A 72089-nucleotide genomic window follows, 5' to 3' on the forward strand; every position below is an offset into this window, starting at 1 on the left:
TGCATATGTGTAACCGATTACTCCTTATTGGGTAATCGATTACCCTTCATATTTTTGCCCTCTTTACAATTTTTCATTTTGTGTAACCGATTACTCCTTATTGGATAATCGATTACCCTTCATATTTTTTTCCCTCCTCTTTACAAATTTTCATTCTGTGTAACCGATTACTCCTTATTGGATAATCGATTACCCTTCATATTTTTGCCCTCTTTACAAATTTTCATTCTGTGTAACTGATTACTCCTTATTGGATAATCGATTACCCTGTATGTTTTTACCTTACTCACAAATTTTGAAACTATGTAACCGATTACCCCCATTAGAGTAATCGATTACCCTGCACATTTTTGCTTTTCTCACGCGTTTTCATTCTGTGTAATCGATTACCCTGTTTAGAATAATCGATTACCACTGTTCCTTCCAGAATTTTTTAATTTTTTAAATACGCGCGAGTTGTTGCATTATTTGTGTTAAGTGCTTATTTCTTGTCTTTTTACTTAAAGTTAATCACTTCAGCATCGGTACTCTCTCTTCAACCTTCACATTCATCTCACTCTTCCAAAACCCTCAATCTTCCTTATCCTCCATTAATTCCATTCAAAGTTATATTAAAACCCCACTCTCATTATCACTCTCACTATCACTCTCCATCAACTCAAAATATTCTCTCTCCAGCTAGAATCCAAAAAAACCTTTCCAAAACCCTAAATCTCAAAGCTTCCATGGCACCTCCAAGACAAGGGAAAGAAGAAATTGGATGAAGAGGCTTCTCAACATGCAAAAGAACAACATGCTGGCACTGTGAAATCCAGAAGGTTGAGCTATGCTGTCCGGATTCGAACTCTAATGCCGGTAAAATATGTTAACTTCCAAGCCTTTCCTTCTCATATCTTTAACTTTGAAACTTTGCTGAGAAATTCAGGGGTAGATAAGCTAGTTTCCGATATTGGTGATTATTACCCTGATATGATAAGAGATTTCTATACCTCTATAAAGTTTGGACCAATGATTTTGGAGATTTGGTGTTTATTGTTAAGGTCAAAAATGTTGAAATCTATATGGATCTTAATCAATTGGGAACATGTCTGGAAATCCCTTCTGAAGGAGAAGCATTTCGTCAAGGAACTGAACCTGACAATGATGCATTGAGCAATTATAACAGTTTGGAGTATTTTGTTTCGATTTCTAGAGGCACTCAGGCTAGCCTCATGAGCCGACAAAGATCAAAATCCTCAAGGGTAGCCAAGTTTGCTAACCTCCTATCTGTGAGTGATAGGATGCTACATTGTGTTCTTGCCTATGTGTTGGTTCCAAAACATTCTAACCATGCCCAAGTTAGTGAACTTGAACTACAACTTATTAGAGCCTTGAAACTGAATATGAAGATTAATTGGGCTTATGTCATTTACCAACACATGAAGCATCAATTATCTGTAAGTGGCGGACTTCCCTATGGGAGAATTGTTTTAAGAATTCTGGAATTTCACAGTGTTCCACTTCAAAGAGAACCAAAGACTCCAACGACGGTTAGAAATTGTGAAATCAACGAGATTACCGCAACGAAGAACACCGAGATTAGTATTGGACCAAATGGAGTGTTTCGGTACAAAGATTCGCCTGCTTCTTCCGCAACTCCAACAATTCCGGAAGGTGAAATCATAAATGCTATGCTGTATAACAAGATGTGTTCTATTGAGACCACCATGCACCATAATCACAGGGTCACTCAACGTGGAATAAAATCTCTTCGGAAACTCTTCCTTTCCTTGAAGCGTTAACCTGTCCCAAGTGAAGAAGGTGCTGAGGAAAGTGATGAAGAAGGTGAAGAGGATGATGGATTCAACATGTCAGAAAGTGATTAAGTTTTGTCATATTTTTATTTTCTAGCTTATATTTTTAAGTTAGTATTTTTAGTTTATTTTAAGACTATGCTAAAACTGTTGGTTTATGATATGTTTGCATTATCTTGTGTGTTATGTAGGCATGGCAAGGGGGAGGGTCGGGGACGGTTTTTACCTCCCCCAAACCCAAACACATATCCCCAAACAATCCCCATTCCCCTCCCCAAACCCAAACGGGGATGGAGAATCAAAACCCAAACCCGTCCCAAACGGGTTCGGGTATCCCCGCCCCGTCACTATTCATTTAGTGAAATATATTTTTTTAATATAAATATTTATTTTTTCCAAAATAAAATTACATTACAAATAATAAAATAAAAAAAATCTAAAAAAATTTCATACATACATTTCAAATATTTTAAATAATAAATTTAAATTAAAATATCAAAACATTAAACACATATTTAATATTCTAAATTATCAAAGATAAACAATAATATACATAATGAAATAAACGGGGGGGGGGGGGGGGGGGGGGGGGGGTTTCGGGGATGGGTTCGGGGCGGGTACTAGTGTCCCCATTACCCGACCCATCCTCATATTTTATAATCGGGGAAAACCCAAACCCAGTCAAAGCGGGTTTTCCCCGTCAACTTCGGGGCGGGTTCGGGTGAGTACCCACGGGTATGGGTTATGTTTCCATGCCTAGTGTTATGTGGTGCTTAGTATATATTGTTTGCATGATTGATACTTATTTCTCTATTTCACCCTTTTTTGTTAATGACAAAGGGGGAGAAGAAATTGTTACTATGTTATTTCCTTGTTTTTTGTTTCTCTCTAACAAAATGCAGATTTCAAAAGACTCCTTAATTCATAAATTAAGGGGCAGCATCAATTAAGAGGGAGCATTTGCTAGAGAAACACGCTTGGATCAAACTTTCATTCTTTTGGGTTGTCATCATCAAAAAGGGGGAGATTGTGAAGACATAACTTCTCAGATGTTTTGATAACGACAAACCTCGCTACAAAGCTAAGATTGATTAACAAAAAGGATTGATCAAGATTCAAGCACATGAATGATGTTTTCAACCAATGATCAAGTCTCAATGAAACGCATGAAGATTCAACTTTCAAACGGATAAGGTATAACACTTGATCTCTAGATATTTATACAAGTGTTCAAAACATGTTTCATTCATGCCATAATAATTGAAAGTATTTTTATGCATCAAACAAATCATAACACTTCACTCTTTTAACTATATTTAAAATTTGTGACAAAGTAACCGATTATCCACTTTATGATAACCGATTACTCTATGTTAATTTCAAATATTTTGAATGTTGGAACCAACTAATCGATTATCCTTTTTGGGGTAACCGATTACTCTGAGAAAATTTCAAATCTTTTTAACGTTGAATGCAAGTAACCGATTACCCATATTAAGGTAATCGATTACCACCGATCCAGAGGCAAAAATCAATGCATCTCTTCATGGAAACTTTTCTGTTTTCTTTACCATGAACCATGACATCTTTTGGATTATTGATCGCTCGACTGTGTGAGTCGAGAATGGGATACAAACTGCAAGTGCACAGTTCTATCGCGTAGTTTTAAAAGATATCGATCCCACAGGGACTTATGAATCGATATACCGTTATCTAAAGTTACTACGTAAATCTAAGGTGAAGATGTTTGATTGTTTGGGGAAAAACTAAGAGCTAAACTAATGTCTAGATTAAATATTAATAAAACGGATATCGGTATGTAATTCGTCAAAACTAGGGAATCAAGTCTTTGTCGGTTTCTTGGTTTTAAAATGAATCGTTTCGGTTAACTTTATTGGTTAAAGGTTTTATCTCAAACTCTCGCTCTGTTGAATAAACCATGATTTTATATTAACGTAGCTGTCACTTATAATTAAGTCAAAAACCATATTTTGAAAACAATAAAGTTGCAGAAACTCCTTTTAAGAAAATACTAACCGTTTTAAACACCCTTATCTCAAACTCTCGCTCTGTTGACTTAGGTTATATAATTAAATCCAAATGCTTAACTCTCGTCCTCACATTCAATCTTTAAAAATACTTTTTGGAAAAGGTCAGAATTTAATTAACTCTAAAACTTGCTCTCGCCCTGATCTAGAATTAATGCCTAACTTACACTGTCCAGTTAAAATCTCAAACTCTCGCTCTATTGATTTTAACTTCTTTATGTCTTTTACTTTGGTAAAAAATCTTGTTATTAAACCTGTAAGTTGAGACCATAAAAAGATTGATTTTGATTTTAAGTTTAGATAGACCGACTCAATCTCGACCCCTTATTCTGCTTACTTTACATACCGATACCTAGGCAAATTAGCCAGACATGTTAATAAATAAGAATTTATATCATGCATAAACAGACTCATTCCAGGCAGGCAATATGAATAAACAATAGAATAAAACATTAAAAATTAAATAACAATTAAAGAACCTGAATGCGTATTACAATGGTCTTGAACACTCCACCACAAGCCGGTAGGATTTGTTCTTCGATTCTTCAATTAAGCAGTAAAATAAATCAAGGAAATAAAACTCGAATATAACGTAAGGTTAAATCCGGTATAAAGTTGCACAATAGTTTCCGGTGTAGAAACTATTACGCGAAAAATATCTAAAAGCTAAAAACGGGGAAGATAAATTGCAAGGGGAAAGAGAAAGTAAAGCTTGCAAAAGAAATAAAATAAAATGAACAATGCTAAGTGCTGGAAAGGAAAAAATAAATAAGCGAAGGCGTAAAAGGAAAATTTGGCAGAGCTTCCGCAAAACTGAGCGTGCAAAAACTCCCCCCTTTGAAACTTCCCAATTAGCTGCTATTTATACAGCTGCTGGTGTAACTATTTTTCAAGGGTTTCCGTGTGCGTGGTCTCGTTCCGAGGATTAAGCGTGCGTGGAAGTAGGCTTCAACGTGGTCAGTTGAGTTCCTTGCGCCAAAAATATAGAGGATTGGTGTGACGTTCGTCACACCATGTGTGACGTCCGTCACAAGAGTGCTTTTAGTGTGACGCTCGTCACGCTCCTTGTGACGCCCGTCATAGGGGCAACGTGCGCTTTCTTTTGGGCTGGGCTTGGTCTTGGTTATTTGTTTCCTTTTTATTGCTTTTTACACCTCCTTTTCTTCCCTTTTTCACTTTTGCTCCAAAATGGGTACCTGATGTAAATAGAAAAGAAATACTGCATAATATCTGATAAAATGGGATAAATTAAAGTAAATGATAATATAATCTAATTAAATTAAGTCTTAAAATGTGATATAATTTCATGTTATCAAACTCCCCCATACTTAAATCTTTGCTTGTCCTCAAGCAACATTCAGTATAGAACTTGTTAAAAAGTTTTAGCCAGATGAAATTTTAAAGCACACATCAATTCGTACTAGGTTGCCAATGGATTTTTGTTTAGGAGGACTTGAGTTTAATCTTGACATCAACAACCACCGTTACAACTTAGATAACCCTACTTTATGCAAATCAGTTCCAAGTACACTATGATAGCTATCCTGGTTCCTTTAGTCTTATTTTACCCGTTTTCATTCTAGCGAAATCACATTAAGCCCTTTATCTTTTCGCGCACATAGTGGAGTAACCGGTTAGTGATTATGATCCGCTTTTAGCTAGAAGTTCTGGTACATAAGTCGGATAACTTCATTATTCAGTCCATTGCAAATTGCGGGGGATCGAACCGTAGTCCGCCCTACCAAGTTCAGTACCAGATTCCTACTGAACCAACTCATAATGGATCTTTCATATTGTTTTTGCATGATCTGCAACCTTTAGATTAAATGATCTGGTAAGGATCACCTAATTTAATTAGTGCATTTCTTGATATATTCGTCTATTTTATGTTACTTTGGGGATCATTCACTTATATTCATCGGCTCTCCACGTAGTTTGCTATTAAGATGGTGTTGACTTCTGTATAAACTACTTGGGGTTGCCATAGAACTAAAAGTTCAAGGAATCGGTATAATAGGTACTTATCCTGCTTAACATATTGAGGTTCTCAGAGCGTTGTTATGGTAATGATTTTGTTTTGATCTCACTCAAGTTTTATAAAGTAAGCAACCTTTATACTTATTGGGTGTGTTTAGAATTTGTTTTGTTATGGCTCAAGAAAATTGAGGGGAATAGATAATAGAAAATTTTCACACTTAGGAACTTAACTTAAAGTTATAAATTTTTTTTTTTTTTTTTTTTTTTTTTTAAACATTAATAAAACAACAAAGGGAAATAACGATGAAAAGGGAAAATGACATACTTGAAAGAGGAAAGGTTGAAAGGACAAGGTTTCCCCCCCATACTTAAACTAAACATTGTCCCCAATGTTTGTAAGGGAAAGAAATACAAGATGGAAAGGAAAAAGAAAAAGGGAATATAACTAAGGCTGCCTTCCGCCTCTGGTTCTTGGACCTGGTGATCTTTGACGTATGTCTAAGTTGTCGAACCTGCTGAACAACTCAGTAAACCGCTGGTCGGTTATGGCATTCCGAGCATCCTGTTGCTGTTGCATTTGACGCATCATCTGCATCATCTCTGCATTCTGTGCCTGTATACCGTCGATAGCATCCATAATGTCGTCGTTGGTCGCAGGTCGTCTTCGTCGACGACGTTGGGAGGATGGGCCGGCTGCATTACTGGAAGGGTTGAGCGGGACTGATTGTTGTGTTGGCGGATGATCACCTTGTTCCATTTCTTCAAACTCATCTGTTTGCTGGTTTGTTTGTGAAGGCTCGGTGGTTTCAGGAGCGCTAAGATCGTAGAGGTGGCGGTCGGGGTTTGTGACATCAGTTAGGGTGGTATTGGGTAGCACAACACTCGGGACTGCTTGGTTGTTTACCATAAGATAATAGCCTCCGCCTACTCTGTTTTTAATCAGGCGGCTGGAGCGGCAATAGCTGATATCCATAGACAGGGGAGGTAGGGATTCTAAAGTTTGGAGTTTATCCCCTAGGTTCAGGCCAAGTGCTATGGAGGTTATTAATCCACCAATTATAAATGGTTGCCGGCCTCTAGCACATAAGGTGCGGATATGATGAAAGAGGAAAGAGGCGGCGTTTACCTTAGTATCCGGTTCGAAAACGCACTGGAGGAAAAATAACTCCTTCGAGTTGACCTTACTGTTGTTTGGTCTTCCAAAAAGTGTGTTTTGCAGGATACGGAGAAAATAACGGATGGTGGGGTTATGGATGTGGGAGAGAAGGAGTTCTTCCCAGCTGTAGGTATTTATACCAGAAATTTTCTTAAAAAGATCGAAAACTAGAACTGTGTTCCAGTTTGAGGTTGGAGGGATTCTGGCATGGAGCAGACCTTCTGTGGGAAATTGTAGCATGTCACTCAATTGGCGATGGGTTAGGGAGTACTCGGTGTTAAACATACGGAAGGTTGCCGTACCGGTTAGAAATTCACCTTCACCGGCGGGAGTGGTGTAGTCGTAAGAACTTAGGAATTCTAAGGTTAGGGAAGGGTAAGTGGGTTGGTTATGGGTGCAAAGGAAGGTTAAATCGGCTTTACGGGGTACCTGGTGGAGGCGACGCCTCGCTGTTGGAAGCGCTCGAATTGCTCTTGCTGATAGTTGTCATCTCCGGATCGGAAGATGATATTTCCGAAATTCTGATTTCCCGCCATTGTGATGAATTTTGAAGGAGTGATTTGGAGTGGAAAAGAATTGTATTTGATATAAGAGAATTGTTTTGTGGTGAATGAAGGAAGTTTTGGTAGGTATTTATAGGAGAAGGATTGGAAGGTAGAAAGAAAAAGTGGTTGAAAAGTAATTAAGTGTGGTAAATGAAAAATGAATGGGGAATGTAAAAATTAAAGTGTAACGTTCGTCTCTAACGGCTCCTTAACGTTCACTTGTCTGAAGGGTGTTACGCTCGTCACAAGGATGTGACGTTCGTAACAGGCGTTTTGCGTGCCGTTCGTCATGGAGTATGTGACGCTCGTCACACCTCCTTTTTGGCAAGGCTTCAGTGGCGCTTCACAGAATTACTTTGGTAGCGTATTTTAATGTTTCATTTTGCTTATGATCATTTTTAGTCTGTAGTTTTAATGTATTGTGCACGCTTACTTGCTTGGCATAATAATAATAATAAGTAGCAACAGTAGAGCATAATAGCCATTGCATAATAAAATTAATTAAACAGCTTCAATAAAAATGATCATAATGTATTACAGGGAAGGAAAATAATGAAATGAAATAGAAATAAACATGAATTCAAACAACATTAATGAAAAAAAAAATCTAGCCTAAAACTAAATAACTTAGAAAGAAATATAACTAAATTCCATCTATCTTCGGATCTCTGGCCGGAGGAGCAAAAGAGTTAACATGATGCCGTAACATACGTAACTGACTTGCCGTGCTGCTCATGTATTCTAGGACTGCAAGTCTCAAGCTATGGAAATCTTCCCTGAGGGCGTCCTGTTCTGACATCAAGGCTTCAATGACGGTTTTAATATCTGTTCCTGGCATATGATGTCGGAGATCAGGCATGACTGACTCTTCGGTCAGGACAGGCTGAGGAGGAGGATCAATGTCATAGTAGCCGGAAGGTGTCTGAGGGTCAGATTCAGCATGAGAGATATGGTCAACATAGTGCTCGTAGTCATCACAAATCTCATAGTCTTGTATGGATTCAGTGGATCTAGCAGGAGTTGGGGTTTCATTCAGATTATAGAGCCAGTTCCTTTGATTATGAACACTAGTTCTGGGATCGGGCATGGTGAATAGGCAGAGAACCTGGTTATCAATAATAAGCTCGAACTCATCAGACCCTATGTTTGCTATAAACATAGTGTTGAAGAGGAAAGGTATACTCATAGTAGTAATGCCACAAAAAGGGTTAAGGTCAAGCATAGGCTGACGTAGTCCAATAGCATTACCTATCATAGTGATCAGACCGCCTATTCTAATGGGTGCTCGCTCATCCTGGATAAGGTGGTCCAAATTAGCTAACATAAAAGTAGCACCGTTTACTGGACGGTTCTGGGAAGCACAAAATATGATGAAGAGTTCATCACGTGAAACTGAAGTACTATTTGGCTTCTTCCCAAATAAAGTGTGGGTCAGGATCTTATGGAAATAGCGAAAAGCCGGGTTATGTATGTTTCCAGAGAGAAACTCATGTTCTTCGGGCTCATCATTTCCAGTCAGCTTACCCCAAAAGTGTTCAAGCTCTCTATATTCAAAAAGTTCTTCCTGGCTTACAGTGAATGTATCAAGGGAGGTAGGAAAACCCAAAAGGTTGGTGAAGTCTCTAATATTAAATTGGTACTCCATATTGAACATTCTGAACTGGATAAAACCTCTGCTAATTCCTTTTCCATGGCTGGGTAGATAGATTAATGAACTAAGGAATTCTAGTGTGAGTCTCCGGTAGGTGGTGAAATGCCTCAGGATAGGGGAGGTCTCCCATCCTATCTGATTCAGCAAAAACAGGACACTCTGTCTCAGTCCAAGGGCAGTCATAGCCCAATCATCAGCATATAAACTAGGTAGCATCTCTCTAGCGGCTAGTTCTTCAAACTTTCGTTTCTGAGCCATTCCTCTGAACTTGATACCCATACGATCAAAATGTCCCATCAGGTTAGTGTTAACTAGAGAAAAGAAACATGAGTTTAAGTCAGGATTTGGCCAAATGCCGAAAGAAGAAAAGAATTATTATTATTATATATAGATATATATATATATATATATTTTTTTTTTGAATAAATCAATAATGAATACTAAATAGAAATTAAAAGAATAATTAAGAGAAAAATAGGGAAATGATAATAATAATAGAATAATAAAATAACAGATTAATTTGTGGGTTGTCTCCCACTAAGCGCTTTGTTTAAATGTCGCAAGCTCGACAAAGAAACTGTTAAATATTGTCTATGAGTCCTGGGGGCGTTTCGTCTAAGTGTAGAATTTGCGAATCCTCGTTGGTTTCCGCATAGTGATAATGTTTCAGACGTTGCCCGTTTACGGTGAACGGTTCTGTAGATTGTCCTTTTATTTCTACCGCTCCACTGGGAAAGATTTTAGTGATATGAAAAGGTCCTGACCATCTGGATCATAGTTTTCCCGGGAATAACTTTAGTCTAGAGTTAAATAAAAGTACTGCGTCGCCTTGCTTGAAGATTTTCCTTGATATACGCTTGTCATGCCATTGTTTTGTTCTTTCTTTATAGATTTTGGCATTTTCATAGGCGTCTCTTCTGAGTTCCTCTAATTCGTTTATGTCAAGGATTCTCTTTTCACCGGCGGCTTTGTAATTCAAATTTAAATTTCTAATAGCCCAATAGGCTTTATGTTCTAATTCTACCGGGAGGTGACAGGATTTTCCATAAATGAGCTTAAATGGGGTCGTCCCTATGGGGGTTTTATAAGCAGTTCGGTATGCCCACAAAGCTTCTGGTAATTTCAATGACCAATCTTTCCTTGAAGTGTCGACCGTTTTTTCTAGTATTTGCTTGATTTCTCTATTTGATACTTCCACTTGTCCACTGGTTTGAGGGTGGTAAGGTGTCGCTATCTTATGTCTCACTCCATATTTAAGTAGTAGTTTTTCGAGTACCTTGGATATAAAGTGCGATCCACCATCACTGACTACTATTCTTGGGATGCCAAATCTCGGAAATATTATATTTTTAAAGAGTCTAGTTACTACTCGGGTGTCATTTGTTGGAGAAGCTATAGCTTCGATCCATTTTGATACGTAGTCAACTGCCACAAGTATGTATTTGTTACCGAAAGAGGATGGGAAGGGTCCCATGAAGTCTATCCCCCACACGTCAAAGATCTCTACTTCCAAAATACCTTTTTGTGGCATCTCGTCGCGTCTAGATATGTTGCCCGTGCGTTGACATCTGTCACACTCCTTAATAGTCGCATGTACGTCCTTCCATATAGTTGGCCAATAAAAGCCAGCTTGTAGGATTTTAGAGCAGGTCTTGGATGTACTTGTGTGACCACCATAAGGGGCGGAGTGACAGTGTTGGATTATATTTTCTACCTCTTCTTCGGGTATACATCGACGGAAAATACCATCGGGGCCTCTTTTGAAAAGTAAGGGATCATCCCAGTAATAGTGTTTTATGTCGTGGAAGAATCGTTTCTTCTGCTGGTAAGATAAAGTAGGTGGAACTATTCCGGTTGCTAAATAATTGACTAGGTCAGCGTACCATGGTGTGGCAGCTATAGCTAGGGTGGTTTCTACTTGCATGTCGGAATTGTTCTCTTCTAAAGTAGCTATAAGTTTGTCATACGAGAAATCATCATTGATGGGTGTTCTTTTTGGTTCAAGGTTCTCAAGTCTAGAGAGGTGGTCTGCTACTACGTTTTCAGTTCCTTTCTTGTCCTTGATTTCTAAGTCGAATTCTTGTAGTAACAAGATCCATCTTAGGAGTCTAGGTTTAGCATCCTTTTTTGTTAAAAGGTACCTGATAGCAGCGTGATCAGTGTAGACTATTATTTTAGCTCCTACCAAGTAAGAACGAAATTTATCTAGCGCAAATACCACTGCTAGGAGTTCTTTCTCGGTTGTGGCATAATTCATCTGCGCTTCATCCAGGGTTCTGCTAGCGTAATATATAACGTGAAGCTTTTTATCCTTTCTTTGTCCTAAAACAGCACCTACAGCATAATCACTGGCATCACACATTATTTCGAATGGTTCATTCCAATCTGGTGTCTGCATAATGGGTGCGGAGATCAATGCTTGTTTGAGCGTTTGAAATGCTTTTAAACAGTTATCGTCGAATATGAACTCAGCATCTTTCATCAACAGTCCGGTTAAGGGTTTAGTTATCTTAGAGAAGTCTTTGATGAATCGTCGGTAAAAGCCGGCGTGTCCTAAAAAGCTTCGTACTTCTCTCACGGTTCTTGGGGGTTGAAGATTCTCGATTACCTCTATCTTGGCTTTGTCTACTTCAATTCCTCTGTTCGAGATGATGTGTCCTAAAACAATTCCTTCTTGTACCATAAAGTGGCACTTTTCCCAATTAAGTACTAAGTTTACTTTTACACATCGCTCAAGAACTCTTTCCAGGTTTTCAAGGCATTCTTCGAAACTTTGTCCGTATACAGAAAAGTCATCCATGAATACTTCCATGATGTTTTCGAGAAAGTCGGCGAAAATTGCCATCATGCATCTTTGAAAGGTTGCAGGGGCATTACACAGACCAAACGGCATTCGTCTATAAGCGAAGGTACCAAAAGGGCATGTGAACATTGTCTTTTCTTGGTCATCAGGGTGAATTGGTATTTGAAAGAAGCCTGAATAACCGTCTAAATAACAGAAATGTGAATGTTTAGCTAAGCGTTCTAACATTTGGTCAATGAATGGTAAAGGGAAATGATCTTTTCGGGTTGCTTTGTTTAGTTTCCTATAATCAATGCACATTCTCCATCCCGACTCGATTCGTTTAGTTATGATTTCTCCCTTTTCGTTTTCAATAACGGTTATGCCTCCTTTCTTGGGTACAACGTGTACAGGACTAACCCATTTGCTATCAGATATAGGATATATAATACCTGCTTCTAATAACTTGGTTATTTCTTTCTTTACTACCTCACTTAGGATCGGATTTAGTCTTCTCTGGTGTTCCCTAGAGGTTTTACAGTCTTCTTCTAACATGATGCGGTGCATACAAATAGAGGGGCTTATTCCTTTAAGATCGGTGATGTGGTATCCTAGTGCGGTTGGATATTTTCTTAAGATATGTAAGAGTTTTTCTGTTTCGAGTCTTCCTAGATCTGCATTAACTATCACAGGTCGTTCAAGTTCTAAGTCTAGGAATTCATATCTCAGATTTTTGGGAAGTGTTTTCAAATCAGGGGTTGGTTTGTTAAGACACTGCGTAGGATCTGGTGTTATTGCTAAGCAATGGTTAGATTTATCCTCTAAGAGATAGTCTGAGGATTCGTCTTCTCCTGACTTTGCTTCTTTTATGCATTCATCGATGATATCCATGAAGTAACATGTATCTTCTATTGCAGGTGCTTTCAAGAATTGGGAAAGAATGAATTCAATTTTCTCTTCACCTACTTCGAAGGTGAGTCGTCCTCGTTTTACGTCTATGATTGCACCGGCAGTTGCTAAGAATGGTCTTCCTAGTATAATGGGTGTAATATCATCTTCTCTAATGTCCATAATGGTAAAGTCAGTGGGAATGTAGAATTGACCTATGCGTACGGGAACGTTTTCAAGGATTCCTACAGGATATTTGATGGAACGATCTGCTAGTTGCACGGACATTTTGGTTGGTCTTAATTCTCCCATTTCCAGTCTCTTGCATATGGATAAAGGCATAACGCTAATTCCGGCTCCTAAATCGCATAAAGCTTTGTCGATGACAAATTTTCCTATGTGACAGGGTATAGAGAAGCTACCCGGATCCTTGAGTTTAGGGGGCATGTTTTGGATTATAGCGCTACATTCGGCAGAGAGTGTAACGGTTTCGCTATCCTCAAGTTTCCTCTTATTAGAAAGAATTTCTTTTAAGAATTTAGCATATGAGGGCATCTGCGTAATAGCTTCGGTAAACGGAATTGTAACGTTTAATTTTTTTAGGAGATCAACAAATTTTCTAAATTGGCCTACATCTTTGGTTTTAACAAGCCTTTGAGGGTAAGGTATAGGTGGTTTGTAAGGTGGTGGAGGTACATAAGGTTCCTTCTTTTCTAGGGTATCCTTATTACTCTCTTCCTTTTCCTTAGGTTCACTTTCCTCAGTTGATTTCTTAGGGTTTTGGTTTTCTATCCTTGGGTCAGACGGTCCTTCCACTTCCGTTCCACTTCTTAATATAATTGCATGAGCTTGGCTTCTCGGATTAGGTTGGGGCTGTCCAGGGAATGTACCAGTTGGTGCAGCAGTAGGCGCTTGTTGTTGAGCTACTTGAGATATCTGGGTTTCCAGCATTTTGTTATGGGTAGCCAGGGCATCTACTTTGCTTGCTAGTTGTTTAAGTTGTTCGCCAGTATGTATGTTCTGGTTTAAGAAATCTTTATTGGTTTGTTGTTGGGAAGCTATAAAGTTTTCCATCATGATTTCCAAGTTGGATTTTCTAGGGGTATTATTGTTAGGATTTTGTTTCTGATATCCTGGAGATATAGATGGGGTTTGATTTGGAGACTGTCCAGGTGCGTACAAAGCATTATTACTCTTATATGAAAAGTTTGGATGGTTCTTCCAATTTGGGTTATAGGTATTCGAATAGGGGCTTCCTTGAGCATAGTTTACTTGCTCTGCTTGGATTCCAGTCAAGAGTTGACATTCCGCAGGAGTGTGGCCTTGGATTCCACAGACCTCGCAATTCTGAGTTATAGCAACCACGGCGGTTGGAGGTGATACGTTTAAACTTTCAATTTTCTGGACCAAAGCATCCACTTTTGCATTAACGTGATCAAGGTTACTTATCTCGTACATGCCAGTTTTCGGTTGAGGTTTTTCCACATTCGTTCGTTCGGTTCCCCACTGATAGTGATTTTGGGCCATGCTCTCGATAAGCTGGTAAGCATCAGCATAAGGTTTGTTCATTAATGCACCACCTGCGGCGGCGTCTATTGTTAACCTCGTGTTATATAAGAGACCATTGTAAAATGTGTGAATTACTAACCAGTCTTCCAAACCATGGTGTGGGCAAAGTCTCATCATGTCTTTGTATCTTTCCCATGCTTCGAAAAGGGACTCGTTGTCTTTCTGTTTAAATCCGTTTATCTGGGCTCTTAACATAGCTGTTTTGCTTGGCGGAAAATATCGGGCAAGAAAAACTTTCTTCAATTCGTTCCAAGTGGTGACTGAGTTGGAAGGAAGAGATTGAAGCCATCTTCTAGCACTATCTCTTAATGAGAAGGGAAAAAGACGAAGTCGAATTGCCTCTGAAGTGACACCATTAGCTTTAACAGTATCAGCGTATTGGACAAACACGGATAAATGAAGGTTTGGATCTTCGGTAAGATTTCCAGAGAATTGGTTCTGTTGCACAGCCTGCAACAGCGAAGGTTTAAGTTCGAAGTTGTTTGCTTCGATTGCGGGCGGAGCAATACTTGAATGCGGCTCATCTTGCGATGGAGCGGCGTAATCTCTAAGGGCACGAGCTGGTTCTGCCATCTCGGTTAAAGAAGAAAAAATGTTTTTGAAATCAGGAAGTTCTATAGGAGGAAGATTGTTTTCAGCACGATATTCCCGAATTCGTCGTAAGACTCGGAGATATAGTTCGATATCGTTGATTCGTAAATAGAGCGGTTCGCCTTGAGAGCGAGTGCGTGGCATACAAATCAACGAAAGAAAGAATAGAAGGAAAAGAAACCTTAGTCTCTACAGCGTAACGGAAGAGTTACGATATCGATTGAATAAAAGTCCCCGGCAACGGCGCCAAAAACTTGATCGCTCGACTGTGTGAGTCGAGAATGGGATACAAACTGCAAGTGCACAGTTCTATCGCGTAGTTTTAAAAGATATCGATCCCACAGGGACTTATGAATCGATATACCGTTATCTAAAGTTACTACGTAAATCTAAGGTGAAGATGTTTGATTGTTTGGGGAAAAACTAAGAGCTAAACTAATGTCTAGATTAAATATTAATAAAACGGATATCGGTATGTAATTCGTCAAAACTAGGGAATCAAGTCTTTGTCGGTTTCTTGGTTTTAAAATGAATCGTTTCGGTTAACTTTATTGGTTAAAGGTTTTATCTCAAACTCTCGCTCTGTTGAATAAACCATGATTTTATATTAACGTAGCTGTCACTTATAATTAAGTCAAAAACCATATTTTGAAAACAATAAAGTTGCAGAAACTCCTTTTAAGAAAATACTAACCGTTTTAAACACCCTTATCTCAAACTCTCGCTCTGTTGACTTAGGTTATATAATTAAATCCAAATGCTTAACTCTCGTCCTCACATTCAATCTTTAAAAATACTTTTTGGAAAAGGTCAGAATTTAATTAACTCTAAAACTTGCTCTCGCCCTGATCTAGAATTAATGCCTAACTTACATTGTCCAGTTAAAATCTCAAACTCTCGCTCTATTGATTTTAACTTCTTTATGTCTTTTACTTTGGTAAAAAATCTTGTTATTAAACCTGTAAGTTGAGACCATAAAAAGATTGATTTTGATTTTAAGTTTAGATAGACCGACTCAATCTCGACCCCTTATTCTGCTTACTTTACATACCGATACCTAGGCAAATTAGCCAGACATGCTAAATAAATAAGAATTTATATCATGCATAAACAGACTCATTCCAGGCAGGCAATATGAATAAACAATAGAATAAAACATTAAAAATTAAATAACAATTAAAGAACCTGAATGCGTATTACAATGGTCTTGAACACTCCACCACAAGCCGGTAGGATTTGTTCTTCGATTCTTCAATTAAGCAGTAAAATAAATCAAGGAAATAAAACTCGAATATAACGTAAGGTTAAATCCGGTATAAAGTTGCACAATAGTTTCCGGTGTAGAAACTATTACGCGAAAAATATCTAAAAGCTAAAAACGGGGAAGATAAATTGCAAGGGGAAAGAGAAAGTAAAGCTTGCAAAAGAAATAAAATAAAATGAACAATGCTAAGTGCTGGAAAGGAAAAAATAAATAAGCGAAGGCGTAAAAGGAAAATTTGGCAGAGCTTCCGCAAAACTGAGCGTGCAAAAACTCCCCCCTTTGAAACTTCCCAATTAGCTGCTATTTATACAGCTGCTGGTGTAACTATTTTTCAAGGGTTTCCGTGTGCGTGGTCTCGTTCCGAGGATTAAGCGTGCGTGGAAGTAGGCTTCAACGTGGTCAGTTGAGTTCCTTGCGCCAAAAATATAGAGGATTGGTGTGACGTTCGTCACACCATGTGTGACGTCCGTCACAAGAGTGCTTTTAGTGTGACGTTCGTCACGCTCCTTGTGACGCCCGTCACAGGGGCAACGTGCGCTTTCTTTTGGGCTGGGCTTGGTCTTGGTTATTTGTTTCCTTTTTATTGCTTTTTACACCTCCTTTTCTTCCCTTTTTCACTTTTGCTCCAAAATGGGTACCTGATGTAAATAGAAAAGAAATACTGCATAATATCTGATAAAATGGGATAAATTAAAGTAAATGATAATATAATCTAATTAAATTAAGTCTTAAAATGTGATATAATTTCATGTTATCAATTATTGCATTCATCTGAGGAGGTGTTTTAGACATTATATAAACATCATTTTTCAGATTTCAAAATCACCTCCTTGCAAAATTTCAAATCATTTACACACATTCTCTCAAACTTTTTAAGTGTTCTTCCAAGTTTTCTTTAGAGTGAAACCTTGCATAAACTTTCATTTTCAGCATCATAGTTTCATTTCATACAAAGAACACTTGTATAATTATTGTGAGAATTAAGTGTTACAAAGGAGAAGATCAATTGATAAATTGATATACTTCAAAATTCCAACTATTTCATCTTCTACAAAAATTCAAAATTATATTTCTTGCTTACAACTTATTTTTAGGATTGTTAAGAATAAGTTTGTAAGGTTTATCCTTGTTATCCGGTGTGTGGATACAAAAGGCCCTTTTGTGAGAAATTAAGTCTCGATTGGACTTTAAACATTATAAATCCAAGAGGATTGTTCTTGGTGTGTTAGCATTAGATAGAAAGACCTTAAGGTGTCTTTTCTAGGAATCTAACATTATAGTGAAACTCTCTTTCGTGTTGAAAGGGGAGTGGAGTACTCTCAATTTGTGAGGGGAACCACTATACATCGTGGTGTTCTTTACTTTCCGCACTTTACCTCTTTTCATCACATAAGCATTTCAAGAAAGTAAAGTCATAAACCGTCAAAAATCTGGAAAATCGTCTAAGTGCCTCATTCACCCCCCTCAAAGGCACTCCTTAAACTTACATAAGTTCCTCCTCGGCAATGGGGTAAACTGCATTGACTTTCTCAACATATTCCGACTCAGAAACTTCCATTTCCACACCAGGGCTCTCAGTAGCCTCGGCCATTAAACATTTGAGTGGTTCAACATAGTTTTCATATTTGATTTGCAGAGGGTCAGAATCCATCTGCATTCGAGCTTTAACCTTATCAGCAAACTTTAGTGTTCCCTCATTCAACGCTCCTTGCATCAAATCTCTGAAAAAGGACACAATGAAAGGTCTTATGACTCATAAAGTTATGAAACTTACAAAACACTATTTTCTTTCGTTGCTTTAAAGGTGGAGTTTTTAGTCCCTTAGGGACTTTGATTTGGTCATCAGCGACTAAAAGGTCAAAAATTACATCGCACTTAGTTACTTCAAAGGTCTACGTTTTAGCGACAAATTTTTCATTTTTTTGTTCGACTAGATTCTTTTCGTCGGACAATTTCAATCGTTTACAAACGATTGGAGGTCCTAGATTAAGTTCTGCCACGTTTACGTTGTTTTCTTCTACCTCTACGTATCCTACAACATATTCATGGCCTCTCTCATCTGCCTCTATATAGGAAACCTTCTCTTTTTATGAAATTTTCCTGTTCTGGCTTTCTCGACCTTCAGGCGTTCAACCTATCAAACCCTATCAGCCAACTGAGCCATATCTCTCAGATATTGGGTATCTAGTTTCTTTCTAATAGAATAATCTATATCCCGACACTAGTGCATAAAGAAGATTTTACACCCGTTTTTTATACATATTACACCCGTTATGATAGGGTGTAAATTCAAAGGGTGAGATATGTATGAAGAATTTACACCCGTTTTAAAACGGGTGTAAAAAGAGAATATATTACACCCTATTTTAGATTTAAAAAAAGGGTGTAATTGGTAGATATATACATTAAATTTTAAGACATTTACACCCTATTTAATATAAAACGGGTGTAAATTGTCACCTATTACACCCTGTTTTAGATAAAAAAAGGTGTAATTGGTAGATATATACATTGAATTTTAGGACATTTACACCCTATTTAATATAAAACGGGTGTAAATTGTCACCTACATACATTGAAGTTAAACGAATTTACACCCTATTATAATTCAAACGGGTGTAAAATGACAAATATTTACACCCTATTTTTGATATATCAAATGTAAAATATCTTATAATTACATTTAATTTTAACACATTTACACCCTATTTTGTGTATGAAGGGTGTAAAATATCTCAATTTTTTTAAAAATATTTTATTTGAAATTTCATTAAACCAAATATTTTTATATATTCCTGGATATTCAATAAAAAACAAAAATAACCAAAACAAACATTTCTCTAATCTTTAGAATCTTGCACCAAGTCATACATCAACAAAAATTGTATTCATGTAAGAAAAAAATTCAACCACTTTGTTCATGTAACTTGTACCAATAAATCATTCATGGAACAAAAATATATCTATATATAAGTTTTTTTTAATCGCTTCTGTTTTGTCATTAAATCTTTCTTTTCCTGGTTCTCTTGCTCTTCAACCTTTTGCAAAAAGAATTGAGCCCAAAGTTGTCGGATGTGATCAATTGACTCTTTTTCATATGATGAGGTGTCTGTGAATATCTGCAAGTTCAAACATATAATAAATTAAACAACTACATGTTAAAACAATAATTTACATGTTTTTCATTAAATATATGTAATATAAAATACCTCATTGAATCTTTCAACAATACAAGCATCAATAATGTCAAACATATTTTTCATGACATAATATCCACATGCCCATCCGTTATCTTGTTGATGCCCCTGCATATAAACTCCTAGTTACATTAAAGCCACCAAAAACAACAACATCACAAACTTTTTTCCTTTTTCACAAAATTTGTACCAACACTAACTTTCTTCACTCGACATAGAAACACATACAATTTTAGTTGGTTCAGAGCATGTACAACTATAATTTTATCACCATAAGTGCAATTCAGTAATAAATATACTACATGTTTATAATGATAACTTACAAATATATCACTTGCAATTATAAAATCGGAATTTTCTTTTTCTTTATCTCATTTATAATAATATAAATAATCAAGATACCATGGTCCAGTAACCCATGCAACCTGCACTCCTAGATAACCCAGCTGACCTCACTCCTCATGCATCCCATGCACACGCGTTTTCCTCCTCCTTTCTCTCTCTTGCTTTCCCACGCCTCCTCTCATACACTCTCCATATCTTGGGCCTGATGTTAGAGTCCAGGCCCAACTGTGTCTCCTTCTCTCCATCAATACTCCCTCCTTCCAAATTAACCTTGTCCTCAAGGTTAAAATCCGGAAACTGCCCCCTGAGTACAGCATCATCCTCCCATGTTACATCCTCGGCAGGTCTGTTCTTCCACTGAATTAAACTTTGAGGAGTGGAAACGCCCCCTTGAACTGTCACCCTACTGCCCAACACCTGCATAGGATATATCTCATCATCTAGTACGACCTCCAACTCCTTAGGCAACTCCCCTTGCACTTGGTAATCCCCAATTGCCTTTTTAAGTAAAGACACATGGAAGACCGAATGAATTTTAGACTGGTCAGGCAACTGCAATTTGTAGGCCACTGTACCTATCTTCGCTATAATTTGGAAAGGACCATAAAAACGAGCTGCAAGTTTTTGATTAATCCTTTTGACTACAGACTGCTGCCTATGAGGCCTCAATTTCAGAAACACCCATTCCCCGACTTCAAACTTCAAATCCCTCCTCTTCTTGTTAGCATAGGACTGCATTTGTTGTTGAGCTTTCAGTAAATGTAGTTTCAACTGGTTGAGTGCTTCATCCTTGTCCTTCAGTTCCAAAGCCACTGCTGCCACTTTGGTTTCATTGCTCAAAAATCTCAATAACTTGGGTGGTTGCCTCCCATATACCACCTCAAAAGGAGATTTTCCTATAGAGACATGATAGGTCGTGTTGTACCAGTATTCTGCCCACGGAATCCAGTAAGACCACGATTTAGGCTGTTCAGCTGCAAAGCACCTTAGATAGCTCTCAAGGCATCTGTTAATGACCTCTGTTTGTCCATCTGTCTCAGGATGGTAAGATGAACTCATTTTGAGTGCAGTCCCCTGCAATTTGAACAACTCTTTCCAGAAATAACTCACAAACAACGGGTCTCTGTCACTGACAATGGAATTGGGTATTCCATGTAGCCGAACCACCTCCCTCACAAAAACCTCTGCAACAGATTTTGCTGTGTAAGGGTGTTTCATTAAGATGAAATGACTATATTTGGACAGCCTATCAACCACCACAAACACTGCCTCGTATCCCTTGGACTTAGGTAGACCAGTAATGAAGTCCATGGAGATATCCTCCCAAACAGCATTCGGTATCGGCAACGGTTGCAACAGACCCCCAGGAGTGGTGGCTGCATACTTTTGTCTCTGACAGGTATCACAGGCCCTCACGTAGTCTCTAATGGTCCTTTGCATACCCCTCCAATAGACATTTTCAGATATCCTCCTGTAGGTTCTGAGGAATCCTGAATGGCCCCCCATGGGAGTGTTATGGCACTCCTTTAGTAGTAAAGGAATAGAGGGAGAATTTGGTCCTATTACCAAGCGACCATGATACATCAACACACCCTGTTGCAGAGTAAAACCAGGTCTGGATTGTGGATTCTTTTCCACCTCTTCTGTTAATTTCTTCACCTCATTATCTTTCTTCACCTCTTGCAGTAACCTACTGCTCTCCAGCCAGTTTGGTGTATGTAACATAGAAGCTAATTCCCCTTCATCAAAGCACCTTGACAACGCATCCGCTGCTTTGTTTTCCAAGCCCGGTTTGTATTTTACCTCAAACTGGTACCCTAAGAGTTTAGCCAGCCAACACTGTTGGTCAGGAGAGGACACTCTTTGCTGTAAAAAATGTTTAAGGCTCTTGTGATCAGTGTAAACCACAAATTCCTTACCCAATAAATAGTGTCTCCAGTGCTGTATGGCTAGAACCAAAGCCATCAATTCCTTCTCATACACAGATTTTGCCAAGTTATTCTCAGATAAGGCCTTACTGAAGTAGGCAATGGGCTGTCTCCTTTGCATCAACACTGCTCCCACACCTCTCCCTGCAGCATCACATTCGACTTCAAACGGTAAGGAAAAATCAGGGAGCACCAAAACAGGAGGAGTGGTCATGATTCTTTTCAATTTCTCAAAAGCGTCTTTGGCACTCTTACTCCAAAGGAAATTGTCCTTCTTTGTGAGATCAGTTAGAGGCCTGGCAATTTTACCATAGTCTCTAACAAACTTCCTGTAATATCCCGTGAGACCCAAAAATCCTCTCACGCCTTTCACATTCTTAGGACTGGGCCAGTCTAAGATACATTTTATCTTTCCAGGATCGACGGCTACCCCTGCTCCAGAGATGATGTGCCCCAAATAATTAATTTGAGAACAACCAAACTTACATTTGGATTTGTTTGCCACAAAACAATTACTGACCAGCACTGCCAGCACTTGTTGTAAATGTTTACCGTGTTCTTCCCCGACAACCTCGTCCCCAGAAACTTTCTCATCTTCTCCCACAGCTGAGGCCAATTCAGAAGACTCCGTCTCTGCCTGCCTATCTAAAAATGACTTCCACTTCTCTGACCTTTCCTCCTCTTCCTCCTGAAACCAAAATTGAGTAAGTTTTAAGATCAAAACAACCGCCAGATTGAAAAAAACCAACATTGCGTGAAATTTCCTTCCCATTATTCTCCTATTCTTTCCTCTAAAACAAAAGAAAAATAAACCAAAAGCACTACAAGACCTTGTATATATTCGCATATTCACGGTATCTTTGCAGGTGCTGAGGTCTCACCGTAAACCCATAGGCATCCCTGTTCACACCAAAATACAAATCAATTTCCAAAAATCAAAGTTAAACCTCAACAAACAATTACCAAATGCAGACTAGATTAACACAGGAAAATCCATAACTAAATCAATTAAATCCATCAAAACAAAAACTAAAAACACTAAAACACACACGGACTCATTCACTCAGCATTGACTCATTCTCAATAATTTGATTATCCAAACACTAAACCAAAAATGGAAAGTTGAATATCACATAGATTCAATAGCAGAAATAAACTAAATCATCAACCCTAAAAAACCGATGTAGAATTAGAACTAGAATTGAACGGATCTAGTAGAAAATGAAGTGATTATACCTCTTGTGATCGAAAGTAATAACAGGATTTGAAGTTTTGTTAGTTTTCATTTCGTAGATTTGATTTGAATCAGAAGAGAAGAAATAGGGTTGAAAATACGAAGATCTCGTTTTACTTGATTTTCTGCAACTGTATTTTGTAAGCAGCAGCTAGTAAGAAGAAGAGTGAGAAAGTTGAAGAGAGAGAAAGAGAGAGAGCACATGCATAGAGAGAGAGAGAGCGAAAATGGCGTCACGTTATTAAAAACATGTGCTGCGTGATAATAGCTTCACGGAAATCCAAAAGTTGTACTTAGGGATTCCTAAATTTACACCCTATTTTAATATAACGGGTTTAATATAAATTTAGTCATTTATATTGTTATAATTATACACCCTATTTTTAAATATAGGGTGTCTATTGTTATATTAATATTCCAAAATTTACACTCTATTTTAATATAACGGGTTTAATATAAATTTAGTCATTTATATTGTTATAATTATACACCCTATTTTTAAATATAGGGTGTCTATTGTTATATATTAATATTAAAATTTATTATTTTTTTAAGAAAATTTAAGATTAAACAAATAAGAATAATAAAAGTTATTGTTTAAGGCACGAATATTTTATTTTTATTTTTAAATTTACACCCTTTTTTTGAATATCAGGTGTAATATAGAGTTGATAATAAATAATATTTGAATTTACACCCGTTATTTAAAAATAGGGTGTCTATTGTTACGTACTAAAATTCAAAATAAGACTTTATTTACAAAACTGCCACCGCATTTGCTTTTTACACCCGTTTTATGTAAAACGGGTGTAAATTTACAAATTATATTATTCTTTTTGTACTAGTGCGATCGACCATTTCGACCAATTCATGTTCAGGCACTTGGGTAAAGCACATTGCCTTCAACAACCTGAACCTGTTTAAGTAGTCATCAATTGACTCAGGCGTTTTACGCCTTACACTAGCCAATTCTTTAAGACTAATCTTTGACTGTCGAATATATAATTGTTCATGAAACACTCACTCCAATTGGTTCTAATTATGTATTGAATGATAGGGAAGTGTCGTGAACCGTGTAAAGGCATTTTTCGTTAGAGAATTTGGGAAAACTATCATTTTCAAATTCTCATTATTTGCTATATCACCTGCTTCAGTTTGGTATCGAGCGATATGTTCGATAGTCAACTCACTTGTGTCTCCTGCAAACTTAGTGAATTTAGGGACTTTCCATCCCCTAAGGAGTTCTGCTTGCAGCACATAATCAGACAAAAGAGACACGAAGTTTGGCCTATGTAGTCCTACATTAAGGCCATTATGGGCAAGGATGTTTTCGACTATGTGGACTAGATTATTTTCCCCCTTAGGTTATCTTGTCAAACATTCCGGACTACCTCCTCAGCATCTTGGTTCCTACCCACCATAATTATCCCTGGGTTAACTTGACATATACGTTATTCTCCTCCCCCAAGCACATGAGGTACGACAAATCGAAGTTCCTGTTGGTGTTGTTTCCCTTTATTTATGGGGGCAACCCCATTGTCATGTATCCCTATTTGTCTGGATGGTACGCTTTGGTTAGTGTTCTTAATTAGGGGGTTGAACATTGTACCAATTTACTGAGTAAGCATATTAACCATATCTAGTTACTTTAATCTATTTGTTGTCTTATGGACAACATGGAATTTGTTGTTAGGGAAGACGTGTTTAGGAGGCCAAACCCAGCCCCTCCATGTTGTGTCACTTGACCAGGGTTGCTATTGGCAGAACCTGATGCAACATATGGATTTAAAGGAGACGATATTGTTGCATTATTATCTACATACGTTGATGTGTTATTGTGTAATCCTTCCGTCATCGGAGTTGGTATATCACTACGGAAATCCCTAAAAACCAGTGAAATCGCAAAACCTGACATATAAGAAGGCATCGGATCTCTTATAGCAGTGTGCATGGGCCTGGGATTAGTTGGAATGCTTGTTGCCATAGACAATGCAACCACTATGGAATTTGTGTTCTCTGTCGTTCCAACCGTTGATGGGACATATTGTTCAACATCTGGGACGTTATTTTCGGAAAGTGATGTATTCCTAAGGTGAACCATTTCGACTAAAGTCCAAATATAAAAAAAAAAATATTATTCGATGCAAGAAAAACTCACTACAAAGAAACTAAATGCAACATTTATTTTAAATATAACAATTCAAAATTTTGCATAAAACATGTCAGAGTGGGCTTAATGTTTACAAATCTTCAAATTATTTTAAAAATAGAATGCTGGACGTTTAACTTAAAGTATTTAAGTTTTAGATCGATAAGATACTTTTTAAGAAAAATTTGATTAGCATTTTAAAAATTTTTTTATTTTTATTTTTAAGTTTGTTGCAATCAAATTAATGTGGGGTATAGGAATCAATGAGTAAATCTGTTATAACAACTCCTTAAAGTTTGGAAATCCGTTTATTATTCCTTTGTAACCTAATTTAATTCCTTCAACGTTAGTGTGATCGTCAATAAGAAGATACTTTTTCACACATTTTTTAGCACAGCAACCCTCCTCCTCACCATGACGACGACGAAGAAGAGAATTTGTGTCAAATCTTTTCAACAACAACAACAATCAGTTTCTTCTACAAATTCAATTATAATTGCGGAACCTGAATTTTACTTACCAGATGACTGCTGGGAGCATGTCTTCTCATTCCTCATCAATCCAGTCGACGGCACTCAAGACTTTAAATCCCTTTCTCTCGTCTCAAAACACTTTCTCTCCATCACCAACCGTCTCATATTCTCTATCAGAATTCATCATCCACACCTTTGTTTACTCTCTCGTTTCTTTCATAGATTCTCCAACCTTAATTCTCTCCATCTCTGGTTCGAATCCCGTGATCTCGATGCAGCCATTGCTTTGGCTCTCCGTGACAGACCAACATTGAAATCTTTATCTATTTTCAGGCTTGCGCTAAAGGATACAAACTGTGTTGCTTCACATTACATTGATTCCTTCCTGAGTTTGAAGGGTCTGAATTATCTGAAGTTTTGGTGTTCACAAATCTCTGATGATTTGCTTTACTCTATTGCAAGAGAAAGTCTTCCTTTGAAGACTTTTGTTCTTGAAAATTGTATCGGCTATAGTTACCCTGGAATTTATGATTTACTATCCAAGTTTCATGGGATACAATATTTGGGTCTTCAAGGTGTTGATTTTCTAAATAATCATCATGTTTCCCGCTTGTCTTTACTTCTTCCCGACTTGTTATCTATAAACCTTAGTGGATGTTCCAACCTCACCGAATCAGCTTTGTTTGCCCTCATTAAAAACTGTTATTCACTTGCTGAGATCAGAATGGGAGGCATATATGTTGAGAGAGATAGTGTAGAAAATTATGATACTTTGAAAGATTTTGATGTCCACCCTCAATTAAAGTTTCTACATTTTCCTGGAAATTCACTTATAAACGACGAGATCATCATATTATTTGCTTCCATTTTCCCCAATTTGGAGCTTCTTGATGTGAGTTATATAGATGGTGACATATCTGAAAAAAGTATTTGTCAAATTCTAAGTAAATGTTGTAAGGTTAGACATTTGAACTTGGCCACATGTAAAGAAGTGAGACGACTCAAAATGAACTTTGTACTTCACAAGTTAGAGGTGTTGAATTTGTCCGGTACAGAAGTTGATGATAAAACACTCTACGACATCTCAAAGAGTTGTTGTGGGCTTTTACAACTATTCCTAATGTGTTGTAAATATGTCACAACTACGGGTGTGGTGCGTGTGATTGAAAATTGCTTAGAGTTGGAGAAGATCTATTTGAGATGTTGTGATAAAGTGAATATTGATGTTGTTGTCTCAATGCTTTCATCAAGGCCATCATTAGCAGAAGTTCATTTCCCCACCATAATTTATCTTTAGTGACATAAAGAGAAAACTATCTTTGTTAGGGTTGTCTTATTTGGTAGTTATGGATGTCTTATTTGCTGAATTTTTGATTCTTAAATATGAGATGTTTTTTGTTTTAACATTTGTTTCTATGAGAAATGACTTCATTTTTCAAAATACCAACTTACAATATGTATTTAATAGTCATGAAGTTTTAAATTTTAATGTTTCTCTTTACTCTGACACAGTGATATGGTCCATCATAGTCTTCTCTCTATCAAATGATATAGTATTCATATAAAACAAGATAGATTGACTTAATTTTGGTGAATGAATGATACTTTCTAATTCTAATGAATGAAACTAGTATTTGCTATATAGGTTTGAGGGAGATTGGCAATGGTAGAAAGAGTTATCACATTCATTTCAAAGAGTCATCAAATAACTATAGTGTACTAAATAGTGGCATTAGTTGGTGCTACAAGCATATTAAAAAATTTGAACAGGAATAAGGTTGACAGAACTAATGGAATTATGATTCAAAATGTTTGGAACTTGTATTGAGTTTAATTTTGTATCCATGCATCTTGTGTAATGTTCATGTTTGCATATGTGATTCATAGGACTAAAATATTTGACAAAAAAAGAACGTCTGTAACAACAGCAAGAAACATACATGTAAATTAGAGAACACAGAAAATGGAAATTTTAATCCCAATTAAGATATGTTATGGAAGTCTCACATCTTAAGAACCAAAATGTTGTTCATAACTAACTAATTGTACATTCTCTGTCCTAGTTAAGATCCTTGGTTTTTTAATTAATTAGTCTCTAGATAGAAGGTAAATATCATATTCCCCTTATGCCCTAGGAAGGATAACAGTTACCCTGAACTTATCTGTTTTTGGAAGGTATATACGTTTGAGCGTGATATGCAGTGTTAAATTTCAGTTTGGTACATGCCATTCGAAAAAGTTCTGTCCAAAAGTGGCCAAAGAAGATTTTGTCTCTATTAGAGACTATAATAGCAGGGAATGAAGTCTAACAATCTCCTGAAGAAATAATTCAACAATGCCCTAACATATGTTGGACCGGAAGTGGTTGTAAAAGGCCCGCCGGAGATAAGGTTTGATATTTATTTTGTCGGCATACCTCACAAGAAGTTACAAAAGTCTTTGATGTCCTTTTTTAATATGCCTTCCAATCCTCTTGCATGATTTGAAAAATTCATAATGACCTTCTGTTTACTGTGAAAATTGATAAATAACCGCTAGTCTTTTAAATAAAAAATACTTTGATCACTCACAAGATCGATTAGATTGATCCTAGGACATGTGTTATTGTTGAAATTGTATTTGAAAACTGATGAACATTTCGACATCGTTCATGTTTGAAGATTGTTCGTTTAAAATGTTTTAAAGAGATAAATTGCAAAATGTAAAGGAATGTATAATAAAGGTGCTTGAAAATAACTTGTAATGAAAGATAAATTTTAGAAAAGTATAAATAAACTTCAATTGAAATGTAAAAAATGATGTTATTAAACATACATTCTCAATGACACTCTTTTCTCAATACACTAGATACTTTGAGTAATTTTGAGTATTTGTCCAACAATTGAACACACAGAAATCCTAACATTAAGACCCTTATATATATACTAAGTCGAAATAACCGCTACTAATAGCTTTTCTCCCAGACAATGACACGTCGTGCTCGGCATGTCTTCAATCCATCATAACATTCCACGCGTCTTTCTTGAAGCTGGATAAGGACAAAATACAGTTATCCTTCTTTTATTCAAATTCGAACATCTTTGTCTAACGTAACCTTAATGTTGCTTCCGTCAAATTACCACTTTAAACTTAGAAATATTTCTAAGTCTCATACAACATTTTTCTCTTCGACAAATCTTTTTCCATATTCTCTCTTATTCGTGTAGGCTGATGTTATATTAATGTTGTTTTTATGTATGTTGATAAACTTTTGTTGGATTACAATGTACTGCTAATTTATGTTAACATGTTTTTTTTTTCATGGTGTTTGTAGGATTACAATTGATTTGTGTTGTTGTGAAGAAAAAATACAAGAAAGGATGAAGCTGAAGTGAAAGATGCAAATTTGTGTGATAGACCTACAATGACATCCATTCAAATTTAACACAAGTTTGCATTTTTTCCTCAGTTTCATCCTCCTTTCATTTTACAAGTTTGTTTTAATTTTTCAGAAACGGTTAGTTATCATGTTCTACCTAATCTATGTTAATTAATTGATGTTTTTGTTGATAAATGTTGTTAGTGAGTTTGTTATATCATATGTGATTGCTTGTTTCACTAACCCCTCCTTGGACTTGCATTCATTTAAATATTTTAGATGATAATCAGAAACATAAAATTATTCTTGAAAAACAACTTAGACAATCCAATATTTGGCGAATTGCATGCATATTGTAATTCATGATTTCCTCTTTAGCCCACAGAATTTGATCAATGTCATAAATTCTTCAAAACAATTATGATAAATAGATGTCATTTTGGGTCTTTCACACAAAATTTGATCTTTGCGAAATAAACTAGAAAAAAAAAAGAGAAAATCAAATTTTGTGTGAAAAACTTAGAAGACATATATTAATTATCATTACTTTGAAGAATTTTTGGAATTGAATTAAATTATATGGGTTAATGAGAAAATCATGAATTAAGATGCACACAACTCGAAAAATATTGGACCGTTTGAGTTGTTTTTCAAGAATAATTTAATTTTTCTTATTAGTATCTCAAAAATCTATTTGAATGGCTGTATATGGTTAATGAGGGGTAGAGACAAATAAATGTGGTGAAATGTTAACACAATAATGACGTTGCTGAGATTCGAATCTAGGACCTTTAAAATATTTCACAACGGTTGTTTTCTTTACCCGTTATTATAAGTAGTGTACTATCTAAGATACCACCTCAGTCAATCGTCTGTTGTAGAAATCCACATACATACAATTACACACTACCTAACAACGGGCGTGAAATGATCACTATGTGTTTCACAACGTCATTATATATATTTTTCGTAGTAATGAAAATAACATAAAAATTTAAATACCTAAAAAAAATATCATAAACTAAAAAATAATAAACAATGTAGTTCCCTTCAAAATTAAAATTCATATTTAACAAATTAAATCACGACTTCCACCATTATGAGTATTAGTTCTTCTTTACATCTTTGCTTCCAAGCTTTCTATGCGAAGTAGTTGAAACACTCTTATTTGACCTACAATTTCAACATAATTGAAAATGATTGAACATGTTTGTTTTCAATATATATATCTTTTACAACGAAAAAACTAATATATTAAAAAGCCACATCCAAGTACAAGATGTGCAAAGATTCACAAATCATCAAAACTCATAGTTATAAAAAGACACTTTTCAATTACTCTTAGAGTAATAGTATTTTTCCCAACCTTTTTCATAAAACACAATTAACATTTTAAAGAACACATGATAACCGGTTAAAGTATTTGGTTAACCGGTTAACGCAGAACATAATACACTTTCTAACAATTTTCAACAGTGTTAACCGGTTAACGCCTTAGGTTAACCGGTTAACGCAAAACAGAATGTTGTTCCTGCGTTAACACAAAACAGAATGCAGAATTTCCTGCGTTTTTCATCGTTGGAGGACATTCGGACCTCCGATTTCAATTCCGTAAAAAGCTACACGTTCAGAAAATTATAACTCACACAATACTCTAGATATATAACGTTAATTTGTAGTTTTAACACAATCAATCACCACAATCAAGCATAATCATCAAAACCTAATAATTTCAAACAACCATACAAAATTAGGGATTTTTAACCTAACATACATCTACTCATTGACCCAATCATACTAATCCATAATAATAAGGATTCCCCCCTTACCTCTTCAATTTTCTGAAAACCCTAGCTCCTCTCTTGTTCTTCCCCTCTTCTCCTCACTTCTCCTCTTCTCTTTCTCTATTGTTGTCAAATGATCAAGTGAATCCTAATTCTCACACTCCTCCCTTTTATATACTAGTATTCTATTTGGGCTTAAATCATGATACCTCTCATTTAATTAATAGGCCCAATAAGACCTAATATTTAAATATATCTAATTAGTTCAATTAAATTAAACTAACACCACATACACACTAAGTTAATTAATACAATTATTTAATTATATCTCATATCAACTAAATAATTAATTGACACACCAAATTAATTAATATAATCGATTATTATACTACCTAACAACCAATTAATTAATTAACACTCCAAATAAATAAATACTAAAATTGGATTGTTACACCATGCACCCATGCATCATCAATGACCAATTTTGGAAAGTGATTTCAAGTGTGAAAATATCAATGGTTTCAGCTATAAATAGAGCCTCATATGCTCAGCATTCACAAGACATTCGCGACAGCTTTGATCCCAAACCTCTAACCCTCTCATTCCAAAGGATAATCCTGATAAATTCATTTGAATTTGAGTTTGAATTTTCACTGTTTTGAAATTCAAAACTCCAGGGATCCGAGAACTCTTGTGTGTTCAATTCTTCTTTTGCAAGCATTTGGAGTGAGATCAAGTACGAGCCAAGGCAAGAACAATTGGATCCAGACCTACATTGAAGGTATTATCCTGAAATTTTAATCTCTTCGATTCTCTCTAAACCTTGCTCAATTCTATTGATTCTTTGGTTGTCTGAAGTCCTACCAATGTAGGCAAGAAGATTGAGTTGCTTTGAGGCCAAATCAAAGAAACTCAGTTCATATACCCCAAATTTCAACTCCATGTATCTCTCAATATACTTGGAGTTAGGATGAATTGAGGTCAGATTCGTGCTCAGTGCCATTTTTACTTTGAAATCATGTCCTTCTTTTTAATTTTGGTGATGGTTATGACTGAACCAGACCGGCCAGGGTCGCCAGAGAAGACGATCGACCTTTGGACGCCGGTGGTGAGCTGGATGGTTCTGAGCCACAGGATCCTTTTGAAATGAAATAATCTCGTGCGTTGGTTTGAATTACTAAGGTTATGGCGCGCTGACTAGAGTCCATCGTGGATAGCGCATTTGTGACCACTTGATCTGCCACCCTAATTAATGAGGGAGATCAAGTGGTCCACGTTTTTTCTTTTATTTTAATTTTCATTTTAATTGCATTGTTTTCATTAATTCATGTTAAATTTAATATTGATCCAAAAAATATGAGAGTTTCACCAAAAAAATTCAAAAATTTTCCTCTTTCATATTCTGAATTTAAATTATTTTTTCGATCATTATTAATATTTTTCATGATTTAATTGATTTTTTATTTGTTTTTATTTATTTAAAAATACTTTTAAATGTCCAAAAATTATGAATTTTTTTCTCCAAGGTCCTTTGACCTTGTTTGACCTATGATAAATCTCATGGACATTTCTTTTGTGTTTTGATGAGGTTTTAGGAATTGGACAAACCATATTTAATTTAAATGCTTTTTTTTAGTATTTTCAACTTGATTAAATACCAAATAAATTTGTTGACCACTTGTGATGACTTGTTTGAGTTTGATTATTGTTGTTTGGTCTTGGTAAAGGTTGATTTGACTTTGTCAAATTAATATCATTGGATTTGGGGGATTGATGGAATGTACATTTCATCTTCCAAAATGAATGGATGATATTAATTTGGTAAAAGTACTCATTTGCTCAATTTGTATTTTGATCCATTCCCCTCCCACTTCATCTCATTCCCCTTCTTCATTCATTCATTTCATTTGGCCTATGATGTCTTAAGATCCTAAGGTTAGTTGATTGAAAAATTAACATAAGTATGGATGAGATTAGGCCACCCCTTTTGCATATTTTTTGTGTGTGTGGTATGTTTCATGAGCATGGTCCATTATACTATGTCTCTAACATGCATTAACACCAAATTTCTATTGCCCGACCTCAAATAGTTGTGACTTCTACATAAGTCCAATTAGGATTGCTTAACATATCGCTAAATTTGTGACATAAAAGGCATAAACATTCTAGTTAGTGAGATTGTAAGTCTCCCCTCTTTCATGGTATTATGTGGAAACTTGGCCTTTTTTCCTTCCTTTGGAAGATGTCTTGGTTCAAGGATCCATGCTTGTGATAAGTGGGTTGAGTGTTCTCCAAAGAATGTCTTAAAATGAAAAGCAAAACAATACTAACTTCTAACCTATTAACTACTAACTTTTAATTTCAAGCCCTTTACTTTAATGTTATTTAATTCTAGCTTTTTATACACTTGCCATTGTTCATATCATTCTAATTGTTTATGTTAATGCAATTTTCACTTTGTCCACTTGGACCATATTGTGTGATATATTTTGTTTGTGCTTTGCTTGTTTGTGTGGTCTTTGACCATTAATGTACATAATAACAACAAAAACCCTAAAAAACTTTTGTGTGGACTGTTGGCTTAATCTTGGACAAATGGACTTAGAACTTAGGCAACCTTCCTATGCGAAAGGACTTCGCCAATGCCAACTTATTGAGAAACCAAGTGCTTTCAATTTGAAACTTCATCTGATACATCATTCAAGATCTCTCTAAGTTCATCTGCAACATGATCATTGTGAAGTTGTTATTTTGAACCTGTGACTTGTGGAATTCATCTGTTACATGGGCTACTTTGAAGAAGATCATGGAATGGATAAGCTTGGATGTGGCCATCTTTATTTGATGCCTTGCTCTTCAAGATAATATAATTGTGCATTTGTGTGTTGCTTGATTCTAAAGTCCAAGGTAATTCTGGGTTTTTATTGACATTCTTGTCTATTGGATTGCTACCCATTTGGTTAGATCTTTTCAACGCTTAACTTTTAATTTTGTGCATAGGATTAGTCTCTTAATCTTCTCCCCATTTCTTTAATTTCAAAGTCTCTCCCTCCCTTTTCAAAATCTTCTTTGTTTGAACTTGTTTTGTTCTAAACTTTGACCACTTTGCAAAAAGATAGAAACTTTGGCCTTATGCCAGTGCATTTTCAAACTTATTTTCTTAAATCAAACTTGTAAATAGAGTTAACTATACTAGACTTAAACTTTCAAAAAGTCAAAAAGAATTAAATCATTCAAACCATTTTTAGGCCTTTGTGCCTTTCAAACTTAATTTTTGTTAAAACCAATGCATCCACTTTGAAATTTGTATCACGAGCTACGAGATTTTGATCCATCATTTTTATGTTGGTACGTAGGCACAAGTCCGAAGGTCTTGTCAAACACAAAAATATAATTAATGAAGTCTTTTCTCATCTCCCATTCTATTTGTTTGTAAACATCACTTTATACCAAGTACATATGCACACAAGAAGGGCTCCCTAGGAGTACCTAGGATACTTTGGGTGCTAACACCTTCCCTCTATGTAACCAACCCCCTTACCTGTAATCTATGAATTTTTATTAGTTTTGATTTGAAAACTTCTTACTTTTGGGTTTTGTTCGTACTTTTTCCCTTTTCCCTTGGAAACAATAAAAGCGCGGTGGCGACTCTTGTTATTTGATCTCTAGCTTATCCATAGCTTGATGATCATGAATTTACCGCTACACTCCTAACTATATCTAATTAACAACCAACAAACAAGATAATTGATCAATGAGATTAGGCCTAGTGGAAAGGAGACCAAGGCCCACTCACAGGGGTGCACTAAGCCATGTGAGTGTGTTAATAGAAAATTACGCTTAGGCCTAAATTGGAGGCCCAAGGTACAAACAGCAAAACAATGGATCACCTCCTCCCTCTTCACGCTCTGCAGAAAATGACACCAAAAACCATGTCTCGTACGGAGACCCTAGCCGGGTTGGTTTCTTCACCGGCAGTGGCGCTCCAGGTGGCGAAGAAAATTGTGTCGCCTCCTCCGCCTTAATCTCCCCTAAATGGAATCGAGGACATACTCCCTCACTCGATAAAAATGCGACACCAACGTGCGACTTCTACACTGAACGTATCGCACGCCGGACGAAAGTGGATTAGGATTCGATCGCGATTCATGACTGCGCCTCAGCAATGGCAATGAAACACAACTCAATCGGCCAACGTGAAGAGAAGGAAAACCTATCGGCGATGGAGAAATTGGATCCGCCGGTGAATGTCAGATTATGAGCTCAGGTGCCTCACTCTCGTTCAATCCTCTTCCTCCTTCTTTTGTTTTTATTACCTTCGTTAGGGAGTTTTCTTCGTGATCTCGTGGCGCAAGTGATTATAGAATTGAAGCGAGACGATTAACGGTGCTTGTGAAGCTTTCGTAATGGATGCGCGAGTTCTTTGCGATTTAACTTAGAAGGGAAATAAATGGTTGGTTATGCAGAAACGGTTTCTGGTCCGGAAAAAAAGCTTCACTTGTTAATCATCTATTTATAGACTCTAAAGGATTTGGATGAACGTCATTTATACCATTATTGTCGCGTTTTTGATGTCGTTTTCAATTAATCAATTTTTACTCAAGTCGGTTTGGTCGCAGCGTTGGCTTTGCAGCTTTGCAATGCACACTGCATTTTCGCTTTGCTCGTGTCGTTTGGATAGCTCTTGGATGATGCGCTTGCACGTCATTCGGCTAGATTTGCCTTTGCGTTTAGAGAGTTGTGTTGCCGTTTACTGCAACTTGTATCGTTTTGGTATGTGTTTAGCTTTTTAACTCTTGCGTTTTGTTTCGACTTTTGGCTTTTACCATGCGTTTCACTTTGGCTGTGTTTGAGTTGGTGGCTGCAGCTGCTACATTCTGTTTTATCTGCGTTGCTTCTCCTTTCATCATGGCCATGGCTAGATTAATTAATGGCTGAATGGATTATGAAAAAAATGGATTAAAAAAAGGTTTAATGGATATGGATAATTGGATTGGTAATATGGGTTAATTAGATGATGATTGGATTATGGATTTTTAAAATGGTTATGGTTAACCAAGAACAGATTATTGGATTATAATGACATTGTTCATGGATTGTGGATTGAAAATGGATGGATAAATGTTTTTTTTGAAATTTGTCATGAAATTTCTAAAATGGATATGGGCTTAGTAAAAATAAGAATGGGCTCAAAATGTAAAAATGAATTTTTATAAACAACAAAAAATGAATGGGCTTACTCTAGCTTGGACTGATTAAATTTCCAAAACCAATTCGACTTTTCAAGAATCAATTTGAATTGTCCAACTCAACTTGAGTTTCTAAAATTAATTCAAAAAAGAGCGAAAAGATTTCTAAAACCAAATTTATTTCCAAAGATCAAATCTAACCTCAAAATCAACTTAGACCTCAAAAGTTAATTTGAAGTTGAAATCAATACGAAGTTAAAATTAATCAGAACAATTATTATGACACGATGACAAAATGATGATTGTACATGCAATGGATTAGTGGCTCCAACTGACGTGACTTATAAATCAAATTGAACTATAATCAAATGAATGAAAAATCAAACTACTCGTGAACCAGAAACACACAAATTCAAGCCACGTGCCTCCTTGTGTTGAACCATGCTTAGTCAAATGAAATGTATGGATGAAAATGATATTCAAACGTTTGGGGTTAGTGACCTATATGATTATGTGAAGGGTAAGGCGAATTTTGGGGTATGACATCCCGCATCACACATCCTACACAGGTACCCTTACGATCAACACACATGCCTGCGTGTGAGGATGATCATGAGGAGCTCGATAAAGACGATCATGAGGTGTGTAATGCCCCAAACTGCTTTCAGGATTACTGAGTGACTCCACAAACCAACACGGGTCTTTTCACCTTCCTCACATGTACCCTCATTCTTCATGCAGTTAGGGGGATCTCGCACCACACATCCCACACATGTACCCTTACCATCCATCATGCAGTATGGGGTGTCCCACACCACACATCATACACAGGTACCCTTACCATCCACACATATGCATGTGTGTGAGGATGATCATGAGGAGCTCGATGAGGACGATCATGAGGTGTGTAACGCCCCAAACTACTTTCAGGATTACCGAGTGACTCCACAAACCAACACCGGTCTTTTCACCTTCCACATATGTACCCTCATTCTTCATGCAGTTTGGGGGATCCCGCACCATACATCCCACACATGTACCCTTACCATCCATCATGCAGTCTGGGGTGTCCAACACCACACATCCCACACAGGTACCCTTTGTTGGTGTAAGCCCTAGAGGCCAATACTTTTGGTACTTGTATCGAATTATTTATTAATAATAAAAGGCTTTTTCTTTATTATGTTTATTTAATAAAGTCCCTAGAATAGCTAGTCCATTTAATGTATCAAGTGTGACTTAATCATGAGATCACATTAAACATAAGGACACTATTCTTAAAGTATATGTAGTCGAGCTTTATTTTGAAGTGGGATAACATTAAAGCATAAAGACTATTATGTATATAGACTGATGATCACATCTCATAGGTCATGGATAAGGAGTTATCAAGTCTTAAACGTAGGTATGAATATTAAGAGTAATATTTATACTGGATTGACCCGCTATGAGAATACTATATAGAATGTTATGCAAAGTGTCATAGAGTCGAATGCCTTGTTGTTGATCAAACGTTTTCCGTAACTGGATGACCATAAAGATAGTTGATGGGTACTCCACGAAGCATGCTAAGGGACATGAGTGACCTAGATGGAATTTGCCCATCCTGCGTAACAGGTCAAATGTCTATGGGCTCAATATTGAACTGGACAAGGACGACACGGTTTATGCCTTATGATCAATATAGACATAAGAGCAAAAGGGTAATTATACACATAAGTATTATCACAGAAGGATTTGTCAGATCACATGACATTTTCGTGTCTTGGGTAGTAACGATGTGTTGATAGATATCGCTCACGGTTTATTATGTTAAATGCGTGATTTAATATAATTGCCAATGCCGCGAAAACCTATAGGGTCACACACAAAAGGACGAATTGATGAGAGATAGAGTAACTAAGTGTAACACCTCAAAATTTGCCCTCCTCTCTTGGGATTAGCATTAACATATTTGCATTTCATTTTAGGGCATTAGGCATTTCACATTGCATAACATGTGGTTACATAGTGCAAGCCATCTTCCCAAGTCTTGATCAGAAGATGAGGAGTCAAAGGTGCAAGCCTAGGGTTTTATTGATTGATCATGGCCATCTGAGGATTGGGCTGTGAATTAGGGTTTCATGATTCTCAAGGGTATTGGTCTTCATATTGATTGAATTGATACATCATCATCATCATGTGTGGATGTCATCAGAAGATTGAAGAAGATTCCTTGAGATTAGGGTTTTGACCACTGGTCGACCCTAATCAATTGTATTGGGCCAGTCAGGGTTTGATCAGGAGATGGGGTTCATGATGGTTTTGAGGATCATTCTATGGTTAAATGGTGATTATTGAGGCTAGGGTTTCACCCTTGAGCCATTTCAGTTGGAGATTGGAGCTTAAATTGATCTATGCATTGTCAAATTCATCTATCAAATGAAAAGTCAACTGTGGTCAACTGTACATGATCTGGTGAGTTGGGAGGTGGAAACAAGTTAGACACACTTCATTCATGTTGGAACAAGTGTTGAATGACATCTCAAAGCTTAAAAATGAAGAAAATCAAGTCAGAATCAAAAACTGCCAAAAATAGAAAGTGACCTGTAACTGAAGTTTCCAAAAATGGAAAGTTTTTGACCTCAAAATAAGATGTCCAAGGAAGCTTCAAATGAAAAATTGTTCAACATGAAAGTTGTAGATCTTGTTCTCACCTTTCCAAAAAGTCCAAGAACTTGAAAATCCAATGTATGGTTTGAAAATTAGGGCTCAGTGAATTTCAAGAATGACCTGTAATCAGGAGGCCATAATTTCCACATACTTTGTCCAAATTGCAAGTTCTTTATATGCACAAACTCCATTTGATATGTACTTCAAGGGTGCATAATTGGATTTTCCCAAAAATGGCCAAGGCAAAAAGTCACTTTTCAACTGGACAACTGAATTGGACCAGGGGCAAAATTGTCCAACTCTCAAAATAATTGGAATTTGGAGATGGGACTTTTTTCTACACCTCATAAATGGTATTTGGAGTGTGTTTGAATAATCATTTCATGCATAGGCCTTGTAAATTGGGATTTGGCTTGAAAAATGCAATGGATAAAAATGGACAAATGGTGTCACATGGTGATTTTGAGATTTAAGCAACCAATGAGCATGAGGCAAGTTTCTACAGCTCACATATGATGATTGGAAGGTGTATGTGCTGTCAAAACAGGTGGCATGAGCTGTCATGTGGAGATTACAATTTTACCCTTCATTTGAAAATGACATTTACACTAACAATGCATTTGGTTGATTAAACTTGATTAAGGGATAATTAAGCATTCATATATAAGTCTAAACACTTGTTAATCATGACAGAAACACACATTTCCCAAGATTGGATCTGAAACCATTGCAATTCTCAAGTTTTCTCTCAAGAACAAAAATCTTCAAATCCAAGTTTCTTCATCAAATCTTAACCAATTTACACGATTCTTGTTGCATTCAACCACAATCATCATCCTCAGCATCTGTTTGGATAGTTTGGAAGGAAAGGAAGGTGGAATCGTAGCTGTTCAACTTTGAAGCATTAATGGCAAAACAAGATTGCAAGCCATAGAGGCAACTTGGAACCGAAGCAACCATCGGATTCATTTTCCCTATCTCTCTCCTGCATCTGTTTGAGGCCATACACGCGAAGAACAGCACGAGCAAGCACTGCCATAGCAGGTATGTTGGATTTTCGATTCTCATGATAGGCTTAATGATCATATGCGTTAGAAAGAGCATACTACGTAGAGCATCCTGATGTAGTTAGATTTACAAATGATTGCCTGTAGCGCGCGAAATCCAGTTTTGAAGTTGTGAGTTCAAACCCTAACTTGCACGATTCGGTTGATTTAGGAACTTTTAGGATGTAATAAGTGCATATTCGTGTTCTACATAATCATACGGTTAAAACGGTTATAAGCTTGCTAATTTTCATGAAGTTTGGTTGTTCTTCGAATTTTTCAAATTCTGGAATTGTTGTGTGATGAAGATGATGAAGCAAGAGCATTTGATCCGAAAAACAGTTTAAAAATTTGAAAAAGGTGTTTCCCTCCCGCGCCAAATTAATTACAGAATTGCCACTGTGTAATTAAATTAATTTTGTTTAATTCTTAAAAATTCATGTGATCTTAAATAATTCACCAAAAATAGGAAAAAAATCAGAAAATTGTAGAAATTTTTTCCTTGACTTTGTTGACTTGTGTAGGATTTCTTTGACCTATTGGTCAAAGTTGTGCTTGGTAGGAATATTATTTGGCATAGGCTTTTCTCACACATGTTCATTTTTGATACATTTTGGCAATTTGATCATGAAATGCACATATTGTAAAAGAAATTCTTGCCAATTTTTGTGATGATTCTTGACTGGATGATGTTTATTTCCATATAAATTTTGTGAATTTTTGATGCCTGGCCATTGAGATATGATTTTTGTAACTTAGGTGTGACAATTTGTGTCACACCTCTTGATGTCAATTTGCTGGAATTTTTTACATGACCTACACTTGTTAGAATTGATTGAAATTTTGCATGATGATTGGTTGGCATGTTGAGATGTTGTATGAATTTTTGTGGAATTTTACATTGCATTTTCAATTTGATCATGATTTTTCACTTCTGGTGGTCATTTGTGCAAGCTTGTATGGCATAGGTTGGTAGAATCAATGTGAAATGCTCATGTGGTATTGTATGGTCATGAAATTTGGTATGCATGTAGTAGACACATGTTAGGACCTCCCTGTTTTGGTCCCATCCATTTCTTTTTAGTTTTCAATGAGATATGAATTTTTGAAGTGGATGTATGCATTGATGTTGTGAATTGAAGCATGTAATTGTGTCTGTTTTTGTTGATTTTCATTGACATGGTTCCATTTGTCTAAATGAGCTCAAATTTGACATGGTAGACCTTGAATATCCCCTGTTTAGGTGTAATTAATTTGAGAATTTTTGGATTTATTTTGATGTGGATTTGAGTGCAATACTTCTGTTGGTATGTTTGATGCTTCCTTTGAACCAATATGGCTTGTTTTGTGCATAATATGAACATGATGGATGATATAAACATGAGACCAATGATGTTTGCTCTTGTTTGATGTTAATTTGAGATTGGTTGGTGAATGCCTTGCTGTTTTAAATTTTTTCTTGCTTTTGGACCCTAGGCTTGGCCTAGTGGTCTTGTTGCTAATATTTGCTTGATTTTTCAGGATCAAAAGCATAATGCACATGGATGATGGTCCAAATCAATTTTGATTGATGTTATTGATGTTTGTACACTAACATAACATTGTTTTTGTAGGTTGTGGAGCTTGGGCTTGAGCCTTGAGCTTGCTTTGTGTTGTGCATAGTTTGTTTAAACTGTCTGATTGAACACTTGTTGTTTATGGTTTGTCTGCATGAATACTGACTGTGTTTGATTGTTTCCAGGTACTTTAGTTGCTCAGTTCCTTGTGAACTTTTGCTTTGCTTTGCTTAAGCAACTTGCATTGAGGTATAGTTTCTTAACTTCATGTAGTCTGGGAGACCGGGCCTGTTACCGGGCCGGGCAATTGTCTGAAGTCCTCCTTAAGAGGCAATGATTGTGATTGTTTATTTTCAAGCCCAAGCAGGTAAAGACCTCAATGAGGCAATTGGTGGAAGGTAGGGATATGCAATCTATCCCCCACTATTCTTGTTGTGTCATCCCTCTGCTCACACTGCTGTGTGTTGATGCATTGGGATACAAACCCAAGATCTTGTACAAAGTGTACAGTGTCAGAGTCTTCGAGTATAGAAGGGTTCCCACTTTCTGGACCCATGCTCATTTGTCTATTAGCTCTCCCTGGCCAGGGATAAGAGCCGTGAGGTCTCATCCTCACTTCATCCTTTCATCTGCTTCACCTTAGCCCCTCAATGGCAAGGTTAAGAGCACCATTCACCTGTACAGTTGGCCTCAGTGCCCAACCCTTGTGTGAGCCTCTTGTATGTGTATAGTGTGTGCTATCTGTTATCATGATTGTTTGCTTTGCCTCTTAGGTTTAGCTTAGACTTGCCCTTGTGCAAGATAGGCCGTGCTTGATTTGCTTCCTGTGCAAGTCAGGTATGTGTGGCTTGCTTCCGGTGTGAGCCATGCTTAGGATAGGTTGGCCCTTGTGCCATTTAGCTAGAAACCATAACTTAGGGATGATTTTGCATGACAACATCTAGGCTCGAGTCGTAGTCTCCCTAGAGTTGTGTCTCCCTCTGTTATCTGGTTAGGCTAGTCCTTTATCCCTGCGTAGGGGAACTACGTCGCCCTGATCCTCATACCAGATGAGGTACGTAGGCAGGAGGTCGTGCGAGACCTCTCCGGGCGCCTTTTTCTTTTTTGCGTGTGTTTGTTTGTATGTTTGTTGTATGCTATTGATTGTTTTGGGTTCGGATGCTGACATAAGCCCAGGATTGGCTGTCGGGCTCCATGTTTGCCCTTTTGAGTGTGTTTTGGTTCGGATGCTGACGTAATTCCATCAAGTGGTTGTCGGGCTCCATGTTTGCCACCCTTGTGTGTTTGTGTGATTGTTTTGTGTTGTTTGGCGTGCGTAAGCCGAACTACAGTGGCTCTGATTCTTGTTCCAGACAAGATATGTAGGCATAAGGTGCGATGCCTTATCGAGCTCCCTCTTCTTAACCCCACCTGCGTTCCCCGTGTGTGTGTGTGATGTTTAGCAACCTATTCTTTGTTTTAGAACGTGGATCCCTAGGAGTACCTAGGACGTGAGGGGTGCTAATACCTTCCCCTTGCGTAACCGACTCCCGAACCCATTCTCTTTGGTCGCAAGACCATGTTCTTTCCAGGTTTCTCTGAGCGTTTCCTTTCCCTATCTTGGGATAAATAACGTTTAGTGGCGGCTCTGTGTGTTTTATTTCTTTTTAGCTCGCCGGTTTTTTTCGCAGGATGCGACAGCTGGCGACTCTGCTGGGGACTTACCGATGTAGACCTATGCTGGTCCATCGTCCCTAAGCGAGTCTCTCCTAGCGTTCTAGGATTGGTTTAGGTTGCTTATGTGTGTTATTTATTGCATTTATTATTCTAACCCATGTATATATATTTGCATTAAATGTTTGCATGCATCATTCTATCATGCTGTTGCCGTCCTCTATGCAGGTGGTTCCTCTGTTTTGGGTGGGTGTTCTGAGTGAGGCTAAAACCCAGGCCCGAGTATACACCTAGGACTAGTGTGGTCTCATGTCGCCTCTTTCATGTTAGGTTAACATGTGCCTGGCGGCGTGATGTACCACAAGCCGGACGAGGTTCCTTTGAGGTAACTCTTCCTCTGTGGAGTGTCCACTTTGGTTGAGCGACTTCATCTGAACTATTGACTCTGGTAACCGATCATTTCCCGGATCTTTGGTTTAGACGGTTTTAAGAGAGCTACAATGGTACACCCGAAAGGGCAAACCCATTGAGTATCTCCGCCCAATTGTCGAGACTATATCCGCCTTAGGATGACTTGTTTAGAACTCACCTGTGAGGGGAGGGTTGTTTTGTCAGATGTTTGTTCAGATGGAGCCTTCAGATGGTGACTTTTTGATCAGTGATTCAGAGACATATTTATGAGTCGGTTTATGGTCATTTATTGCCGTGACGCCGGAGTGCTGTCCGTGATTTATTAGTGGGGATCCGTTTATTTCAGGATTCCCCGGGCCGAGATATTTATCAGTGGGGATCCGTTTATTTCGGATTCCCTGGGCCGATTCAGATGATGATGATGTATCTGTCTTCCGTTTATTTCGGAACCCGTGGGTCAGAATTGTGATTGTGTATTCCTCAGATGGTTATGATCAGTTCAGAGCCCGGATTCAGTGCAGATGATCAGATGTCTTGGAGGATGGCAATGCATTGCATTCATTCATCAGCATCATTACATCTTGCATTAATTGCATCTAACACATGTTTACCCATATGCAGGGATACTTTTGATCGACATCCTGGTTGAGAGACTTTCTGTTTAGAGATGAGGACCGGTTTGAAGCCCGATGTTGTCTACAGTTTCCTTGACCCTGAGATTGGTGTGCTGAAGGAGATGATAGCATTGATTACTCCTGACCATGTGGGGATGTTCCGAGAGGCATATGGTAGTATCCTGAAGTTGGTTTTCAGACTCACTGACAGTGATAGAAGCGCCATCCATACCCTTCTTCAGTTCTATGATCCTGGGCTGAGGTGTTTTGTATTTCCAGACTACCTGTTGGGACCTCTGATGGAAGATTATGTTAGCATCCTGGGTGTTCAGATCCGTGATCAGATTCCTTTCCATGTCACCAGAGCAGAGCCAGATGTCCTTGGAATTTCACGTGCTCTTTATTTGAGCCCGGAAATGGTCAAGGAAGGTTTGAAGGAAAAAGGAAAGCTACCCAGTTTTCATTTGTGTTTCTTGGAGTCCAAAGCCAAGGAGTGTGCTGCTGAGGGTAACTGGAAGACGGTGTGTGCATTGATTGCTGTAAGCATTTATGGGATTGTTCTGTTTCCTAATCAGAAGAATTTTGTAGATCATAATGCTATCAGATTGTTCATGCAGAGGAACCCTATCCCTACTTTGGTGGGAGATGTCTACTATTCAGTGCATAATAGGAATGAGAAGAGGCGTGGTGGCTTGATCAGATGATGTTCTCAGTTGCTCTTCAAATGGTTCATGGGGTATTTGCCTTCTCGAGGTGCTTTCGTTCAGATTGATCCTAGTGTCAAGTGGTCCTTCAGGTTGATGGGTCTGCGGGCTGATGATATTTCTTGGACTCATAATGGTCTGGCTGGAAGAGATTTTATATGCAGTTGTGGGAGTTTACCTAATGTGCCTTTGGTGGGAGTTCAGGGTTGCATTAATTACAACCCAACGCTTCTCAGGAGACAGATGGGGTTTGCTATAGAGGGTCCTCCTCTCGAGCGAGAGATTCGGGAGTCCTTCTATTTCCCGATTGATGGTAACCAGACCAAGCTGAGGCAGGCATTGGATGAGTGGCGAGATATTCGGAGGAAGGGTAAGGTTCCTTATGGGAAAGTCAATTGTCGGTATTTTCCTTTATTTGAGGATTGGTTGCGGAAGAGAATTGAGGTTACATTGCTACCATTTCCTGGAGGTGATTTGGGGTGTCCTATGATTGAGGGTCCAAGTTCTTCTGTCAGCATGGAAGAATTCCTTGAGATGAAGAGGGCCAGAGACCAGTTACTTGCAGAGAAAGCGGAGTTGGAGAGAAGTGTTGCTCACTCTCAGGCAGCTAATCAGGAAATCAAAGTGAAGATGGAAGATCAGGACAAGCGACACGCCTTGGTAGCCAAGCGCTTCGAGATGGATACAGCCTACTATGGGAAGATCAGCCAAGCTTTAGCATCGTCCAACCGGGAACATGACATCACGAAGGATAAGCTGTTCAGAGCATCAAAGGTGATTGAAGATGAGAAGAGAAGGCAAATCCTTGTCAAAGATCAGAGAGATGAGAGAGCCAGAGTCCTCGCTGCAGAGTGGGAAGCGGAGAAAGCAAAGATCAGGGCTGAGAGAGATCATTACATGGCAGAGAGAGACCACTACTTCAGACAGATGAAGATTCATCAGAAGGAAGTTGGGAGACTACAGCAGGAGAACACCGAGCTCAGGTTCGCCGCAGAGTTCGTGAGGATGGAAGATGAGATAGGGCCACCTGCGGGACCCTCATCCAGTTAGCTCTTTCATTTGTGTTGGATTACCGTCAGGCCTGTTGACGGAATTCACTTGTTTGTTTTTCTTTCCTATTCTGGAAGATTGTATTTGATATTTGGCTGATGTATGACTATGGCACTGATTGTGCGCTCTTTGATTATGTGATGGTTTTCATTCAGTGATTGGTTTTCAAGCTTTATTTGCTTTGCTGTATGCACTCTCACAAGCACACACATGGTTGGGGGTATTCATGCTAAATCACATATCTCCGATCTGCACGACAAAATCAAATGCCGAATGACTGAATATTGATGCCGGATTATTATTTGTCTCAGTGATGCCAGGATCGAGAGACAGAGTGTCCTTCATATGGATAGACACTGCATTCATGCATTAATCATAATAACTGTGCTTTATTTTGCAGGTGTTTGGTACTAACGTGCTTGCTTGTGACAGGAATCATTGCTCGCGCTCGGAGGATAGTACCTTTGCACGCTACTCGCCCTCACAGATATTATACTCGGAGAAATACGCCCAGACTCATGGAGCTTCCCAGTGCTGATATGCTGGAACTGAAAGAGAAAATGAATGAGCTGATCAATATAATGCAAGGCTTTGCCATTGGTCAGAAGGCTCTCGCGGACAAGGTTGAGAAACTCGAGCGGGTTTCTGCTGTGAATAGTGGGGTCAACCTGGATGGAGTCTCCAACCAGGGGCAAGGATCTCGCGATGGTGGGAAGAGAACAACGGTTGGGTTGGTGAACAATGCTGGTGGTCAACCTGGGCCGAGTCAAAATCTGAAGGATAACTTTGTGCCTCCGTTTTATGGCTTTGATGATGATCAAGAAGAGGACAGAGAGGCTGATCAATTTTCTATACAGAACGAGCCTTTCGTGCCTTACAACATTCCTCCACAGAATAAGCAAATTCAGCTGCTGGCTGAGAAAATAAAGGTGCTGGAGAGTTATGCCACGCCTGGGGTGGTAAACATGTCCAACATGGGGCTGGTGGAGGGGATTGTGATTCCTCAAAAATTCAAGGCGCCCGCATTCGACAAATACAATGGTAGTTCTTGCCCGGAAACTCATCTCCAGGCATTTGTCCGCAAAATCTCGGCCTACACCGCAGACCAGAAACTGTGGATGTACTTTTTCCAGGACAGCCTGTCTGGAGGTTCCTTGGAATGGTACACCAAGTTGAGATCTGCTGATATCAAGAGCTGGCAGGATTTGGGAGATGCCTTCTTTAAGCAATACCAGTTCAATGCAGATATGGCTCCGAGCCGTACCCAGCTGCAGGGTATGTCTCAAAAGCACAATGAGGGCTTTAAGGAGTACGCACAAAGGTGGAGAGAACTGGCTGCGAGGGTGCAACCTCCTTTGGTGGACAGAGAAATGTCAGATTTGTTTACGGGGACATTGCAAGGGCCCTTTGCCGAGAGGATGGTGGGTTGTCCTGTGACCAACTTCTCAGATATTGTAGTAGCTGGAGAGAGAATAGAGAGTTGGTTAAAGCTGGGCAAAATTCAGGGTGCGTCTTCTTCTTCTTCCGGTTCGAAGAAACCTTTTGGTAACGGCGGGCAGAGGAAGAAAGAGGGAGATACCAGTGCAGTGTACGCTCAGCGCGGACCCAGTAGGGACCGTTACTTCCAGCACAACGCTGCAGTAACAATTCCTGCTGAGTCTCATTCAGCACAACCGCAACAGCAACAACAGCAGCAACAGCAACAGAGACAACAACCCTTTCAGCAGAGACAACAAAGGGCTGGTTATCAGATCCGGGGCAGAGCGCAGGATCGTCAATTTGATAGGCCACCAGTGAGCTATGCTTTCTTGTTTAAGAAACTGCAGGATTTGGGCCTTGTGCAGACTAGAACTCTGGCACCTTTGAGACCTGATCAAAGGCCAGCCAGTTATGATGAGAGTGCGAAGTGTGAATTCCACTCGGGTGCGCCCGGGCATAACATTGAGAACTGTAAAGCTTTTAAGCACACAGTTCAAGACTTAGTGGATTCCAAGGCGATTAATTTTGCTCCATCTCCCAATGTCAATGCAAATCCCATGCCTGCGCATGGTCAAATGGGGGTGAATGCAATCTCTGAGGAGAGCAGAGTTGGGCTGTTTGAGGTTGATCAATTGAAGACGCCTTTGATTGAAGTCAAGAGGCAGTTGTTGAGAAATGGGGTCTATCCGGGCTGCGGATCTGATTGTGCTGAGTGCACTATTTCTGCAAACGGTTGTGAGCTTCTGAGGAAGCATGTCCAGGGTCTGATGGACAATGGTGATATTGTGATTGAGAAGGTTGAAGGAAAGAAGGAAGAGGTCTCCACCATAACCATTTTCTATGACCCGGTTGATTTGTCTAACCTGGTGGAGGAGGCTCCAGTTACCATCACGGTACCTGGGCCGATTCCATATGACAAAGATGATGCCGTGCCATGGCATTATGGGGGGGAGGTGTACTGTAACGGAGAAAAAGTTGAAGAGCAATCTGCTAGTGAAACCACCGTGCTAAAGGTGGATAATGCCGGTCCCAGTGGTTTCACTCGCAGTGGAAGGTTGTTTGCTCCAGATGCTCTGAGGAGGGGGGAGGAAGAAAAAGATAAAAAAGAAAAGGCCGAGGCTTTAGCCAGGGCAAAAGGGAAGGCTGTGGTTGAAGGTGATAATACTCCTGTGATGACACCGGCGCCTGCGGGGTCGGATAACAAATTTGATGATGAAGCTGAAGAGTTTTTGAGAATAATCAAGAAGTCGGAGTATAAGTTGGTAGATCACTTGCAGCAGACTCCTTCTAAAATTTCGATTCTGTCACTGCTGCTGAGTTCTGAAGGTCATAGGGAAGCTTTGTTGAAGATTTTGAAGAAAGCTTATGTTCCTCAGGAGATCACGATTAACCAACTAGAGACGGTCGTATCCAACGTGCATGCAAGCCATGGATTGGGCTTTACTGATATGGATTTGACCGTGGACGGCAGAAACCACAACCGGGCTTTACACATTGCAATGGAATGCAAAGGGGCCGTGCTTTCTCATGTGCTGGTTGATACCGGCTCCTCATTGAATGTGTTGCCGAAGAAAGCCTTGGCAAAGCTGAATTGTGAAGGGCTGATTTTGACCCCGACTGATTTGATCGTGCGGGCATTTGATGGGTCAAAGCGGGCCGTATTCGGGGAGGTCGAATTACCGGTGAAGATTGGACCAGAGGTGTTCAAGTCGACTTTCTACGTCATGGACATTCAGCCGGCATACAGTTGCCTGTTGGGCCGCCCATGGATTCATGCTGCGGGAGCAGTTACTTCGACTTTGCACCAGAAGCTGAAGTATGTCTGGGGAGGCCAAGTCGTCACCGTCTGTGGAGAGGAAGACATCTTTGTTAGCCACCTGTCTTCGTTCAAATATGTGGAGATGGATGGGGAAATATGGGAGACGCCTAGCCAGGCATTTGAAACCGTCAAGGTGGAGAATGCTCTGTTTGCAAAGCAGGAGGAAGGGAAACCATCCATCGCTTCATACAGGCAGGCTGCAGAGGTAGTCAAGAGCGGAGAGGCTCCTGGTTGGGGCAGAGTAATGGAGGTCCCTGAGAAAAAGGACCGTTTTGGGGTTGGATATCAACCGGGCCGAGGCTCCGGACGAGGAAGAGGACGTCGTGCGCCAGTTACTTTCACAAGCGCCGGAATGCTGGATCCAGATCGCATCTGCATGCTGGGTGAAGACTCTGACAGCGACTGCGACATTGACCGGTGGATAAAGCCGTGCGAACCAGGGATGGAAATCCACAACTGGAAGGCCGAAGAAATCATCCGGGTCACTCTCCTCGAAGAGTAATATTTTTCTTGTTTTCTTTCTTATAAGCATGAAAGCCATATGTGTTGCCCGACACGTAATGGTCCATTGTAAGGGCCACCTCATGTTTATAATTTGCAAAGTTTTGCATCATGAATAAAGGATGGTTTTCAATCAAAAGCGGTGTTCCCTGTTTTTCATTTATTTTTGCAGTTTAAAAAATAAAAAAACAAATAAAAATGGCAATGTTTTCATTTTTCTTTTCAAATTTCTCACACCGGTGCTAAAGCAATGCATGAATCAACATTCATGCAGATGCGATTCCTCTCCGGATCTCATTGATAACAATCCTGTTACACCCTTGTATGACTTCGACAATCCGATCTATCTTGCTGAAGAAGAAGACGAAGAAGATTGTGAACTGCCAGGGGAATTAGCCAGGTTGTTAAAACAAGAGGAGAAGGTGATTCAGCCGCATGAAGAGCAGATTGAGGTTGTAAATCTGGGTACCGACGAGGTCAAAAGAGAAGTGAAAATCGGGACTGCTTTGGAGGAAAGTGTGAAAAGCAGAATGGTGGCGTTGTTGAAAGAGTATGTCGACATCTTTGCCTGGTCTTATCAAGATATGCCAGGGTTGGATACCGATATTGTTGTGCACAAGCTACCGTTGCGAGCAGTTTGTCCTCCAGTGAAGCAGAAGTTGCGCAGAACTCGACCTGACATGGCAATGAAAATCAAAGAAGAAGTGCAGAAGCAGTGGGATGTAGGTTTCCTTGCTGTCACTAATTATCCGCCATGGGTCGCGAACATTGTGCCAGTCCCGAAGAAAGATGGGAAGGTGAGAATGTGTGTGGACTACCGAGATCTGAATAGAGCTAGTCCAAAGGATGATTTTCCGCTACCTCACATTGACGTGTTGGTTGATAATACAGCTCAATTCTCGGTGTTTTCCTTCATGGATGGCTTTTCTGGCTATAATCAAATCAAAATGTCGCCAGATGATATGGAGAAAACAACGTTCATTACACCATGGGGTACCTTTTGCTACAAGGTGATGCCATTTGGTCTCAAGAACGCCGGTGCTACTTATCAGAGAGCCATGGTGACTTTGTTTCATGATATGATTCATCATGAAATTGAATGTTATGTTGATGACATGATAGCAAAGTCCCAAACAGAAGAGGGGCATTTGGTTGATTTGGCTAAGTTGTTTGACCGGCTGAGACAGTTCAGACTGAGGTTGAATCCGAATAAGTGCACGTTCGGAGTGCGGTCCGGTAAATTGCTGGGGTTCATTGTAAGTGAGAAAGGAATCGAGGTTGATCCTGCAAAAGTAAAAGCAATAAAAGAAATGCCTGAACCGAGAACAGAGAAGGAGGTTCGTGGTTTCTTAGGTAGATTGAACTACATTTCACGGTTCATATCTCACCTAACAGCCACGTGTGAACCAATATTCAAATTGTTAAGAAAGGATCAAACGGTCAGGTGGAATGATGATTGCCAAGCGGCATTTGAAAAAATAAAAGAATATTTGCAGGAGCCTCCGATTCTGATGCCTCCTGTGGAGGGAAGACCGTTAATACTGTACCTGACAGTCCTCGAGGGGTCTATGGGGTGTGTATTGGGGCAGCATGACGAGTCTGGTCGAAAAGAGCATGCCATATACTACCTTAGCAAAAAGTTTACCGACTGTGAAACAAGATATTCACTGCTCGAGAAAACTTGCTGTGCTTTGGTCTGGGCTGCTCGCCGACTAAGGCAGTACATGCTGGTTCATACCACTTTATTGATTTCTAAGATGGATCCAATCAAGTACATTTTTGAGAAGCCAGCATTGACCGGACGGGTTGCAAGGTGGCAAATGATTTTGACAGAATATGATATTCAGTACACCTCTCAGAAAGCAATCAAGGGGAGTGTATTGTCTGATTACCTCGCCCAGCAACCTATTGATGATTATCAACCGATGAAGTTTGAATTCCCTGATGAGGACATCATGTTTCTCAAATCGAAAGATTGCGAGGAACCAATCCCGGAGGAGGGGCCTGACCCTGAATTCGAATGGATTCTGATGTTTGATGGGGCCGTTAACATGAACGGAAGCGGTGTTGGTGCTGTTTTGGTTACGCCGAAAGGATCCCACATTCCTTTTGCTGCCCGGCTAACATTTGAGTGTACCAACAACGTAGCTGAATATGAAGCTTGCATATTGGGAATTGAAGAGGCGATTGATTTGAGAATCAAGAACCTTGTCATATATGGAGATTCAGCTCTGGTGATAAATCAGGTTAACGGGAAATGGTATACGCATCAATCTCATTTGGTTCCGTATCGAGATTATACGAGGAGATTGTTGACGTTTTTCACCAAGGTGAAGATGCATCATGTGCCCAGAGAGGAGAATCCTTTGGCGGATGCCTTGGCTACTCTGGCTGCCTTGATTAAGGTGCAGAGGTGGAATCAATGCCCCAGTGTGGAAGTGGGTCGTCTGGATAGACCGGCTTATGTGTTTGCTGTTGATACAGCACCTGATGACGAGAAGCCGTGGTATTATGATATCAAGCGCTATCTTGAGACGCAAGAGTATCCTGAGGGAGCGTCAAAGAAAGATCGAAAGACTCTGCGGAGATTAGCCATGGTACTCTACCTGAATAAGGATGGGGTTCTGTATAAGCGAAATTTCGATTGGGTCTTGCTCAGATGTGTGGATGATGCAGAAGCAAGCCAATTGATGAAAGAGGTTCACGAGGGGTCGTTCGGTACCCATGCCAGTGGGAATGCGATGGTGAAGAAGCTGCTGAGAGCAGGTTATTACTGGATGACAATGGAGGCCCAATGTTTCAATTTCGTGCAGAAGTGTCATAAATGCCAGATCTATGCTGATAAGGTGCACGTGCCTCCAAATCCATTGAGCTTAATGTCGTCTCCGTGGCCGTTTGCTATGTGGGGCATTGACATGATCGGAAAGATTGAGCCTACAGCTTCGAATGGGCACAGATTCATATTAGTGGCTATCGATTACTTCACCAAGTGGGTAGAAGAAGCCTCTTATACGAACGTGACGAAGCAGGTTGTGGCCAGATTTCTCAAGAGAGACATCATTTGCAGATATGGGGTTCCCGAGAGGATCATTACTGATAATGGTTCTAATTTAAACAATAAGATGATGGCGGAGCTGTGCCGGGAATTCAAGATCGAGCATCACAATTCTTCTCCTTATCGTCCGAAGATGAATGGGGCGGTTGAGGCAGCCAACAAAAATATAAAGAAGATTGTGCAGAAAATGGTGGTAACCTACAAGGATTGGCACGAGATGTTACCGTTTGCGTTGCATGGGTACAGAACGTCGGTACGCACATCTACTGGGGCAACTCCTTTCTCATTGGTATATGGGATGGAGGTTGTATTACCTGTTGAGGTTCAGATTCCCTCCTTGAGAGTCCTGATGGACGTGAAATTACAAGAGGCTGAATGGGTGAGGACCCGGTATGAAGAGTTGAGCCTGATAGAAGAAAAGAGGCTAGCAGCCATCTGTCATGGGCAGTTGTATCAGCAGCGGATGAAGCGTGCTTTTGACAAGAAGGTGCGACCTCGGGTGTATCACGTAGGTGATATGGTGTTGAAAAGGATCCTTCCTCCTCAAAACGATCGAAGGGGCAAATGGACACCGAATTATGAAGGTCCATTCGTGGTCAAGAAGGTTTTCTCTGGTGGAGCCTTGTTGTTGACGACCATGGATGGCGAAGATTTTCCATCCCCTGTGAATGCAGACGCAGTTAAAAAATACCTCGTATAAATTGACCCGCTGGACGAAAAGAGCAAAATAGTCCAGGCAAAAATGGGCATCCCGGCGAACCAAAAACAGAAAAAAAGGTTCGGGCAAAAATTAGGGATAAGATGAGAAATGTACACCCGGCAAGTCGAAAACCTGAAAAGGCGACTTGGGCAAAAAAGGGTATCCCGGTGGACTGAAAACCCGAAAGGGCGGTCCAGGCAAAAGAGGGATCGAAACGAACAACTGCGTCTAGCATGATCGTTTGCGCTTTGGTTAAAGCATCATGGATAATACCCGGTAGGGATCAGTCAGAATCGTCTTGTTCAGAAGGCAGAAAGCATGGAGAGTCTGAGGACATATGGGGCGTAACCGAGTTGGAACTCGATGAGATCACGGGTTCCACATTTGCCATTAGGATAGATTTTTCCTTTTGAGCGCAATTACCTCTTTTCAGGAATTGCTTCCTTTTGTATTGCTCAATTTGAGCCACACTTTCCAATCAATAAAATGCACATTCAGTCAAATAATTTTGTTTTTGTTTTTCATTACCGCTTTGATTGCAAGAACATCTGATTATTTTGACGAAGAGCTTTGCATTTTAATACATACAGGTTCCTTCCAATGCATGTTTATAAGATTGTAAACTTGAAACCTTATTTGGAAGGTTGAGTGACCCAAGTGTTGAAATCTTGACACACCTGGGGCACGGTTTTATCTGACGATCTGTTTTGCAGGAACTGTTAGATACTTTTCACTCACTTGCAGGTTGTGATGTGGAAGCTTTGTAATAGATCCCCAGAGAGTTCACTCAGGAACGAAGGAATGAAAGAGATGACGAAGACGTTGAGGCGTACGACGATCCTTGATGGTAATCAAGAAGACTCTTCAAAATCGGAAGATTTGAAGTATGTAATTCCCCACAGAGTCCAATCAGGGATGAGTGTGAGTAAAGAACGGAGTGCGTTCTCGTCGAGCGCGGAGCGATTCGGAATACAAGATGATGGAGCAGAAAAGGTCCAGATGAGTCTGGGAGTTCTCAAAAGTGGAAAGTTGATATGAGTATTGGAGGTATATACCGTGGTTCGACGAGTCGACGGGTGTTCTGTACCAACTTTTCTCATTTCCCAGCTAGTTCCCCAAGCAGAATTTAGGGGACCAACTCCCAGCAGATTCCAGATCTGTACTTCCCCAGCCGAGTCAGTATGGTTATACCTGGCAGGTTTACAATGGTGTTTCCTCAGCAGCCAGGTCTGAAGGTTGTTTCTCCCCGAGTGGAGCGGGTCTTTTTCAAAGAAATATATCTCCAACAGTGTTCATCCTACTAATGGATTGGACAAGTTCCCGTAGCGGATGGATGTTTGCATCCCTAGCTGAGTTGATTCTACCTATGGATTGCATGGGCAATCCCCAGCGAAGTGGTATGCGTTTCCCTAGCAGGATCAGGGTAGTTATTTCCAGCAGGTGATGTACGGATGCATCCCCAGTTGAGCCTGGAAATTGCTATTCCCCTAGCAGAGTTTCTGTGAGTATTTCCCCAGTGAAGTCAGCAGGTATCTGTGAGGGTTTTTCCGAAGCGGAGTCAGGATTGATATCCTCAGCAAGTCAAGACTGTTGTATCCCCACAGAGTGTTGGTGGTGCTTATCCCCAGCAGTTTCTCGAGTGGATTAGGTGCAAAGGAGGTTCTTCCCCAGCAAGGGTTGCCTTTTTCCCAGCAGCAGTGTTATTCCCCAGCCGGGCGGAATTGGAGCGGTGACGAGTTCCTCAGCAGAGTGTCTCGTATTCCCCAGAAGAGTCCCTTGAGGGGGATATTTCTTTTATGCATTCATCATGAAAAAAATAACATGGCATATTGCATAGAAAAATAAATAATAGCGTAGCATTTCCATGGTTATGGAGCATTACGCAGAAAAAACGATCATGCATCATTACGAGCATAGGCTAGTCTCAAGCCGTGGTTACCGTTTGAGAAGTGGTTCTTGCCCGATAATGAAGGTGTTGCTCCGAGGAGTTTAGCCTCATGTCTTGATCAAAGGTTTTTCCCCAGTAGTGCGATGCTGGAGGAGGTTTCTGTCGTGCGAGACAGATGGTGAAGATGTCACTCTGAGGAGTTTAGCATCATGACGTCAGATCAGCGATGTTCCCCGGTAGTGCGATATTGGAGGAAATGTTTCCGTCGAACGGAGATGGAAATGAAATCAAAGGACGTTACGCGATCGGCGCAATTTCGGGGTTCAAATGGAGAAAAGGAAGTGTTGCGGCATTTTCTGGGGTTCAAATGGAGATGGAGTTGAAGATTTTATCCGGGATGAGGTCCTTAGGATTATCTTCTGTTCATGTGTCATCTTAGACTCGGGCTGAGGCCAGTGGAGGTCGTTATAGGTGTCTTCTGAGGAAGAGATACACATGCTACCTTCTTTGTGAAGGTTTACCCTCTGACATGTCGCCCTCAGAGTGGTTTGGTGTTATTTCCGACGTTGCCAGCGGAATTATCACGAGAGAATGGAGAAAAGGATATGCTGAGGCATTTTCCTGGGGTTCGAATGGAGAAAAGGATATGCTGAGGCATTTTCCTGGGGTTCAAACGGAGAGAAGAAATGCTGAGGCATTTTCTGGGGTTCATATTGGCGATCGCGAGTTATCGTCAGGCGACTGGGGTTCAAACTGGAAATAGGGGTTCATTTATTTTGGCAAAAAGGAGTGTTGAGGCATTTTCTGGGGTTCAAATGCAGAGATCCGAGGATCGTTTGCGCAAAGAAAATTTCGGGGTTCAAGAAAAGCAAAAAAAAAAGAAGAGAGAATAACAATCCCGCGTGGATGTGTGGTGTTCAGACCATGGTTATCCCTGTGTTACCATTTATTTTGGTATCCAGGTCGACAGTTCTGTTTCGGTATTCAGGCCGACTTTCTCCGTACCGGACGGATTCTTGTTTCGAGATTGTTTCTTCGCCGATGCTGACAGGCGTTGTTAATTATTATCCCATCAGAGTGCAAATTGTTCGTCTGTTCTTGGTATTCAATCACTCTTCATCCTGATCATCCGAAAGCCGAGGCTATTTCGTATCGACAGGTTCACAGTGGATTGAATAGGGGCAGCTGTAACACCTCAAAATTTGCCCTCCTCTCTTGGGATTAGCATTAACATATTTGCATTTCATTTTAGGGCATTAGGCATTTCACATTGCATAACATGTGGTTACATAGTGCAAGCCATCTTCCCAAGTCTTGATCAGAAGATGAGGAGTCAAAGGTGCAAGCCTAGGGTTTTATTGATTGATCATGGCCATCTGAGGATTGGGCTGTGAATTAGGGTTTCATGATTCTCAAGGGTATTGGTCTTCATATTGATTGAATTGATACATCATCATCATCATGTGTGGATGTCATCAGAAGATTGAAGAAGATTCCTTGAGATTAGGGTTTTGACCACTGGTCGACCCTAATCAATTGTATTGGGCCAGTCAGGGTTTGATCAGGAGATGGGGTTCATGATGGTTTTGAGGATCATTCTATGGTTAAATGGTGATTATTGAGGCTAGGGTTTCACCCTTGAGCCATTTCAGTTGGAGATTGGAGCTTAAATTGATCTATGCATTGTCAAATTCATCTATCAGATGAAAAGTCAACTGTGGTCAACTGTACATGATCTGGTGAGTTGGGAGGTGGAAACAAGTTAGACACACTTCATTCATGTTGGAACAAGTGTTGAATGACATCTCAAAGCTTAAAAATGAAGAAAATCAAGTCAGAATCAAAAACTGCCAAAAATAGAAAGTGACCTGTAACTGAAGTTTCCAAAAATGGAAAGTTTTTGACCTCAAAATAAGATGTCCAAGGAAGCTTCAAATGAAAAATTGTTCAACATGAAAGTTGTAGATCTTGTTCTCACCTTTCCAAAAAGTCCAAGAACTTGAAAATCCAATGTATGGTTTGAAAATTAGGGCTCAGTGAATTTCAAGAATGACCTGTAATCAGGAGGCCATAATTTCCACATACTTTGTCCAAATTGCAAGTTCTTTATATGCACAAACTCCATTTGATATGTACTTCAAGGGTGCATAATTGGATTTTCCCAAAAATGGCCAAGGCAAAAAGTCACTTTTCAACTGGACAGCTGAATTGGACCAGGGGCAAAATTGTCCAACTCTCAAAATAATTGGAATTTGGAGATGGGACTTTTTTCTACACCTCATAAATGGTATTTGGAGTGTGTTTGAATAATCATTTCATGCATAGGCCTTGTAAATTGGGATTTGGCTTGAAAAATGCAATGGATAAAAATCGACAAATGGTGTCACATGGTGATTTTGAGATTTAAGCAACCAATGAGCATGAGGCAAGTTTCTACAGCTCACATATGATGATTGGAAGGTGTATGTGCTGTCAAAACAGGTGGCATGAGCTGTCATGTGGAGATTACAATTTTACCCTTCATTTGAAAATGACATTTACACTAACAATGCATTTGGTTGATTAAACTTGATTAAGGGATAATTAAGCATTCATATATAAGTCTAAACACTTGTTAATCATGACAGAAACACACATTTCCCAAGATTGGATCTGAAACCATTGCAATTCTCAAGTTTTCTCTCAAGAACAAAAATCTTCAAATCCAAGTTTCTTCATCAAATCTTAACCAATTTACACGATTCTTGTTGCATTCAACCACAATCATCATCCTCAGCATCTGTTTGGATAGTTTGGAAGGAAAGGAAGGTGGAATCGTAGCTGTTCAACTTTGAAGCATTAATGGCAAAACAAGATTGCAAGCCATAGAGGCAACTTGGAACCGAAGCAACCATTGGATTCATTTTCCCTATCTCTCTCCTGCATCTGTTTGAGGCCATACACGCGAAGAACAGCACGAGCAAGCACTGCCATAGCAGGTATGTTGGATTTTCGATTCTCATGATAGGCTTAATGATCATATGCGTTAGAAAGAGCATACTACGTAGAGCATCCTGATGTAGTTAGATTTACAAATGATTGCCTGTAGCGCGCGAAATCCAGTTTTGAAGTTGTGAGTTCAAACCCTAACTTGCACGATTCGGTTGATTTAGGAACTTTTAGGATGTAATAAGTGCATATTCGTGTTCTACATAATCATACGGTTAAAACGGTTATAAGCTTGCTAATTTTCATGATGTTTGGTTGTTCTTCGAATTTTTCAAATTCTGGAATTGTTGTGTGATGAAGATGATGAAGCAAGAGCATTTGATCCGAAAAACAGTTTAAAAATTTGAAAAAGGTGTTTCCCTCCCGCGCCAAATTAATTACAGAATTGCCACTGTGTAATTAAATTAATTTTGTTTAATTCTTAAAAATTCATGTGATCTTAAATAATTCACCAAAAATAGGAAAAAAATCAGAAAATTGTAGAAATTTTTTCCTTGACTTTGTTGACTTGTGTAGGATTTCTTTGACCTATTGGTCAAAGTTGTGCTTGGTAGGAATATTATTTGGCATAGGCTTTTCTCACACATGTTCATTTTTGATACATTTTGGCAATTTGATCATGAAATGCACATATTGTAAAAGAAATTCTTGCCAATTTTTGTGATGATTCTTGACTGGATGATGTTTATTTCCATATAAATTTTGTGAATTTTTGATGCCTGGCCATTGAGATATGATTTTTGTAACTTAGGTGTGACAATTTGTGTCACACCTCTTGATGTCAATTTTCTGGAATTTTTTACATGACCTACACTTGTTAGAATTGATTGAAATTTTGCATGATGATTGGTTGGCATGTTGAGATGTTGTATGAATTTTTGTGGAATTTTACATTGCATTTTCAATTTGATCATGATTTTTCACTTCTGGTGGTCATTTGTGCAAGCTTGTATGGCATAGGTTGGTAGAATCAATGTGAAATGCTCATGTGGTATTGTATGGTCATGAAATTTGGTATGCATGTAGTAGACACATGTTAGGACCTCCCTGTTTTGGTCCCATCCATTTCTTTTTAGTTTTCAATGAGATATGAATTTTTGAAGTGGATGTATGCATTGATGTTGTGAATTGAAGCATGTAATTGTGTCTGTTTTTGTTGATTTTCATTGACATGGTTCCATTTGTCTAAATGAGCTCAAATTTGACATGGTAGACCTTGAATATCCCCTGTTTAGGTGTAATTAATTTGAGAATTTTTGGATTTATTTTGATGTGGATTTGAGTGCAATACTTCTGTTGGTATGTTTGATGCTTCCTTTGAACCAATATGGCTTGTTTTGTGCATAATATGAACATGATGGATGATATAAACATGAGACCAATGATGTTTGCTCTTGTTTGATGTTAATTTGAGATTGGTTGGTGAATGCCTTGCTGTTTTAAATTTTTTCTTGCTTTTGGACCCTAGGCTTGGCCTAGTGGTCTTGTTGCTAATATTTGCTTGATTTTTCAGGATCAAAAGCATAATGCACATGGATGATGGTCCAAATCAATTTTGATTGATGTTATTGATGTTTGTACACTAACATAACATTGTTTTTGTAGGTTGTGGAGCTTGGGCTTGAGCCTTGAGCTTGCTTTGTGTTGTGCATAGTTTGTTTAAACTGTCTGATTGAACACTTGTTGTTTATGGTTTGTCTGCATGAATACTGACTGTGTTTGATTGTTTCCAGGTACTTTAGTTGCTCAGTTCCTTGTGAACTTTTGCTTTGCTTTGCTTAAGCAACTTGCATTGAGGTATAGTTTCTTAACTTCATGTAGTCTGGGAGACCGGGCCTGTTACCGGGCCGGGCAATTGTCTGAAGTCCTCCTTAAGAGGCAATGATTGTGATTGTTTATTTTCAAGCCCAAGCAGGTAAAGACCTCAATGAGGCAATTGGTGGAAGGTAGGGATATGCAATCTATCCCCCACTATTCTTGTTGTGTCATCCCTCTGCTCACACTGCTGTGTGTTGATGCATTGGGATACAAACCCAAGATCTTGTACAAAGTGTACAGTGTCAGAGTCTTCGAGTATAGAAGGGTTCCCACTTTCTGGACCCATGCTCATTTGTCTATTAGCTCTCCCTGGCCAGGGATAAGAGCCGTGAGGTCTCATCCTCACTTCATCCTTTCATCTGCTTCACCTTAGCCCCTCAATGGCAAGGTTAAGAGCACCATTCACCTGTACAGTTGGCCTCAGTGCCCAACCCTTGTGTGAGCCTCTTGTATGTGTATAGTGTGTGCTATCTGTTATCATGATTGTTTGCTTTGCCTCTTAGGTTTAGCTTAGACTTGCCCTTGTGCAAGATAGGCCGTGCTTGATTTGCTTCCTGTGCAAGTCAGGTATGTGTGGCTTGCTTCCGGTGTGAGCCATGCTTAGGATAGGTTGGCCCTTGTGCCATTTAGCTAGAAACCATAACTTAGGGATGATTTTGCATGACAACATCTAGGCTCGAGTCGTAGTCTCCCTAGAGTTGTGTCTCCCTCTGTTATCTGGTTAGGCTAGTCCTTTATCCCTGCGTAGGGGAACTACGTCGCCCTGATCCTCATACCAGATGAGGTACGTAGGCAGGAGGTCGTGCGAGACCTCTCCGGGCGCCTTTTTCTTTTTTGCGTGTGTTTGTTTGTATGTTTGTTGTATGCTATTGATTGTTTTGGGTTCGGATGCTGACATAAGCCCAGGATTGGCTGTCGGGCTCCATGTTTGCCCTTTTGAGTGTGTTTTGGTTCGGATGCTGACGTAATTCCATCAAGTGGTTGTCGGGCTCCATGTTTGCCACCCTTGTGTGTTTGTGTGATTGTTTTGTGTTGTTTGGCGTGCGTAAGCCGAACTACAGTGGCTCTGATTCTTGTTCCAGACAAGATATGTAGGCATAAGGTGCGATGCCTTATCGAGCTCCCTCTTCTTAACCCCACCTGCGTTCCCCGTGTGTGTGTGTGATGTTTAGCAACCTATTCTTTGTTTTAGAACGTGGATCCCTAGGAGTACCTAGGACGTGAGGGGTGCTAATACCTTCCCCTTGCGTAACCGACTCCCGAACCCATTCTCTTTGGTCGCAAGACCATGTTCTTTCCAGGTTTCTCTGAGCGTTTCCTTTCCCTATCTTGGGATAAATAACGTTTAGTGGCGGCTCTGTGTGTTTTATTTCTTTTTAGCTCGCCGGTTTTTTTCGCAGGATGCGACACTAAGGAACATCATAAGGTACGGTGCACTTAAGTGAATTGTAGAACATCGTAAGGTACATTGTACTTAAGTAGAATATGAAATATGGTAAGGTACCACGCGCTTAAGTGATTTTGGCATATTATAAGATATGGGCCACATACACTTAAGTGGGCTTTTTAGCTTGCAGACCACACAAGTGGTTCTATAAATAGAACCCTTGTGCAGAAGCATTTGTAGGGTTGCAATTTTCATTTCTCTCTCTCTCTCACTTAAAGCCTTCATTCATAGCAGCTAGCACTGAGATTGAATTAATTTGTTCGTGTGGATTGAGTAAAGGCGTTGTCATCGTTCAACGTTCGTGATCGCTCCGTAGGTCTGCATCAAAGGTTTCAATCGTCACAAGAGGTAACGATTCTATCACTGATCATGCCCATTCGTAAGGATCACTAAAGGAGAAAATTTTAAATTCCGCTGAGTTTTGGATCGCTATTCTCCTTCAGTGGTATCAGAGCCACTTACGAAACCATGCATTTGATAGCTGTTTATTTTCTGTATTAATATGATTAAAAGACAGAATGAATCAAAGAATAAACGAGTAATTAAATTTGGAATCATGTGTGTACGATTTGGATGATTGATGTTGACTATGCTTCGGAATCCGACATTAGTATGGTGAAGCAGCGATATATCGATCGTTCATAGGTTACGCAATTAAGATCGATCAAGTTATATATATGATATAAGTAATCCTAATGCAAAATACGGTATATATGATATACTGTTTCTGATTCATTCATTCAAACACTTAATGGTTATTTTCCTTTGAGCGAGCAATGGTCGTTTGCTTCTTGATCCGACATTAGTATGGTGAAGCAATGACCTGTTGATCAATCATACTGAATCAACAATCGAGGTGTGTTTGACGGTATGAAATTGGTGCATTAGGGTTAGTGTCAGCACAAGGGTTGTGCTGTCAAAGAGTTATGAATTGAGGGCTTGTTGGATCACGTCTGTTGACTGTTTCAAAGCGCTGATTTTGGCCGCGTGACGTTCGTTATGGGTCTGTGATGGTCGTAACTAGATGGACGTGACGGTCGTGACATGCTTTGTGACGATCGTCACATTCACAAAGTCTGTATTCTCCGTTTTTCTGTTTTGTGACCGGACAACGGACCCCGACTAACTCTGTGTAGTATGATCGGTCACCGAAATTTAATTTGGTTTTAATTAATTAAAAGAATTAAAATTAATAATAATAATGTGTTTATTATTATTGTCTTGTGGTGATCGGTTATGGCCTTAGTTTTCCTTTATTTTCTTTTGGGATTTTAAAATACGACTTGCATATCGTGCCTCTCTTTTAATCTCTTAATGTAACTTCTTTTCTCATCTCACTCCCTCGTATGTAAAACGAGTTTCTTTTATGTAATGTAATGTTATGAAGAAAGAGAAGAATTCAATATCAAAGGAGGACAGCCTTGAAGATCTTTCTTGGAGATGCTTAGATCGTTATTAGGTTAGCTTAGGTTCTCTCATTGGCTTGGGAGAACAATTGCGCTAGGGGGCTATAACTGTTTCATTATATATGTTGATGCATGTGAATGAATGTTGATGCATGTGAGAGACGATTTATATGATAAATAAGCCGGTGAGATCAGAATAATTGCAAATTCCCTCAAATTAAATATTAAGTTTATGCTTTCCAAGTTTTAGCACTTATCAAGACTAGTATCGGATAATGTAGGTTTCGCCTACGCGAGGTGCATGTTCTATATTAGTAAGGTGTGATGAGATAATTGTAATATCCAATTGCTAAAACAATGGGTCAAACTTAACTAAACAAATTATAATAAGATTATATGTGTTTAGAAGCAAGAGATGGAAATTATTCATGTGATGGATTGAAATAAGGAGTTATTTACCCAACAAAAATATTCGAGAGTTGTATTAGATACAATTGGAAGGAGTTCCTACCTAAATAACCTAGTTTTGTGTAATCCGCCTACGCGGACTTAAAACAAAGTGAAATGTGGATCTCGACCCACTAGAAAATCTTCCAACGGGATTTTTCGAATCAAATGGTGATGGTCATTTGTTTTGAGTAAAATAGTGGGAGCATATTTAATTAAAGGCCTAATTAAATATGTTATTGATACTTATATTTTCATTAATTTCATGTAGATTACCATGACAACAAACACCTCTAACAACATTTTGCGATCAATCCTTGACAAGGAAAAATTGTCTGGGACAAATTTTCTGGATTGGCACCGAAATCTAAGGATTGTCCTCAAACATGATAGAAAGTTGTATGTCTTGGAGAAACCTGTTCCTGAAGAGGATCCTTCTAGTTCTGCACCTAAGACATAAAGAGATGCTTATAAGAAGCATGTCGATGATGCCAATGAAACTACTTGTTTCATGCTAGCTACCATGAACTTAGAGTTGCAAAAGCAACATGAGAACATGGCAGCGTTCGATATGATCGAACACCTGAAGATGCTCTATCAAGAGCAAGCAAGGCATGAAAGGTTTGAAGTTTCAAAAGCCATTTTTCAAGGCAAGTTAGCTGAAGGAGCCCCTGTAGGTCCCCATGTGCTCAAGATGATTGGGTATGTGGAAAACCTTGAGAGGTTGGGTTTTCCCCTCGGAAAGAAACTTGCGACTGATTTGATCTTGCAATCGTTGCCAGATAGATTCAGTCAATTTGTCCTAAATTTCAATATGAATGATATGGACAAATCTCTTCCTGAACTGCTAGCCATGTTAAGAATTGCTGAGCAGAATCTGAAGTCAAAAGGGAAGTCCATTCTGATGATCGGAAATGGAAAGAGACCGAACAAAAGACCCACCAAGCAGGGTGATAAAGGGAAACGCAAGAAAGTTGCCAAACCCAGACCCATTGTTGCTGCTTTGAAGCCTAGTGGAGGCATAGAAAGGAAGGCACCTGCTTCCATTGCGGTAAGACCGGACACTGGAAGAGAAACTGCCCAAAGTACCTGGAAGATAAGAAGAATGGAGTAGAGACTTCAACTTCGGGTATTTTTGTTAATGAAATTAATTTATCTACTTCTGCATCATGGGTATTAGATACTGGATGCGGTTCTCACATTTGTACAAATGTGCAGGGGCTAAAAAGGAGTAGAGATTTGGCAAAACGTGAAGTTGACCTACGAAATAAGTTGGGTATTAGATACTGGATGCGGTTCTTTTGCCGTAAAAAGTTAAGAGCATTCACTTAGGGTGTGGAAGAAATAAGTTGGGGAGAACGAAAAAGAATTGGTAAGTACCACAACTCTTGAAAAAGAATAGAAAAACCGAGCAAGCATAGAAAAATATATGTATAGAAAATATAGAAAAGAAACATCTGTTTTGTACATTTGATGTAAAAGAAAAGAACAAAAATAGAAAGAATGAAAACGAATGCTTACTCGGAAGAAAAATAGTGAAAAATAAAAATTGAGTTGTGGAATATGTGTTGTGAAGGTTTCAAATAAGAAACAAATGAAACAAAGTCGAGTAGTGTGAATAATACTGTGAATGTCTCTTTTGCATCGGCACTTTCGTTTCAATGGCCTTAGAAATGTCCCTTGTTTGTTAACCTAACCAAGCTTCAACCGAAAAGCCCTTAGTGATCTTTATGCTTCCACAGTACCATTTTTAATTGTTAGACATTGTATGAATCTATTTGATTTCTTCATTATTTGTTAGAGAGTGAGATTAGTCCCGCGGTTGCAAACGCGCAAAATCTTCATTCCTTATTCGAAGAGGAGAGATAGGATGATTCATTCAGAATAGCATTGTTGTAGATAGATAAATATTTTGCATTGCTATTTAAGTTTTAGTTCTTATGTATTATTTTATTCGAACCGTTGGGAACTTGTATTAGCTGATTTCGCTTGTGTTTGAGCCGTTTATCCAACTTCGAAGAAACCATTTTCTTTAAGCAAATCCTCTTGTCCTCCAAGAGGCATACTTTGCTTGAGGACAAGCAAGAATCTAGTTGGGGAGAGTTGTTAGATGCCCAAAAGTGCTTATTTGAGCTATCATATGTGGGCATCTTTCACTCTTTTTCCTTGCTAAAATTGTCAAAACCACATTTGTTTCACATGGAATGCATTACATTGATAAACAAGCTTGGTGCCTTTGATTTGTGTGTTATTGTGCAGGAAAGACATGAACTAATTGAAAATAAAGACACAAGAAAATTGGCAAAGGAACCAAAGAGTATAAGCATTTCATCAGCCTGCTCGCTAGGCGAGGCTGTGGCGAAGCATGGGTTCGCTAGGCGAGCTCCTGGCGAAAAGCTCCAGTAAATTGTCAAATTAATTCGCTAGGCGAGCTGAAGGCGAAGGTGGCAGCGAATTCATTCTGTTTTGGTGAAAAGTGCAGCCAACACTCACTCGCTAGGCGAGCTGAAGGCGAAGGTGGCAGCGAATTCATTCTGTTTTGGTGAAAAGTGCAGCCAACACTCACTCGCTAGGCGAAGCTCTAGCGAGTCCCCAACGAGCATTCCAGTAGCAAAACCTCTCAACCTCGTTGGGGCGATGCTGAAGCATGTCCTTCGCTAGGCGAAGGAATGTTCGCTAGGCGAACATGACAGTTCAGCAGACACTGTTTTCTCTGGGCGCAGGGGCCTTTTGTGCCCATACTAGACCTTCGCTAGGCGAGCCATTCTGCTCGCCTAGCGAACATGACAGTCCATCACATGTCTATAAGTAGCAGGTGCCACTTTTGAGCACCATACCTCATTTTTACCAACTTTTCCACTCTTGTACTTTTTAGAGAGATATTTCTACAACATTGTTTTGGGAGCTTTATGCCCTAGTTTTTCATTTCTCTTCATCTAGCAACCATCTTCCACAAAAAGAAGGTGGATTCCCATCCAACTTCGATTATCCGACTTGGATGTTGATCAACCTTCTTTCCTTACTTACCGACCAAGCTACCATGAAAATGAGTAGCTAAGTCATCCATTTGTCAAGGTTAGATGTAGGTGATTACTAGCTTTGTGTGTAAATGTAAGGATCCTCATATGTAAACTCTTTAACGATAAATATATGATGAAAACTTTGTTTCTATTTAAAACTCTTTGTGTTGGTTTATGATCGAGAGATGTTTACCGACTCTTGACCTAGGTTTTCATCCAAACTTGTTTGTTAGCTAGAGATAGTAACGAATGCTTTTGTTCACCATAAGGTTGAACCAAAACGTTGTCATTTTGATAGATTGTGTTCGAGAGAAACAATGGATCAAAATGGCAAAACTCACAATGTGTGTTCGAGAGAAACATATTGAGAGGACTTTGTGAAATGATTTATCATCTAAAGGAGTTTATAAGATTGTTGACCGAGCAAATACATGCAAAGTGATCATTGAAACCTAACTTTGGCAATATTTCCCATTTATTCAAACCAAAACTTTTACCGCAATTTATTACTTTTTATGCAAGATAACGTGACAACAAACCAAAACCCTATTGTTACATTAAGTTAAGATTAATACAACCATCGAACGGAGGTGATATCTTACAATCCCTGTGGATACGATAACAAAAACCCGACACGAAATATACTTTTCAACACATTGTAAGTTAGAATATTTGACTGTACTCTGATATCTTGGCTGATGTCATAACATACTTGAGTAGTATACTGCAGGTTTAGCTAATACAGGTTTTATTGAATGTCAAACTGGATGTTATGACATTCATCCCTGTCAGCAGATACTGAGGAATAGAACAGTTGGTGTTCTGCTATAACTCAGTATTTATTTTCAGTCTGTTTATCAAGGAAATAACAGACCTGGCATAAGGCCTACTGTCTGAATGTCAAACTGGATGTTATGACATTCATCATTGACAGCATATGCTGAATAATAGGCAAGTTGGTTGTCTGCTACAGTTCAGTATGTATCTCATTCTGCTTATCAAGAGGATAACAGACCTGACATAAGGCTCAATGTGTAAATGTCAAATTGGATGCTTTGACATTTATTAATGTACGCTGTTACTGAAGAATGGACAGATTGGTCCTGTACAGTTCAGCAAATTTGTACTGTCTGTTTTCTGGAAAAACAGACTTAGCATATGGTCTTTGATTTGGACGTCAAACTGAATGTTGTGACTTTCATTCCTGACAGCGTATGCTAAATTGTAGGTTGTTTAGTTTTTCTGTTTCAGCACTTTTCTCAGGCTATTCTTCAGGGATTCAACAGCTGAGCGAAAATCCAGGAAACCAACAACCAAGCTACAATTAATGAACCTAACAAATAGCCTATTTGTTAGTAACCTAGATATGGAATTTAGGGGAACTCGCATGACCTTAATTTTAGGAAAATACAAGTACAAGGCCCAAGTGCTGCAATATAAAAGGATGGCAATCCTTCATTCAGAACTAGGGATTTTAGGCGTGAAGATTTTGTGTGTCCATCATACTTCACTACTGTATTTTTGTGTGTCTTGTATTAGGTGTATCTTGTGAGCCAAGCTATTATCACGTAGATGATTGCATTGGTATAGGGTGTTCATTGAGTTATAAGTGTTGTGTCACTCTAAGCTTTTAAGCGTGAGTGCTGTGTATCTTGATTAAAGCTGTTAAGCACAATCAAGAGTTGTTTGAAGTGTGACTTCACAATTGTCTTTAATTTTAATTAAAGGTAGTAATCACTGAGGTGATTGAGGGGGAGTGAGTAGGAACTTGATCTTAGTGTAAGATTGAAATTGCATTGGGTAGGTATTAAGTGGTAGGGTTAAACAGTTGGTTTAAGGTCTGAATTAATACTACTAATAGTGGATTTCCTCCCTGGCTTGGTAGCCCCCATACGTAGGTCATGTTGGACCGAACTGGGTAAACAATTACTTGTGTTACTTACTGCACTTACATTTTAAGTTCTGCATAATTCTTGTCTGCGCAGAATTGGATGTCATAACAACCCTTGTGACATCGAAAGTCTGTTAACTAGAATTTCACGCCTTACACTAGCCAATTCTTTAAGACTAATCTTTGACTGCCGAATATAAAATTGTTCGTGAAACACTCACTCCAATTGGTTCTAATTATGTACGAAATGATAGGGAAGTTTCGTGAACCGTGTAAAGGCGTTTTTCATTAGAGAATTTGGGAAAAATATCATTTTCAAATTCTCATTATTCGCTATATCACCTGCTTCAGTTTGGTATCCAGCGACAGTCAACTCACTTGTGTCTCCTGCAAACTTAGTGAATTTAGGGACATTCCATCCCCTAAGAAGTTCTGCTTGCAGCACATAATCAGACCAAAGAGACACGAAGTTTGGCCTATGTAGTCCTACATTAAGGCCATTATGGGCAAGGATGTTTTCGACTATGTGGACTAGATTATTTTTCCCCTTAGGTTATCTTGTCAAACATTTTGGACTACCTCCTCAGCATCTTGATTCCTACCCACCACAACTATCCCTGGGTTAACTTGACATATACGTTATTCTCCTCCCCAAAGCATAGGAGGTACGGCAGATCGAAGTTCCTGTTGGTGTTGTTTCCCTTTATTTATGGGGGCAACCCCATTATCATGTATCCCTATTTGTCTGGATGGTACGCTTTGGTTAGTGTTCTTAATTAGGGGGTTGAACATTGTACCAATTTGCTGAGTAAGCATATTAACCATCTCTGGTTACTTTAATCTATTTGTTGTCTTATGGACAACATGGAATTCGTTGTTAGGGAAGACGTGTTTAGGAGGGCAAACTCAGTCCCTCCATGTTGTGTCACTTGACCAGGGTTGCTAATGGCAGACCCTGATGCAACATATGGATTTAAAGGAGACGATATTATTGCATTATTATCTGCATACGTTGATGTGTTAGTGTGTAATCCTTCCATCATCGGAGTTGGTATATCACTACGGAAATCCCTAAAAACCAGTGAAATCGCAAAACCTGACATCTAAGAAGGCCTTGGATCTCTTATAGCAGTGTGCATGGGCCTGGGATTAGTTGGAATGCTTGTTGCCATAGACAATGCAACCACTATGGAATTTGTGTTCTCTGTCGTTCCAACCGTTGATGGGACATGTTGTTCAACATCTGGGACGTTATTTTCGGAAAGTGATGTATTCCTAAGGTGAACCATTTCGACTAAAGTTCAAATATAAAATAAATATTATTCGATGCAAGAAAAATTCACTACAAAGAAACTAAATGCAACATTTATTTTAAAGGCGATGTTTCATTTGATTAAAGGCGATGTCGAAGTTACCCTTGTCGATACTCATAATCAACTGACGAACATCTTGACAAAACCACTCGCAAGAGAACCATTTTATAAGATTCGAAGAGAACTTGGCATTTTGGATGAAGGTGACATATAACTATTTCACAATTATTCACTATACATTATTATGAGGCCAAGGTGCACAAGTTCTTAATCTTTCTTATTTTATGAAATTTCTCTTTAAAAAATTTGTATATGAACTTTTTGCATATGTGTAACCGATTACTCCTTATTGGGTAATCGATTACCCTTCATATTTTTGCCCTCTTTACAATTTTTCATTTTGTGTAACCGATTACTCCTTATTGGATAATCGATTACCCTTCATATTTTTTCCCTCCTCTTTACAAATTTTCATTCTGTGTAACCGATTACTCCTTATTGGATAATCGATTACCCTTCATATTTTTGCCCTCTTTACAAATTTTCATTCTGTGTAACTGATTACTCCTTATTGGATAATCGATTACCCTGTATGTTTTTACCTTACTCACAAATTTTGAAACTATGTAACCGATTACCCCCATTAGAGTAATCGATTACCCTGCACATTTTTGCTTTTCTCACGCGTTTTCATTCTGTGTAATCGATTACCCTGTTTAGAATAATCGATTACCACTGTTCCTTCCAGAATTTTTTTAATTTTTTAAATACGCGCGAGTTGTTGCATTATTTGTGTTAAGTGCTTATTTCTTGTCTTTTTACTTAAAGTTAATCACTTCAGCATTGGTACTCTCTCTTCAACCTTCACATTCATCTCACTCTTCCAAAACCCTCAATCTTCCTTATCCTCCATTAATTCCATTCAAAGTTATATTAAAACCCCACTCTCATTATCACTCTCACTATCACTCTCCATCAACTCAAAATATTCTCTCTCCAGCTAGAATCCAAAAAAACCTTTCCAAAACCCTAAATCTCAAAGCTTCCATGGCACCTCCAAGACAAGGGAAAGAAGAAATTGGATGAAGAGGCTTCTCAACATGCAAAAGAACAACATGCTGGCACTGTGAAATCCAGAAGGTTGAGCTATGCTGTCCGGATTCGAACTCTAATGCCGGTAAAATATGTTAACTTCCAAGCCTTTCCTTCTCATATCTTTAACTTTGAAACTTTGCTGAGAAATTCAGGGGTAGATAAGCTAGTTTCCGATATTGGTGATTATTACCCTGATATGATAAGAGATTTCTATACCTCTATAAAGTTTGGACCAATGATTTTGGAGATTTGGTGTTTATTGTTAAGGTCAAAAATGTTGAAATCTATATGGATCTTAATCAATTGGGAACATGTCTGGAAATCCCTTCTGAAGGAGAAGCATTTCGTCAAGGAACTGAACCTGACAATGATGCATTGAGCAATTATAACAGTTTGGAGTATTTTGTTTCGATTTCTAGAGGCACTCAGGCTAGCCTCATGAGCCGACAAAGATCAAAATCCTCAAGGGTAGCCAAGTTTGCTAACCTCCTATCTGTGAGTGATAGGATGCTACATTGTGTTCTTGCCTATGTGTTGGTTCCAAAACATTCTAACCATGCCCAAGTTAGTGAACTTGAACTACAACTTATTAGAGCCTTGAAACTGAATATGAAGATTAATTGGGCTTATGTCATTTACCAACACATGAAGCATCAATTATCTGTAAGTGGCGGACTTCCCTATGGGAGAATTGTTTTAAGAATTCTGGAATTTCACAGTGTTCCACTTCAAAGAGAACCAAAGACTCCAACGACGGTTAGAAATTGTGAAATCAACGAGATTACCGCAACGAAGAACACCGAGATTAGTATTGGACCAAATGGAGTGTTTCGGTACAAAGATTCGCCTGCTTCTTCCGCAACTCCAACAATTCCGGAAGGTGAAATCATAAATGCTATGCTGTATAACAAGATGTGTTCTATTGAGACCACCATGCACCATAATCACAGGGTCACTCAACGTGGAATAAAATCTCTTCGGAAACTCTTCCTTTCCTTGAAGCGTTAACCTGTCCCAAGTGAAGAAGGTGCTGAGGAAAGTGATGAAGAAGGTGAAGAGGATGATGGATTCAACATGTCAGAAAGTGATTAAGTTTTGTCATATTTTTATTTTCTAGCTTATATTTTTAAGTTAGTATTTTTAGTTTATTTTAAGACTATGCTAAAACTGTTGGTTTATGATATGTTTGCATTATCTTGTGTGTTATGTAGGCATGGCAAGGGGGAGGGTCGGGGACGGTTTTTACCTCCCCCAAACCCAAACACATATCCCCAAACAATCCCCATTCCCCTCCCCAAACCCAAACGGGGATGGAGAATCAAAACCCAAACCCGTCCCAAACGGGTTCGGGTATCCCCGCCCCGTCACTATTCATTTAGTGAAATATATTTTTTTAATATAAATATTTATTTTTTCCAAAATAAAATTACATTACAAATAATAAAATAAAAAAAATCTAAAAAAATTTCATACATACATTTCAAATATTTTAAATAATAAATTTAAATTAAAATATCAAAACATTAAACACATATTTAATATTCTAAATTATCAAAGATAAACAATAATATACATAATGAAATAAACGGGGGGGGGGGGGGGGGGGGGGGGGGGG

At 38.9% G+C, this 72089-nt stretch overlaps 1 protein-coding gene and 1 pseudogene across 1 annotated transcript; both read left to right on the top strand.

The window, feature by feature from the left end:
- The first annotated feature begins 14497 nt into the window (after positions 1-14497).
- Positions 14498-14597, top strand: LOC127113360 (uncharacterized; annotated as a pseudogene).
- A 10934-nt stretch (positions 14598-25531) lies between these two features.
- On the top strand, positions 25532-26887 carry LOC127113359 (uncharacterized). The gene has a single exon (XM_051046487.1). The coding sequence runs from the start codon at positions 25532-25534 to the stop codon at positions 26885-26887; it is 1356 nt and encodes a 451-aa protein (XP_050902444.1).
- The last annotated feature ends 45202 nt before the right edge of the window (positions 26888-72089 follow it).

The sequence above is a fragment of the Lathyrus oleraceus genome, unplaced genomic scaffold (assembly GCF_024323335.1).
Source record: "Lathyrus oleraceus cultivar Zhongwan6 unplaced genomic scaffold, CAAS_Psat_ZW6_1.0 chrUn0283, whole genome shotgun sequence".
NCBI lineage: Eukaryota > Viridiplantae > Streptophyta > Magnoliopsida > Fabales > Fabaceae > Lathyrus > Lathyrus oleraceus.

Coding starts and splice junctions, on each gene's coding strand:
- LOC127113359 (XM_051046487.1), top strand. CDS start 25,532: ATGACGACGACGAAGAAGAGAATTTGTGTCAAATCTTTTCAACAACAA.